Source organism: Nelumbo nucifera, chromosome 8 (assembly GCF_055504915.1).
Source record: "Nelumbo nucifera cultivar China Antique chromosome 8, China Antique-T2T, whole genome shotgun sequence".
NCBI classification, from domain to species: domain Eukaryota; kingdom Viridiplantae; phylum Streptophyta; class Magnoliopsida; order Proteales; family Nelumbonaceae; genus Nelumbo; species Nelumbo nucifera.
In genome coordinates, this window is record NC_142656.1 from 58,179,472 (window position 1) to 58,240,419 (window position 60,948).

General features: G+C 38.0%; 3 protein-coding genes across 3 annotated transcripts; 2 read left to right on the forward strand and 1 right to left on the reverse strand.

Moving 5' to 3' along the window:
- The first annotated feature begins 7,762 nt into the window (after positions 1-7,762).
- Positions 7,763-8,984, forward strand: LOC104612634 (uncharacterized). Its single transcript, XM_010280129.3, has 2 exons — positions 7,763-8,254; positions 8,367-8,984. Exons 1-2 carry the CDS (start codon positions 8,058-8,060, stop codon positions 8,818-8,820), a joined length of 651 nt encoding a protein of 216 aa, XP_010278431.1. The 5' UTR covers positions 7,763-8,057; the 3' UTR covers positions 8,821-8,984.
- A 1,204-nt stretch (positions 8,985-10,188) lies between these two features.
- LOC104612633 (Nucleic acid-binding, OB-fold-like protein) lies at positions 10,189-38,677 on the forward strand. Its single transcript, XM_010280128.3, has 3 exons — positions 10,189-11,467; positions 11,587-11,793; positions 37,948-38,677. The coding sequence occupies exons 1-3, from the start codon at positions 10,949-10,951 to the stop codon at positions 38,089-38,091; spliced, it is 870 nt and encodes a 289-aa protein (XP_010278430.1). The 5' UTR covers positions 10,189-10,948; the 3' UTR covers positions 38,092-38,677.
- Positions 38,678-39,302: 625 nt separating this feature from the next.
- LOC104612632 (jasmonate-induced oxygenase 2-like) lies at positions 39,303-44,444 on the reverse strand. The gene is made up of 3 exons (XM_010280127.3): positions 43,789-44,444; positions 43,331-43,661; positions 39,303-39,769 (listed from the first exon to the last, which is right to left on the reverse strand). The coding sequence occupies exons 1-3, from the start codon at positions 44,325-44,327 to the stop codon at positions 39,506-39,508; spliced, it is 1,134 nt and encodes a 377-aa protein (XP_010278429.1). The 5' UTR covers positions 44,328-44,444; the 3' UTR covers positions 39,303-39,505.
- Between the last annotated feature and the right edge of the window lie 16,504 nt (positions 44,445-60,948).

Sequence of the window (60,948 nt, forward strand, 5' to 3'; positions counted from 1 at the left end):
TTTAGTGCGATGTGCCGAAGTCAGAATAAATCTAGGATGGAATCATGAGAATGTTTTAATAAGACTGTAAGAGGAACATTGAGCTGGGTCTATAGAGAGAAAAGATTCTTCACAGGCCATGCTGCTCATTAGGGGTGTTCAAATTCGGTTGATAAACCGCAAACTGAACCGAACCAAACCGAATAAGTTAATTCGGTTTGGTTTGATTTTTATTTTATAAAAAAATTGGTTTTTGGTTCCGGTTCGGTTTGACTGAAATTTTCATCCGAAGCTAACTGAAAACCGAATTAATGCTGTTACTTAGTTAAATATATTAAACATTAATGTTTCATTTAATACTTTATGCTAATTAATTATTATATTTCCCAATGAACAATTTGTCAATTCCCCATTGGGCTTTAAGCCCATTCTAACTTTTAATTAATAATAGTTAATTAAAACCTAGACTCATTATTTATTGTTTACTAATTAATTGTTCATTAATCGTTAATTATTTTTGAAAATGGCTAATTGGCCAATTCCCAATTGGCAGGGCCTATTCTAGCTTTTAATTAATGAATAGCTAATTAATTAAAACATTGGGCTTTGAGGTCATTCTAACTTTTAATTAATATTAATAATAGTTAATTAATTAAAACCATTGGGTTTTGGGGCCATTTAACTTTTAATTAATAACACTTATTAAATGCTTATCATTTGTATGGAACCAGGGGCCAACTGAATCGAAAACTGAACCAACCCGAATCAAATTCGGTTAGGGTCCGTTTGGTTCTAAAATATAATTCAGTTCGGTTAGAGGAAATGATAAAACTGAATAATCGGTTAGGTTCTCGATTTGAAACGAACCGACCGATTGTACACCCCTACTGCTCATTAGTAGATATTAATTGACAATTGATTCATTTAAATTAAAAGAGAATTAGTTTACTTTTATTTATTAATTTTATATGTTATTATTATTTAAGATATTTCAAGTTGGGCTGCTTTTCTAGTCTAGGCTATGGACCATTTGATAACAACTGAAATGGCTGAACTGAATAACTTATTACTTGGTCCTTCAGCGAATAAGTTATTAAGTTGATAGGTTGTAAGCTTCTTGATGACTTGAATGGCATGTTGCATTTTATAAATCATCGTCGTTGTCATCATCATCATCATTATCATCATCATTATTCTATAGTGAGTGGCAATCCATCATAGATGTCCAAAAATAATCCGTACACAATTCTTGCTTTGGGCCTCATTCTTTTTAGAATGAGAACTTGAGTAAAACAATTAGGCAAATCCATGGCTCAAAAAATAACCATGCCTCAAGCAAAATTTTAAGTCTTATTCTTTTATGGCATTTTCTATTGTAATTCACAACAACGCCTTTTCTCTTAAAAATAAACAACCGTCTTCTCTCTTCATTGGTATTCAAGCCTTGCCACTACCAATAACCAATGTTACCTGCAGCAAAGATCTGTGTGTGTGTGTGTGTGTGTGTCATAAAGTTGATGATCTGTTTGTGTAAATGCCAAGGAACTCTGAAGAAGGTTGCCTTTACATTGTTTCTTTCTGAAACCATTAGAGGTCTCTTCAAAACCTTACTGTCTTTTCTGTGACTCTATCTACTCAGTTCTCATTTATCATTTTATTTAATTTGAATGTTTAGAAAAGTCTCAAATGTTGCTTGTTGAAGTTCTGAACTAATAGAAAATTTTGAGTTGCAGGCAGAACAAAGAAAAAAAAAAGAGGTTTGAACAGGTATGGATTATGTATTTTTCTTTTTCATGTTTGATTATTTTTACTGTGAACTTTTAATCAATAGTCTTTCTTTCTCTAAGAAAAAGAAGAAAAAAATATTTGGAATCTTAAAACCATTTGGTTATCCATGATCAACTTGTAGTTTTATAGATGAGAATTGTTAAATCTATCAATCTGATGCAAACCATATCTTGTTCTTCCATTTTTGAATTTTGTGGAAATCCTTATACAGTGAAAGTTTTTTTTCCCTCTGAAATTGAATTTTGGGATTATTTAGCATGTAGAAATTTCTAGAATGCAGCTATAGTAGTATTGAGTTACCTACTATCTACTATTTACATACATACATACATACTATTTACATATGTGCTGAAAATTTCTTCAATATTTTTGGGAACTCTAGGATTTGGCAGGAATTGCTGTCACTAATTGTCAATAGGGGCTCATATAGTGCCATTACTCAATATTAGTCCCAACTATCGCCAGTCTTGGAGAGGTTGATTGGATATGGACATCACCTTTGGCATTTTTTATATGAAGTGGCTGCTCTCATACTCGAACTCAACTTGTCACACTTGTCAGCCCAGGATTTTACACTATATCATGTATTTCCTGATGATATTTGATACAACTTGAAAAGGTTGCTGTAGTAGTCTTAGGTTTAGTACGAAACCTGTTCAGAAAAAACAGAAAAGAAGTCCAATAAAAAAAAAAAATGAAAAGAAAAGAGAAGAACAGAGGAAGAGGAGGAGAAGAGAAGGAAAAATTGAAGAAAGAGAGAGCAGAATGAATAGATTCTGCCGCCCCACTCATTGCCTTCTATATATGATTCCATTTCAGTTTTGACTCCTATTTACAAGACAAAATACATTTACCATTTCGGTTTTTGATGATCTGAATGTCCAATCCTTGCTATCAATTGTTTCATCTGTACTCCAGTTTCCTCCTCTTTTTGTCCAGGTTGATCGGTGGTTTAGATATGCTTTATGCAAACTAAAGAGCAGCAAGTAAATCTGACTGATCAAAAAATGACTTGTGGCTTTGCCTGAGTTAAACAACAACTTAAAAGAGTGGCAATTACCACTTGATTATGAGCTTTGACCATTCTACATCATTACATGCAAGAGAGATGTTTAAAACTTAGGTTATGAATTCTTGCCAGACTGCTGGTTATGTTTTGTCTTTATATTTTTTCCCATTAATTTATGGTGATCTGTGTAAGTGTGTAACCGTTTATATATGTTGGAACTGCTTTTTCTTTTTAATGGCAATGAACGCAAGATGTCTAATGAACCATATATACAACCAACCAAAACAGGACATGGGACTGCTTTTTATTAACTTTGGTTTGAAGCTAGGCTTGCCTATTGCTTCTGAGTTCTGATGTGTATTTCAGCACAAGTCATTTGTTCCTTGTTATGAATTTTTAATCAAGGCTGAGCTTCTCCAGTTTTCTTTGAAAAATTCCATGATAAATGATATCCTAACAAAATTGATACTACAAAGAAGCAATCACCTTTCTTGCTACTCTTTAATGCTTTGTTACATAAATCTGAGAAAATTGAGAAGAGAAAGAATGCAAGTCCTGGATATTGTTTTGTCCTGAAAAGATCAAAACCTTTTTCTTTAATTGAATTCCTGCTCATTGATCAGCATTGTATATAAGATGCCTCTTATGCAACATAAGTGGCCATGTTTGGTAGCATATGGTTCTCAATTCAACTAAATTGAAATTCACTCTTTGTCCATGTTTACTTGGGAAAAGTTGGTTCCTTTTCTGTCTGTTATTGTAATTTTTAATCTGTCTGGACAGATAATCTTTTGGTACAGCTCACTAGATTACTCCTGTTCTCTTTTAGAAAAGAAACATACTGACATAAGATGGTAGAAACTGTTAAAAGTAATGTAGAATCTCGAAGCTATCAATCAGTATGCTTGGTGCCAAATTGTAGGACTAGTTCAGAATGCTAGTAATATAAATGAGGTTCTGGAATTTGGGCATTGCTACATTAAAGGGCATGCTGTCAGTTTTGTGCTTCAAATTTGGGAGAATGAAATCTTTCCTATCTGCCTCTGGTGATTCCAGTCGTGACTAAAAAAAATTTCGACTGTTTCAAGTATGAATATGGGGTACATGTCATGTTTGTGATGTTTTGGCTTGTCTGGCAAATTGGATCTGCTTTCTCAAATGGTGAAACTTTACTCTAAAGAACCATTCTAGTAGCTTGGACTTTGGAGATAATCCTTTAATGGATGCCACTTTTCCTTTGTTGGTAAAGTTGTAGATGGTACATGAGTACGTCTCTGGAGGTTTGTCTTGAGGGGAAAATGAGTCCGTGTGGTGGTTATTTGAGCCATCGACATTGCCCTTACAAGGATTTTTCCTAGTTGGTTGAAAAGCAATTCATTATGAGTTAAAATTTCAGAGGCAGATGCTGGCTTCATTTTCATCTATTTATTTATGCATTTATGTGGTTCTGCCCCAGGCTTCTCAGGGATTTTCCTTGTTACTTGTTAGTAGTAAAGGAGTCTCGTAATGGTTTCTGTTGGCTTGCAGAGGTATCATCTTAATGAATCTTGTCCTTGTTCCATCATTCCATGGTTTTTTGTTGACTGTAGGTAAGGTGACTGATTGTGGCAGTGAGAAAAATATCAGACGGCTGTTGTCTCAAGAGTCTATGATGCAACGGTGGCGTCAAGAAGACCAGAAAGTATCAGTGGGCCGGGGTGGTTTTTAAAATATTGATATTTGGTAGTTATCATTTTTATGTTTGGTTCTATTGAGAAATTTTATTTTATATACGAAAACTGGATCTCATATGGGATTTATAATAGAAATTTACATGTGAAGCCTGTTGCAGCGCAAAAGATATATTACTTTGGTTGATCAAAAGAAAGGAATTCGAGAATGACAATTGTGAACTAACCAAACCAAATGTCAAATGTGGCCTTCATTTTTTTTTTGTTCGGAGGAATTCACATCTTCGCCCCTACAGCATATTCCGTCGTTGATCGTTGATCCCCCACCGGTTGGAGACCAAAAAGTTGGTCGCTTTTGATCTTGAGAGAATGATGATACAGCCCTTGGGTCAGAATTTTTAGGCCCAAATTACTAAGCACCCCACAAGATTGTCTCTCACAACGTCCCACAGCCAAGGTTCAAAGTATCAAACTATCGATATGTACCGGCTTGTATCAGTTGATATGTATTGTTCTGGACTTCTCTAATATGTTCTTATAGTGGGTGTATCGGGGGTTTGACCGATTCAGGGGGTGGAGGAGCTTTAAACTGGTCTCCTTGAACCGGTTTTAAAAAAATAAAAAAAAAAGGGTATCGATTCGTCTGAAACGCTCCTATTAGTATATCGGGTATATTGATATTTTGAACCTTACCCACAGCATATCTCCATTGTGTATGGGTGTATCGATAGTTTGAATCTTGTCCACAACACATCCCCATTGTGTATTGAGAACATTTTCCAATGATGATATCATCAATTTTAGTATTATCATCGGAAGATATTTTTAATATGTGGCAGGGATGTACTGTGTGACATTACGGAGGACAATCTTGTAGGGGGCTGATTTGATCTCCCAAAGTATAGTTAGGGTGGGTGTCAGTTTAGAACATGGGCGGACATTGATGTATAGAATGGAGTTTTTGACATTTTAAACATTTATAATTTTGAAAATCATAAATTTTGCATTAAACATGTCGGTACTGCTTCCTTTGATTCTTTACCTTTTTTTGTTTTTTTCATACTAAAGAAAAAAGAAAGACAACCGGATTGAATTGATTATCGAATGGGTCAATAAATTGAAAATCACGTGGCTGTTGACTTTGACTGTCTTTGATCAAATGGCCCCACCACGAGTCAAAACTCATCAGAACGGCTGAATTCAATCTACGGTACGACTCGTACTATCAAATTTTCAGATATTTCAAATTTTCAACAATAAAGGGTTGATAGTCATTAGAAAGTAGGTAAAAAGGAAAGAGGGAGATTGCCTTTGAGGGGCAAGAGAGAGATGAAATAATGGATCTACCATACACAGTACATAAACCTGCACATCATGATTCATGCATGCTTCATCTCGTCTTTTTTTTTTCTAACATAATAATAAACAATTAACAAGAAAAAAAATGCTCACTCAAACATTTCATCCAGGGCTGTCAATTGTACTGGATTTGATTTGGTCTAATTCAATCTTTGGACTGTTCAATATCTCTAAATTAATTTTAATATAGACCGGTTCTAATCTAAACTTTGGTCTATTGGCACTTAGATTTATCTTCTATTAATAGGAAAATCTATGATGCAAGAAAGATATAATATAGAAAGAGTTTTGATCAATTAAAATCCATTCATGAATTTTGATAAATAACACCTTATTTGCTATTTAGTTTATGATTTCAATTTACTAGTCCGTTATTTTTTAGATATCATATCTTTTCCATATCATAGTCGAAATTGATTCAATCTGACCCAACCCAATATAATCCATTATGGATGGGTCAGGTGGATATCATGGTGTCTGGACTCGTCTAATTCAATGTCTTGTTGGCCAGTCTAAATTGATTTTTACTTGTATCATCTAACCCAAAACTGGTTAATTGACACCCCTAATTCAATGACCCTCCCTAGACCTCTTCATGGGCTGGGTGCCCTGATGGGCCAGCCTGGCCCGGCCCGGCCCCCGGATGGGCTTGAACATGTTTATAGGCCCGTGGGCTTAAACTTGGACCAAAAAGCCCGGCCCGCAATAAATTCGAGCCAGGCTCGGGTTTTATCAAAATAGCCCGGCCCGACCTAAAATTAGATTTAAAATGGGTTATGTGATTATGTCCATTTGAATAAATTTTTTGATTTAAGAATGTAAAACTGTGTTTTAAAACGTAAAAAAAAAGGGAAAAAAACCATCTTGTAGGCCCATTGTTTATTTAAATAGGAAAAAAAAAACCATCTGAATTTTTAATTCTAATTTGAATAGGGAAAATTGTAATTTTTTTTATTAGGTCGGGCCGGGCTCGGGCTCGGGCCTAGCGTATTTCCATTAATGATGAATAAAAGCCCGACCCGGCCCATGAAGAGGCCTAACCCTCCCTAATATCGTATCTCTATGTGCACTTGTCAGGTTAGGTGAAGTAAAATTGAAAGCAAAGCTAACTAGAATTTACACTCTTTTCATATTGCAATGCAAATTCTTCTACCTTGGCTTGTTGATCTGGAGGACGAGAGAGGGAAGAGATTAGAGAATGGGATTGGGGGAGAGGAGATATTTTCCCTTGTTTCTTCACTGGTTTCACGTGAATGCGACAGCGCCCCAACTTCTTGTCTTAATCCAATACAGAACAACTAACCAAACTTTCTCTCTCTCTCTCTCTGAGATCCATAATTGATCAATGGTCATTCTGTTACCTCTCCCTCTTCCAACCGAGTTCAAATCTGCGCCCCACAAGGGGCAGCCCATAACGTCTCACAGTACATCCCCGCCCTGTATTGTGAATATCTCCAGATGATATCATCATTGAAAGATGTTTCCAATACACGGCGGGGATGTATTGTGGGAGACGTTATGGGTGTGAACTTCCACAATTGTTCATCAGAATTTCCAAAACTTCTTGTACTCGTTGTAATTGTTATTCCATTTCTGGGCTTGGCCAAGTGCATACATCATTTGTAGCTCCATTACATTATGGGCTTCTTTTAGTACTTTTATGGGCTTTTCAACTTTTTTTACGACCCAGGTACAGGTAGAGAGCGAGATATTTGCGTGGTGCTTTTGAGCTTTTCCCAATTACTGCTTGAGGAAGTGACAAGTTGCTTGTTTAAGAATACGCCACGTCGGGGAACCCATTGACGCGAAACTCACCAATAGAGGTGAAGACTGAAGACTAAAGACCGGCAACAACCAGTAAACGGCTCCCGAACCCCATTGAATTGAACCGGCTTTTTGCTTTGTTCGCCACTCTGCTCCGCTCCGGCTTCCGATTTCTGACTCCTGGTCATGGCACTTCCAAGTCGGGGAATCGGGTGAGGAGCAAAGCAAATCCCATTTCGTGAGGGACCCACATCTGACGAGTAGAATTTTGATTTTTCTATTCGAATCCAATGGAGAGAGAGAGAACCTCGTCTCCTCTTTTGGGAACCGTACTCTCTTTCTTCTTTTTCTTTAATTTATTAGTTTTAAAGTTTACACAAAGAGAGAGAGAGAGACCTCACAACTCAAAAGCAAGCAAAATCTAAGAAAATCGGGGCCTTGTTGGCTTGTCTTTGCTTTTGTTCTCTTTGTCTTCCTTCTTCTTCTTCATGTTTAACATGATTGGAGAAAGAGAAAGAAAGGCAGAAGATCGAGAGCTTGCAAATGGAGGAGCGGCAGCAGCAGCAGTAGCAGAGGCAGAAGCAGAAGCAGAAGCAATCGAGGATATATGCAGCTTATGTGGGGATGTTGGCTTTAGAGACGCCTTGGTCCTTTGCAGGAAATGCGGGTTTCGCCTTCAGCACACGTAAACACCTTACTCCTCTCTCTTTTTCCCTATCTCTCCCTCTGAAAAATCTTTCCATCTAACTGTTTGTTGACGGCTTTCTCGTTTTGTGGGGAACGCAAACAAACCCCAGGTACTGTAGCAGGTTGTATCCGGAGATTGACACCGAAAAGTGGAGTTGCGAGTGGTGCCTCCACGAAGAGGAGAAGAGGAAAGAGAGTAAACGGAGGAGGAGCAAGGTGTTCGAGTTCCTGCTCGAGATCGCTCAATCTCTTCCCGAAAGAGACAACAACCCTTCACCAACATCTCCTTCCCGCAACGACGACAAGCGGATTTGCCGGCAAGACGACCGATTCGCGGCTTCCGGTGAGAAGCGTTTTCACGTGGCGTCGACGGAGACCACCAGAGAGAAAGAGAAAGACAAGGAAAGGGAGGAGAAGGAGAAACCCTCGTCTCTGAAGAAGAATAGTACTGTCGCTGCCGCTCGGTGCTCGGAGAAGAACAAGGCCTTGGATCGCTGGAGGAATCTGGCCAAAACCAAACTGGGTTGCCGCCGTTACAAACTTCTCGCCGACGTGCATTGCTGAAATTAAGAAAATAGATATGTAATTTTATGTTATTATTATATGAATTATGAAGTGAAATCGGTCGGGAATCTGACATGGAGTCGCCGTGAAGGCGAAAGTAAAGACACGAACTTGTTTATTTAGCTCTGAGGTATCTTGTATATGAAAATGGTCGCTTTGTTCTCTCTCTCTCTCTCATTGTCCTTGTCGTCGTCGTCCTGTTGTAGACCTGTACAACTCTTTTTTCTTTATTTTTCATCAAAAAGGAAAAAAAAAAACCGAAGAAAAAAAGGGAGGGGAAAGACAATTTCGTTTCTAATTAAATTATAAAATCTGTCACCGTTGACTTCACTTCGGTGTGCAGTTCTGAGTTCTGATTCGATTCTCCGGTACACGCTCAGACGCTCGGTTCAAAATTTTCTTTTTCTTTTTAATCTCCGTCTGGTTGGTTGCTCGTAAAATGAAGATGAATGAAAACAAATGATTTCCTGCTGGAACTTATACATTCCTTCTAAATTCTAATTTCCCTTTTGAGTCATTTTTGAGCATAGGTTGATTGTTCTCTACATCCGTCTCATGCAACAACATCATAATTTTTTAATTTTCTCAACTGTGAAGGCTTGTTTCCATGAAAATTAGGAATGCAATTCATATATTTTTCAGGGAAATCACTAATTGTTTTCCTTCATATTAAGTTCATTGACATTGATAGCAAATATGACTCGACATTGGGCTACATGATTCAGGTACAGAGATTGTATCTGGGTATTGAAACTGGAAACTTGAGCAATAAATTATCATCATCAGAAAACGCGTTAAACGCCCTTCCTTTACTGTAGTTCATTTGGGCTCTTTCATGGAAGGAGAAGAAGGGAAGGACCCATTAGTTAGTGGACGACACCACAGTGAGCACACAAACCCTGTTACCCACCTTTTGCCAGGAGTGAAATTTTTTGCTTTGCAAGTACAGAACTGTAGACATTTCAAACTCACCGACCGTTGCCAGCAACAGTAGTAGTCTGAGAGGTAAAAGAATTTGGACCCAACCATAATTAGGTCCATGATGAGAGTGTATGAAAGAAATGGCATCTGGACCCAAATATTAATAAAATTTTGGGATCATCAATTTCCACACGCCCCAATTAATTAGTTGTTACTTGTTAGTTATGATCATTTGGTGGGTTGGGGGTCCATACTCCATTACTCCATACCAAGAATGGAACTTTGACAAGACAACAACCAGAGCTGAGCATGTAACGGAATTTCCTTTTAAGACTTGACACTCAGCAGTTATCCACTTAGCTTGGTCTTCGTCCAGGCTTTGGGCCCAGACGGCCAAACTCCTGTTTTACATTACTTCTCACCATCTGCATTTAAGCTCTTTGGAAATGGAAATCCCGAGAAATCCACACCATTTGTCTCCTCCACATCAAAATTAGCTTATTTGAAAGCATTGCTGTCTGCTGATGCTGTTAAGAGACATCACCATGTTTACTGTTTATTCCGCACCGATATTTAAGAATCTGATGAGTTGGAAACCGCCATGGAAATGAAGTTTACGAGTTCGTGTTCTATTCGATCTTCCATGTGAAGCTGTAGTGGCTGGGATGAGGAGCATTCAGAAGATCAGGATCGGCAACTCATATACGCAGCTCTACTGTTGCTGCGTCATTGCTTGCTTCTGTTCTGTGAATGAATGACATCAGTTTCAAAAATTTGTCGATCGAGTCATAGCCCCCAGAGAGAGTAGACAGAGAATTTTGTTTTGGGGATATTTGGTCTATTCTTAAAAAAGGGTTTGGTGTAATTCGCAGCCAATAGAGTCTAGTCAATTCTGCTCCATTGAGGCATTGAGGACTTCTCTAGCAGAGGGAGCTCATGTTTCATGTAGCTGATGATTCCAATAGTTTTTGTTCGTCTCCAGAAGTCCAGATTGGGACAATATCCGGTTCAACCTTAATTAAGCCGGAGTATTCCAATAATTTTTGTTCGGCTCCGGTTCAGCATTACCCTATGTCCTATCCTGCTATCCATCCATGATCCATCTGACCATTTCTCCTCGGTCTGCGTTTCTCTGACGCCTCACGTCTCACCTCTCGGCGGTGGTGGTGGGGAGTGAAGTGAATACTGAATAGGAAGTAGGAAGGTGATGGCTGCAGCAGCAGTTTTGAAAGGCGGTGCTCTCCTGCTTTCGTGTAAAACCTGGTGCTTCCGTTCTACACGCACCAGCTTGTCATCTTCGCACGGAAATGGTAATGGGGCAGTGGTTGGATCCTTGCTTCTCAAAAGAACCATAAGGGCGTCCTTTTCTCCTTCGCCTTCTCAGTTCTTTCGTCGGGCATCGGTTAAAGCCACTACCGCTGCGTACACCAGCTCGGCCTCGGACGCTCCCCTTGCCTCCTCTGTCCCATCTGCGGACTCTGCCTTGGACGCCCCGCAGCCGCAAGGCGATTCTGGTGCGGAACGTCCGGCACCCTCAGCCGCACCGTCACCGGATCAACTAAAGGATGCGGTGGATGCTTTGGACTTCAGGGTGGGCCGCATCCTTAGAGCCTGGAGACATCCCGAGGCGGATTCTCTCTATGTTGAAGAGGTCGACCTCGGTGAGCCCGAACCCAGGACGATATGCAGCGGCCTTGTCAAGTACATCCCTCTCGACGACCTTCAGGTTCTCCCCTCTCTCTCTCTCTCTCTCTCTCTCTCTCTGAGTAGAGTGTCGATGACATTAAGTTAGGTTCAGCCTTCATGCTTCACTTGATTATGTACACAAACGTATCATTCGTGTAGGGCAGACAAGTGGTTGTCCTTGCTAATCTGAAGCCTAGAAATATGCGTGGGGTTAAATCGAGTGGAATGCTTTTGGCTGCTTCTGATGCATCGCATGAGAATGTTGAACTTCTTTTACCTCCTGAAGCTTCAGTTCCTGGTGAAAGAATATGGTTTGGCTCTGAAGAGAATAAGGAAACCCAACTTGCTCCTGTGACACCTAACCAGGCAAGATACTTTATTTATTTTTAAAGTCAATTCATTAGGGGGCATATGAATACGGTTGCGTTGCTTTCTCTCAATATGATTATATAAGGAAGTGACAATTTGCAGGTAATAGTTTTCTTAAAGTAAGAATTTTCTCTTAAATCAATTAAGCCTTGTCTCCACCATATGGGTTCGACTTCCTAAATCCTGCACTACCATTCGGCTCTGTTTTCAATTGTTAAGCGATGGCCCCTCAAATCATTTCTCACTACCTTAATCCTAAGTTTTCTCTTGTTATTGATAAAACAAGCTTACCTGCCCAAGAAGAATGTAAGTATTATAATCTGAAAAACTTACAATAACTCAGAGCGTGGTGCACAATCACTGCAGTAATGACAAGATACCACGGGCTGCCATGCCAGAAGAATGAAACTTCTATAGCATAGTACAAGTGCTGCAATAATGTGGAGCATTGGGGGGGGGGGGAGAGAAATGCAGAGGTGTTTGAAATTAAGGAACAAGTGGAAATTCTTATTGATTTGATCAAGATAAGAATTGCACAAGGGGTACTGGTATGTGAGGGGTTTCAGGATGTGAAGATGGATGATATGTTAAGGAGATGGAACATTATTGCTAGTGTGCCACTTAGAAAACCACAGAGGAAGATCAATTAGTACCCCCCTAAGGCTGGCAGACCAAAATTTAAGTTTGATGGGTGCTGTTTAGGTAAACCCTGGAAGTGGAAGGTCAGGTGTGGGAGAGGTGACAAGGGAGGAAGGAGGCAGCATTGTCATGAGCTTTCAAGGGGCTGTAGGCTTTGGCAACTATTTGTTGTCTTTGTTGGCTTTAATCCAAGGTCTCAATCTGATGACACAATAAACTGGAGAAATGTGCCACTAGAAGGAGACTGCCAAGTTGTTATCTCCTGGCTTATTTCAGAGGAGGAATCACCCTTGAGGTTTAGAGCTTTGGTTTGCAAAGCCAAATCCATTGGAAGCAGCTTGAACTGCTAGCTCAAGTGGATCACTAGATTGGTTAACACCCTAGCTAACAGCTTTGCCAGAGCAGAATATCTATCTGTACAAGGGGGTAAATGAGGGATGCCAGGGCATGGGGTCCATTTGTATATGGTCAGCTTTATACTGTTTGTGTGTATGGCACCTGCTCTCTAGCCTGGACATGCAAGGGAGTTTCCTCTAAGGCTTTTAATAAAATTTTACTTGTTAATTATTGATCAAAAAAATTTTACTGTTAATTATTGATCAAAATATTACTGTTAATTATAAAAAAAAAGAGAGGTTTTCTAAAATGTTGGCTGCATGAAAAAAAAATCTCAAAAGGGGGGAAAATTAGTCATGTCAAATCTACCCTATCCAATCTTCCAATTTAGGGCTCATTTGTTTGCATTGAATGGACATACTTTTCAGATGTCCTAGGTTGTTTTGTGCAACCTCTGAGTCTAGTCTTTTAATTTAAAAGATTCCTTTTAGTGGCTTAGTGGCCCATCTACCTCTTAGCCCACTAAGAGGTGTTTTATAAATTTTTATTCCAAAAGTGACTTCACTCTGTTACAAAAAAGCCCATGTCTTTATTCTTACCTAAAACCCCATCTCTCTTTCCCTCTCTCTCACACACACCACAATCTCTCTTTTGCTTCTCTTTTGTTTGGTGGAGCTAGTGTTACTAGCAAGCCGTATTTTTCCTAGTTTTCATTTGTTTCTTTTTCATCTACCAAAAAAGAACTCATCAATTTATAGGGATAAATATGTAAAACAATCTCTTTTCAGATATTTAAATAATTCAATTACATTTGGAGGATAGAAAAGCAATAAATAAATAAATCAAACTCTATCTATTCAGAGTCTAGAGCAGTATTAGATCTTTTTTGCTTTCTCAGAGATTAGAGTTGAGTTTTATTAAACATAACTTTACTTTTAGTGTTTAGAGTTCCTCTGAAGGTGGTGAAAAGGATAGAAAAAGTTAGGAGGAGTTTTTTTGGGACCTGGGTCATGACAAAAAATAGATCATCTCACTAGTTGGAGTAAGGAACAAGGAGGTTTAGGAATTGAGCAAATAAAGGACAAAAATATAGTATTGGTAGGGAAGTGGTTGTAGAGGTCTCCAAAAGAGAGGGCCATTGCAACATTTGGTTATTAAAAGCATTTATTGGCTGGACTCAAATGGGTGGGGTTGTGGTTCTGCTAGAAACACCACCCTTGAAAAGAGTTTTGGAAAAGATAGTTGGTCTCTACTCGCTATCTTTTCACAACACATCTGGTACGGTACTATTTCTAGTACTTAGGTGAAATTTTAGGATGATCTATGGTGGAGGGACCTTTGTCAGTCATTTCCTAGATTTTTTTGGAAGAGATTACAAGAAAGGTGACAAGAAGTCACTTGAGACTTGAGAGTAGGGGTGGACACAAGTTGAGCTTTTCACGAGTTATTCGAGCTCAGCTCGTGAAAAGCTTGATTCAACTTAGTCTAAACCGAGCTTTGAGCTGAGCTCAAGCCTAATGAAGTTCAGCTTGTGAGGCTCACAAGCATAGTCGAGCTTGTATTACATATATAATATTTTTATTTTTTATATGTATACAAGTAAATAATTTTTATAATTCTTAGTTTTATATGTAAAATGAGAAGTCATTTTTATATGTAGAATTTTATTTTTATATGTATAATTTTTTATTTTTTTTTATAGGAAGCTTGGCTCACAGTCGAGCTCAAGCCAAGCTGAACTCCAACATATGAGCTTTTGAGTCGAGTCAAATTCAAGCTCAAGTCTCTAGCTCACTGTCGAGCTGAGCTCAAATGGCCAATTATTTGGCTTGGCTCAGCTAAAACCCATCCCTACTTGAGAGAGGAAAAGAGACCATCCTGCACCCAACCAATACCCAACTCCACACTTCACCAACACAACCCAAACAATCACTCCAAAAACAAACTCACCAAACCAAAAGAAAGTTTGACAACAATTCCCTAAAACTGGACACTTGATCAAACAATCAATGCAAAGTCAAAATTCAACCTACAACTCTAACCAAATGCCTCCTACCTAAGCCAACAACAAAAAATACCAAACTCACAACAATTGACAAGTCAACAAACTGAAAACAAAAGAATACCAAACTTCAAATCAACACTGCATCAAGACTTTGCTCAATTACTCGCCTTCTCTAATGGCTTGAACAGAAATTTCTTTGCTTCTCTTGGAAACTTCCTTTGTTTTCTTCACTTTTCTTTCGTTAAGCCTCCAAACAAACCTTCTTTCAATTTGGCAAACACTTCTGAGAGTTGAATCATTCTATGATTTTTTTTGCCTTCTGAAATGTCAAAATGCATTAGGAATCTTTTCAAGACCCTTCGAGTCCAAAGAGCTATCATTAATCCTCTCTACTCTAGTTCAAGACCATATTCTTCTTAGAGGTCTGAGTTGCAACCAAAGGTCTAGTGGATAGAAGGCTTGTCTAGATAAGGAAAATTTGCTTGGAGGGTCCTTGTTGTGGTCTTTTGGTGCTTATGGCAGGAGAGAAACACAATGATTTTTTTTTGGAAAAAGTAACTTTCATTTGAAAAAGGAAGGATGTACATGGATTGATGTACAAACATGGCTTCCAAACAGAAAACATAAAGTCCACTCAAGAAATTGGAAAAACATTTGCACCATACATCATTTTCCTTCCCACCCCACTTTTAGCTAAAGCATCAATCAAACAATTCAGTTGTAAGGCGAGCTATGTTGTATGGAGCAGAGTGTTGGGTGGTTAAGAAACATATCCAGAAAGGTGAATGTGGCAAAATTGTGAATACTAAGATGAATGAGTGGAAAAACTGAGTTTGGCTTCAGTCAGGGCAAAGCCCATTCGAGGAACCTTTACTGCCTTGTATAGAGAATATCTCCGTACTTGTGTGCTTTATTTCATGGAGAGATATTCCTAATGCAAGGTTGCAAAAGGCTGTTAGAATGGTGTGGGCACAAATTTGCCTTGATAGAAGCCGATCTCGGAAAAAATTGAAAGGATAGGATTAGGAATGAAATTATCCCTAGGAACCTAGGAGTAGCTCCAATAAGTCATAAAATGAAAGAGAGTAGATTAAAATGGTTTGGGCACGTGCATAGAAGATCACCAACTGTTCCAGTTTGTTACACATTGAAGGGGCTAGAAGAGCTCAGGGTAGACAAAAAGGGGCATGGGTAGAAGTAGTAAGAAATGATTTAAACACTAATAATTTGACAGTGGATATGGCTTTAAATAGAACAGATTTGCAAAACAGGATTCATGTAGCCGGCCCCATATGGTTGGGATAAGGCACGGATGATGATGATCAACCAAACAATTAAAGCTCCTAGGCATCCATTTGAAACTGCATTGAGTGGAACCCAAGTATGTCAAAAAATTTCTTGCAAGAAATGGACAGACCTTCAAGGGCCTGCATTTCTCTTTTTAGCCCATCCTGTTGTGATTCTACAGTCTCCCTCAACAACAAGAGAATCAACATGTAGATCTTTGGCTGACTGAAGACCCAACAAAAGAGCTTGTACCTTGCCTCTGAAGCTTTTTTAGCCGAAATAGGGCCACCAAAAACCCAAGAGATGTTCCCTTCTGAGTTGTAAATAACTCCCCCTAGTCTAGCCACCAAAAGACAGGAGATCTTCTTAAGCTCCCATCAAACCTCAAAGTAAAAGCACTCTCAGGCCTTGGGGAAATGAAGGCTGAGAACCAATTGGAGAAGACTGGAGAATCTCTAGCAGGTTCCTATTTAAGTCCTCAAAGCTATACCTTATGAAAGTGTTGGTAGTCTTCATGCAAGAAATTGAGTCAGAATTCTATTCTTTAAAGAAACTTCTGAGGAAGCTTTGTTTTCAAAAAATTATTTTTTTCCTCTTCCCAAAGGCACCACATTGTAGCATAGACTGCTGCTTTCTAGAAAATCATGCCTCTTTTGCCCAAATTTCTACCTTTCCATTGTGAAATAATCTGGCAAGCCAAATTAGGGGGACCCAATAATAACTACTTTCATGGATCAGATCTAGCAGAAATCGCCATGAGCTACAGGCTATCTTGCAGTTTATCAAGAGATGACCAATGGATTCCCCGTTCTTGAAGCACATAATGCAAACATGAGGGGAGATGCTTCTTTATCTCCTTCAACTGGTGTTAGTCAGCCACAAGCTGTCTCTATAGGGAAAACGAAATTCTATAGAAATTGTGGAAAGCCATAACCTTCTAGTTGGGAAAGGGGAAGGAAGAGACCCAAATACCAAGCCAAGGAAGAAGGATTTGGTGGAGAAGGAAACAATAGGGGTGATAGACCAAATTAACTTGTCAAGGTAAGAAGAGGAGAGATAATCATTAGATGGAAACAAGAGGAGAGAGGATAACTCAACCATCTCATGATCATTTAGACCTCTTTGGAAATTAAAGTTAAAAGAGAGACTCTGCGAGTTCTGTTGATACTATTTTTCAAAAGGCTTTGGGAATGATGTTTTTGTGGCTAGCTAGCTATACACAAGTTGTTTAAAAGCATAAATCATGATTCCTTTTTGTACATGAAAACTTTTTTTGTAAAGCAGGGGTTGGGCATAAGGGCAGCTTTTGCATGGCCCTGGGTACAACAACTTGTTGTACATGAGGTTTTTTACTTCTCTTAATGTAATACTATACTTTACCGTCTTTCAAAAAATCTCTTTGCCCTCTTTGTCAACTACCCCAATTGTTGCAAGTCTTTTTGTAACAAATCATGCTACAAAGTTTAACGGGTTGGGTTAAACAGTAAACTTGTATTGATCTGACCCTAATGGATCATGTTTGGGGTAGGCCTACTTGGGTGTAGGGTTGGGTTAGGGTCTTGACACTGTAACCCTTGTCAGGTTCGGGCCAGTGTCGAGTTTAATACTTTGACTGATAGGGCCATGATACCCCCTACATATGGAAGTATTCTTGTAGTTATATCATAGTTACTAACCCCGTAACTTCAAGTTAAGGGTTTTCCCTTTTTCCCTTTTATTTTTTAAAGAGAAGACCATTGGCGAAGAAAGAATGGATGAGCAAACACTAACAGCCAAGGTTTCCTTTTGGAATCTTGGATCTGGTAAATTTTAGGATTTCAGATTCTTTAAGAAATGAATGTCAAATCTGTGTTTTTGCAATCATAAGAAACAAGAAGATCATGAAAAGCTTCTGTTACTAAGGGTTAAAATGATATGAATGATCTACTATTATTGGGTTCTTGCTTTTCTTTTTTTGTATTCTTCTTAATTCTTTAAATATCCCCTCATCTTTACTTGGATGATTCTCCTTTACCGTGTGCACCCAATAGGTTGTTCTTTTCTTTCTATTTTTCTTATATTTTAAGATTAAAACCTTGACCACAATTTCCATCACATACTATTTTCTATTAATGGGAATTACTGTTCCTCATATACTGAACAAACCTACTCCCTTCCCTTTTAACCTCTGTGCCCCCACTCTCTTAACCTACACAGCTTTCCTCCCTCAAGCCTAAAATATTGTCTATTTGCAATTACTCTTGTTGTGCTGTTGTTAAAACGTTGAAATTTTCTTGCACTTACTTTTTCTTACAGTTGCTTTTATTTGAGAAGTGTTAAAGTGAGCCGAATAGGGGTAGTTTAGTCATCTTATGTGTGTTAAGTAGTTTGCTTATGTGGTAGTTTTATTAGAGTACTCTGCCCCACACTTAAGTATGGGCAATTTAGTCTTTGTAAAAGATTATTAGACTCTAATAAAGATTAAGGGGGTCGACTGGATGGGTAGTCCATCAGATTTCGACAGACCCTTATTTCCTTCTTCTTCCTCTTCTTCTTCCTTCACTTCCTGGTTCGGGTTACTGTAGCAGCATTCGAAAATAATGTATAGGGCCATGGCTCACACTACCTGTGAATTAGTGTGGTTGAGGAATCTCCTAAAAGAAATTGGGTTTCACATGGATAAACTTATGAGATTGTATTGTGACAATCAAGTTGCACTCCATATCTCATCCAACCCTGTCTTTCATGAGAGAACAAAGCACATAGAGGTTGATTGCACTTTGTGAGGGAGAAGGTTCTTGCTGGAGAGGTAAATACAGAACATGTAGGCTCGAATGATCAGTGGGCAGATTTGTTTACAAAAGCTCTAAGCTCAGGGAAAGTGAACTACCTATGTAACAAGCTGGGATTATATGACATATATTCTCCAGCTTGAGGGGGAGTGTTAAAGTGAGCCGAATAGGGGTAGTTTAGTCATCTTATGTGTGTTAAGTAGTTTGCTTATGTGGCAGTTTTATTAGAGTACTCTGCCCCACACTTAAGTATGGGCAATTTAGTCTTTGTAAAAGATTATTAGACTCTAATAAAGATTAAGGGGGTCGACTGGATGGGTAGTCCATCAGATTTCGATAGACCCTTATTTCCTTCTTCTTCCTCTTCTTCTTCCTTCACTTCCTGGTTCGGGTTACTGTAGCAGCATTCGAAACAAGAAGTAATGAACCCTAGGTTAGGGCAGGATGGTATTGGGTTCACCCCTATAGGGTTAGAGCGGATTCGGAAATTGTGTCTTATTATGTCAGGGTGGGGCGGGGCGGGTTCAGGTGAGGACATTGGAGAGTTGGGTTAGGGTGGAGGCAAACTCATGCCAAACTCGACCCATTGACATCCCTATGTGTCTGTTAGAAGTTTCATCATATTTAGAAAGACACAAGTATTGAAAAAAGATCAATGATATAAATAAATGATGTCAATTATCAAAAAAAAAAAGATCAATGATATAGATAGAGACTAGTACCCTGATATGGGAAATGGATATTTGACTATGTTTCTTGAAATCTAGGATACAAATACAGGCATCCCATTTAATTTTTCAAGGCTTGTATCTTGTCAAATTTAATAGAACTCTATCTACAATGTTTCATATTAAGATTTTATTAAATATATCATTTACACATTTTTAAAGATGTTCCTATTATATACTGTGGAAGTGTCCATGCTATATTTAGCATTTGTATCAGGTATGCATTTTGTTACACACAAGGATGTGAAGTGTGTATCAACTAAATTCAACTCAGCCTAATTCCAGTCATCTGGATTGGCCACATAAATCATGTCATGCCATTGTAGTCTACCCCGAGACATGTTTCCTGTCAAATTTTAAGTCCTTAGACCATTTCCATCAAATATTAAGATTTTTGATGCTGGGCCCTTTCAAAATTTTAACAATTGATAAACTTGGGCCTGCCCTAGTTGCACCCACTAAGTTCCATTAGAGGCTTTTGGTTGTTTATGGTGGTGTTTTCTGGGTGGTGGGCAGTTCTCAATTCTATTTTGAATGGGCTATAATGTATTTATTGTTCTATGGTAAATAAGTTTCTACTACTTGAAGTGGGAATTAACAATTTCCAGGCTTGCCTGTCAGCCACTTCTTATTAAGGAGTTTCCAATCTTTCAATTTTCATTTAGCTTTTTATACTTTCATCCTTACAATATTAGAACGCCTGTGGGAGAGATAAAAATCTATAGTTACAACGGGTCTTCACTAAGGCTTGGTACCTACTCTTTATTTATTTGCATTTTTGCACTAGTATCTAGTCTTTTTTTTGTGATGAATAATAGTAAATTTTATTAGTTCAAAAGCTGATTTATAGATGTGAATTCATAGAACATCCCAGGGAGAGGCGCGAGCTGCAGCCCCTCCTTGAATCTTACAAGTAAACTAGGAAAGAAATACAGTAATCACAGCTGAGTCCAAAACAATTCTTCCCAATTTACCCCTTGCTTAGCTAACACATAGGACAAAGTATTTGCTGATCTCCCCACCCACTGTAAAGAGACCAACATATTCCTTGCCAACCAATTGAATTTCTTCATTTCATTCTTGTAGCGCCATATAGCATCTTTAGGATTTTTCAACCAGCCCACCACCACTTTGGAATCTCCTTCAATTACTAGATGTTGTACCCCCAGCTGGTTTGCAAATTGCACCCCTTGTACAGCAGCTAATAGCTCTGATCTGATACCCCAACTCCTAAAGGACCCGAGTAGAGCAACATAATCTCTCCCTTCTCGTTTCTCAAGACACCCTCCATTCTTGATAATCCTGGGTTTCCCATGCTACTTCCATCAAAGTTCAGCTTTAGTGAGCCTTTAGATGGAAGAGATCAGCTTGTAATTGACTTATCCTTTAAGGGTGAACACCTAGCTACAGCTGACCAATTTCTCCAAAGGTCATTAAAGGAGAATTGATGAAAGATTTCCAAGGTCTTCAGCCAAAGTATTGCCCTATGCAACACAGTATTTCAATTCCTGATTGCTTTTGTCCTTTCCTTGAAAGATTCTAGCATTCCTTTCTTCCCAAAGAGTCCAAATCAGGGCAGCGCGAGCACATCTCCACATAATTCTCCCTCTTTTTGTAGGTCAAGAGAAAGTAGAATGGTTAAAGATCATGTGAACTTCTGCTGGCATACTTCAACTACTCCCAAACAACGAAAATAGCCAAGCCCAAAGATTTGCAGAAAAAGGACAAGATATTAGTAGATGGTAACAATCCTCCCCGTGAGCTCTACAGAGGATACACCAATTGGGAGAAATACAGAGGAAGGGTCTTCTCTTTTGTAGGTTATCTAGAGTGTTTACTTTCCCATAGAATACTTTCCAACAGAACGCCATAATCTTTCGGGGAACGGGCCTACACCAAATTTCCTTTAACGGAAAAGGATGTTGAGCAGAATGCTAAGAGTTCACACCCTTTTATCGGGCTTGGAGAGATCCAAACAAACCTGATTAAGGCAATATAGCAAGTCAGAGAGAGATTCAATTTCATCATCCCTTGGTCCCCTACGAAACCCAAAATCTCAATTAGGAGCCAAGGGTGTTCCCAATGATGAGACAAATTTTGAGACCACCTCTTTTTTATACAAGGAAACAGAAAATAGCAAAGGGAAAAGGTCCTTTAGGGGGGTATCTCCTAACCAGATATCCTCCCAAAAGCCGACAACGTTGCCAAAACAAACTTCATACCTGATAAAACAGAGAAATTGAGGAAGGGTGTTGTGAATGGCCTTCCAAGGTGCTGCCAAGTTAGCCTGCCTTGATACACCAACATCCCATTCATTCTCTGATTTCCCATGAATGCTTCCCACCACCTCATGCCACAACCTCTCACTTTCCAATGGCCATCGCCACAACCGTTTCCCTAATAGAGCTTGATTTTTTTCAATCAACCTCCTAAGTCCCAAACCCTCTCTTATTTACTTCTGCAAACAATTTCCCAACTAGCCAAATGGTCATTTTTTTCTTGTCCCGGCTCCCACAAGAAGTCTTTCATCAATTTCTCCACGAGTTTCTTATTAAAGTAATTCTCCCTCCCAAAGAGATAATTCTTCTTCCACGTGGCTAGACTCTTCTCAAACTTTTCTAGCACTAGGGTCCGAAATCTGCTCTCCCTAGGGTTTACCTCTAATGGAAGTCCTAAGTATGACATAGGCCAGGCAGAGATGGAACACTCAAGACATTCCGCAATTACCTCGATCTCCCCATCCTCCAAGTTTATACCCGCTATGCAACTCTTTTCCAGATTTATTTTTAGATTAGAAATCCTTTCAAATCCTTTGATCAGCTCCTTTAGGTTTGCTACCTTCTCGCTAAAGCCTCCTTCACAAAAGATCATTAGGTCATCTGCAAACTGAAGGGTGACTGGGATTTGGTGTTTCCCTATTCTCCAACCCCTAATGGCATCTTCACTATCAACCTTAGTAATGATCCTACTAATCACATCGGCTACTAATGTAAAAAGGAAGGGTGCCTGACACCCCTGCAAGTTGGAAAAAAGTCCCTCACCACACCTTTTACCAGAATGGAGTAGTGACAGGTATTGATACACCCAGATATCCAACTACACCACTTGTCCCCAAATCCACAATTTCTCATCACGTCTAGTAAAAACTCCCAGTCTACCAAGTCATAGGCCTTTTCAAGATCCGATTTACAAATAAAACCTCTTTGCTTAAGCCTTTTCATTTCCTCCACACACTCATTCGCAATTAGGATCTGATCTGTTATTTGTCGCCCTTGAATGAAGGCCCTATGAGTTTCACTAATGATCGAAGGGAGAACTGTTTTGATCCTCAAAGAAAGCACTTTAGCCAGAATTTTATAGATGCTTGTCACCAGACTAATAGACCTATGATCTTTTGGGTGGTTGGCGTCAATTTTCTTAGGAATCAAGGCCAATAAAGTGGCATTGATTCCAGGGCTTATTACATGATTATTTACAAATTCCTTAAACACTTCAACTAAATCCTCTTTCAGCACCTCCCAACAATCTTATCTTGATAAAAGCCCATTGTAAAGCCATCTGGGCCTGGAGCCTTGGAACTATTCATTAAAAAGCCCATTGTCGCTCATTCACAAGCTTCTTCTCTTCTCTCCTCTTCTCTTCTTCTTCTTCTTCTACTGCTGTACTTCAGCAAACAAGAAGATCTAAATCCTGTTTATCTAGACTAACTGGCAACCTGTGTCTCTGAATGTGTATGGTTGTTCAAGCTTTTCTACCATCAGAATATCAGAGTTTCCTAAATGTTTTGGCTGGGTTTGTTAATACCTTTACCCTATTTAGTATATGATGAAAATATTGTCTGCACAAAATGGTCTTAACTTGAAGAGATGGAAGTGGAAAGGGTTTCAGAGTGGTTGGAAGATGGCGTTCTGAGGTGAAGATGGAAGCTAAGTCGTTCAAGTTGGAAGAGGAATGGACCAAAGGTAGTTGTGCTCTGAAAATCAGAGAGAACAATAAGGCGAAAATACTGGTATCGGAGGAGGTTGATGTTTGGGTGAAAGGATTCGTGGATGGAGCTCTCAATTCGTTCAAGGAGGAAGGATGAAAAAATACTATGGTAGTTCCAGGAAAAACCTTTGTAATCGAAGTGAGGAGAAATACTAAGGGGTGGTTCATTACTGTGACTGAGCTATTTGGCAAAAGGGGAAAAACCTGGTGTGGCGGTTGCCTGCTCCTCTGTACATCAGAGAATTTTGGTGGGTGATGGCATAGATATTTGGTGGAAACAGATGGTGCTAGTGGTTGAACGGAATGTGATGGATTGGCAGAAGGTTCTGGCTACTGTAGCTAAGGAGATAGATTTGGGAAACGAAGCCAGCTTATTTCCTTTTGCAGAGATGAAGGCGATTCTTGATGTTGGCGACCAGGGGTATGCTTCAACACGGTGGTTGTGGATGGCAGCCTCTTTCAGCTTCAGAAATGGAGCCCATCTTGTAACGAAGTGGAGGTGAAAGATGGTTGTATACGGATGAAGCTGTTAGGTCTTCCCTTCAATCTTTGGAGGGACTCTGTTCTTGAACAGATTGCTCGAAGCTTGGGTGGGGTGCTGATGGGAACCAACAAAAGTTGTTTGGTAGTAGTTAAGATTCAAGTTGCCGGAATCAAGCATGAAAACGTTCCAAGATTCTTCGATATTTGCTTAGATGGAGCTTGGTTTAAGGTGTGGGTGGCGTCTGAATTCGAACATGGGGAAGATGTCTAAAGGTTGAAGATGAAGTTGTGCTGGCAGGGTGGAGGACACGTGGAGTAAGGAGAGTGGGTAAGGAGGAAAACTTGTGTGGGAAAGCCAAATTAGCAAGTTATCAGTCGGTGGGGGTAGAGCATGCGAAAAGTCCGCCATTAAAAAAAATTAATTCTTTTTTTTTGAAAAAAGCAAAAGTGGGGTGGGTAATTTAACCTTTGCCGATGTGGCAAAGATGTTAAGTCAACCAATTATGTTATTTCAAAGGGCCTGGTCTGAGCCGGGGGGGGGGTTAGTTGGGCCGTTTACTAAACCGGACTCCAACTAAAGTGGCCCACGTGACCACTTAAAATGTCACGTGGGTCAGGGTAAGAGGGTGGTAGATGGGCTGACTATAGACCGTCCCTTCGGTCTATCTTTGTCTACAGTGGGGAGATGGTGGGAACGAAATGCAGTTAGGGCTGTTCATAAGAAGACCCAACCCGACCAACCCGGACCGACCCAAACCGACTTAGTAGTTAGTAGTTACAACCTACTTAGTTCCTACTTAACTAAGTTGTCTCTATCCTAGTTACAACCTAACTTAATTTCTAGTCTTCTAGTTAGGAATGACATTAATGGCAAGTATTGTAAGACAACTAGACAAGGAATTTTTTTGGAAAAGTTTAAAGAAAAGAATCAAAGGATCCTAGTTTTTATGGTCTTTTACACCAAATAGGCAACCAATTTAAATTAGAATTAGGTGTCCTTTTTTACTTAGATTAGAAGGTTTCTTGAAATATACAAATTTCAGTCTTCTTTCTCTAATACAGTTTGACTTTCTATTTTCTTGATAACTTCTATTCTAACTTGGCCCGCCCCCTTACCAATTTCAGTCTTCTTTCTCTAATAGAATTAGGTGTCCTTTTTTACATCAAATTTCAGTCTTCTTTCTCCAATCTACCAATTTATTACCATGGTTGAACTTAGAGCCGAAACCGACCGAAACCGACCCAACCCGACTCAAACCGACCAGGTCGGTTTTACTTAACACAGGGTCGGTTTCGATTTCAATTTCAGGTAACCCGACCAGGTTGGGTCGGTTGGAAAAATCTCAGTAAACCGACCCAACCCGACCTGTGAACAACCTTAAATGCAGCGGCGGAACAAGGGTGTTCAGGGTGAGTTGCAGTGGATGCGTCGACGAAATCGAGAAGGCCAAGCTCTCTGAGATGTTCCAAAAAGAGACCAAACCCCAGATTTGAAAGAGAAAGGTGCGAAGAAGACCTTAGGGTGGACGAAGGATGGGTTCGATGCAGGGAGAACAATGAGGACTCGGACGATAGCTCAGTCAGTGGTACTTGAATTGGTAGTGTGAAGGACGGTGGAGATGATGAAGGTGTTTTGGGCCTGAACATTGCGGAATTATTTTAGAGGGACATGGAAGAGATGAGGAGTTGCAGTCCAGGTGGCCAGAAGGGCTCGTTTGGTGCAGGGATGGGTCCTGGAACAACAGAGGCAGGTGGGGCTGCGGAACCTTATGGGATTAACCCATCTTCAAGGCACCAGATTGTGCAAGGCGCAAATAGTGTTGCAAATCAGGAGAACCTGAGGCAGTGCATGAATACATCACCAAGGGGTAAACAATGGGAAGAGAGGACAGGTTGCCAGTCTAGCCAAAGGACAGATTGGATTCCCAACCAACTTTGGGGGACAGATAATTACCAACTCTCTGAACCAGTTTGGGAGGTCGAGAAGTTTTGCTCAGAGGCAACTCCACCCCTCCAGTTAATCCTAGGTAATTGAGTTAATTCAGTTTTTGTTACTGATGAGTCTTCTATGTCCTTTGTACCAGATTCCGATCCCATTCCAAGCGCTGCAGCCCTTGTATGTGAAACCAGTTTTGGAGGTGGGTGCCTTAATTTTGTGGAGAGGCTGATGAAGGATCAGGAGGGGGAGCTGATAGGAAGATACAGAAATGAGGAGGTGTGAGAAATTATTGAAGGGGTATTTAACGAGTTGGAACAAAGTGTCTTGAGGAGAGAGGGTATGACTGAGATCAGAGGGGAGGGTCCAAGAGGGAGTAGACTAGGTAAGGAAAGGAGAAATGAAAGGGAAATGGCAGGGGGAGTATTGGTGGAAGGAAACAGGAGAGAGGATTCAATAGCAGGCTTTGTGGGGAAACTGGGATGTAGAATGGAGAACTTGAACGTTCTGAAAGGCAGTCTACAAAAGAGAAAGGAGAAGATCAAAGTGAAGAAAAGGAAACTGAGTGAAGTTGAGAGGTTCAAAAGGGATGTGGAAGGTGATAAAAAGTTTGGGGTGAAAGGAGAGAAGAAAAGGAGGTAAGTAGTGGGTAGGTGAAGAAGGGATTTAAGAGAGAATTGTTAATGAAGATTCTTAGCTGGAATGTGAGGGGTATAAGAAGTTCGAGGAAAAGAGCAACGATTAAAGAGGTGTTAAAGCGGTTTGATCCTGACATTGTATTAATATAGGAGTTTAAAAGAGTGGATTTTGATGGTAGATGGGCAAAGAGTATTTGGAAAGCTAAGGGGATCAATTTGGTGGCTGCCCCATCATGGGGAGCCTTAGGGGGGATTGCTACATTGTGGAAGAAGGATGTGGTTGAAGGTGTGGAGGAGCTAATTGGGAAATATTTAGTTTTGCTGAAGTTTAAGCAGCAAGCAAATGGTTATGAGTGGGTATTAACAAATGTTTATGGACCAAATGATTACAGAGAGAGGAAGGACTTGTAGGAGGAACTAGCTGATGTCAGAGGACTATGGGATGGGTCTTGGTGTGTGGGTGGGGATTTCAATGTGATTAGATTCACGAAGGAAACCAATATCAACAATTAGAGGGTGACTACTAGTATGAGGAAGTTTAATCGATTTGTGGATGCTTTTGAATTCAAAGAGATACCTTTAGCCCAAAAGTCATTCACTTGGTCCAATCTCCAATCAAGTCCTATCTGCTCTAAGTTGGATAGGTTTCTTTTTTCATTGGATTGGGAAGACCATTGGGGCGACCTTGCCTCTAGGGCTCTTTCTAGACTGTCCTCAGATGATTGGCCAATTGTGATTTGCAAAGAGGAGAGGAGAGGAGGGCCTGCCTCTTTTAGGTTTGAGAATATGTGGTTGCTCCATCCTAGTTTTACTTTGAGAGTTACGGAATGGTGGAGTGAGTGTAACCCAGTTGTGGATTGGGAAGGCATGAGATTTCATAAGAAGTTCCAATATCTGAAAGCCAAGCTCAAGGAGTGGAATAAGTTGGAATTCGGGAGATTAGAAGAAAGGAAGAGTACATTGATGGATCAAATTGAGTTCCTTGATTCGAAAGAAGAAAGGGGAGAATTTGGAGAAGTAGATAAGGAACAAAGAAGGGACTTGAGAAGGCAGTTAGAGGATTGTCTACATAAAGAGGAAATAAATTGGAGGCAAAAATCTCGATGCAAATGGATGTAAGAGGGAGATAGAAATATCAGATTTTTTCATTCTGTGGCAAATGGAAGGGGAAGGAAAAGCATGATCTCAAGATTGGAAGTGGATGGCGGTGTTCTAACACAATAGGATGAAATAGCAAGGGCATTTGTTGAACACTTCGAGTCCATAATAAGAAGGCCACTCAGGAGGGAGAAGGCAGTTAGAGGATTGTCTACATAAAGAGGAAATAAATTGGAGGCAAAAATCTTGATGCAAATGGATGTAAGAGGGAGATAGAAATACTAGATTTTTTCATTCTGTGGCAAATGGAAGGGGAAGGAAAAGCATGATCTCAAGACTGGAAGTGAATGGCGGTGTTCTAACACAATAGGATGAAATAGCAGGGGCATTTGTTGAACACTTCGAGTCCATATTAAGAAGGCCACTCAGGAGGGAGAAGTGGCTAGAAGGTTTGGATTAGCCAAATGTAGGGGAGAATAATAGGCAGAAGTTGGAAAGAAGGTTTGAGATGGATGAGATTTAGGAGGTGGTGTTTTCTATGGACAAAACAAAAGCTCCAGGCCTAGATGGTTTTACAATGGCCTTCTATCAAGATTATTGGTATATCGTGAAAGGTGACCTTTTGCTAGTGTTTGAGGAATTTTATAAAAGAGGGGTGATCAACCTGGGTCTGAATTCCACTTTCCTAGCATTGGTCCCAAAGAAGAAAGATGCTTCCCACCCCAAGGACTTCAGGCCAATTAGTCTGATAAACAGCTTGTATAAGATCATTGCAAAGGTTTTGTCTCTGCGGTTGAAGGAAGTATTGCCAACAATAATCTCTCCAAATCAAGGAGCTTTTGTGAGTGGGAGACAGATTACTGATAAAATCTTGATTGCCAATGAGAGCGTGGAGAACTTTAGGAAAAATAGGAAGAAGAGAGTGGTATGTAAGCTGGATTTGGAAAAGGCTTATGATCTGGTGGAGTGGTCTTTCTTAATGAAAGTTATGTCCAATTTTGGGTTCGGGACCAGATGGTGTAAATGGATCTTGGGGTGTGTTCGGAATTGTCATTATTCTATGCTAGTGAATGGGACAGTGGTGGGTTTTTTCCTAGCTGTTTGGGGAATAAGACAAGGTGACTCCCTTTCTCCTTTCTTGTTCACTATGGTTGTTGATGTTCTGGGGAGGTTGATTCATGGAGCAGATTCTAGGGGACTTGTTAGAGGATGGAGACTAGGGAGGGAGGATATTCCCCTTACCCACTTACAGTTTGCAGATGATACAATTTTATTTTGTGAAGGTGGGAACTTGAATTATATCAGGAATTTGAAGTTGGCAATACAACTTTTTGAACAAATGTCCAACCTAAAGGTGAATTTTGAGAAAAGTTGTGTTGTGGGTGTGAATTTGGAGGGTGAGATCAGGGAAAGTGCTGAAATTTTGGGTTGTGAAGTCTCAGGTTGGCCATTGAATTACCTGGGGATGCCTTTGGGTGATAACCCAAAAAAGGAGAGTTTTTGGAATCCGGTGGTGGAAAGATTCGAAAAGAGACTTGCCTCTTCGAAGAAGAATTATCTTTCCCTTGGTGGGAGGATTACACTGATTAAGGCTACTCTAGCTAATTTGCCCATTTACTTCCTCTCAGTGTTCAAAATTCCTACAAAGGTTTCTAATAGATTGGAGAAGATGATGAGAGATTTCCTATGGGAGTCGGGAGAGGATAAAAGGGACCATAGGGTGAGTTGGGAGGTGGTGACCAGAAGTAAAAACCTTGGTGGATTGGGGCTTGGGAACATTAGGAAAAGGAATACGGCCCTCTTGGGGAAATGGTTATGGAGACTCCCAATAGAAAAGTAGAGACTATGGGCTAGAATAGTGGTAAGCATACATGGGATGGAGCACAATGGATGGGATGTTGGGATCCGAGCTGGGACCACAAGTACATCACCTTTGAAAGTCATTCACAATTTGCTTCCTTTTTTCACCCCTCTCATCAGGTATGATTTGAACTTAGGTAATTCCATAAAATTCTGGGAACAAACTTGGGTGGGGAATGCCCCTCTTAAGGATTTATTTCCTTCTGTGTATGCCCTCTCTGTACTAAAAAATCAACCAATTTCTTCCTTTATTACCCCTTCACCTTCCTCTTCTGGGGTTGGTTGGAATCTGGGTTTGAGAAGGGCTGTGAGAGATACAAATTTGGACTATATCTCGAGCCTCCTAGGTATTCTTGATAATGTTTTCCTGGACCCTACTAAGTTGGATTCTAGAATTTGGACCCCCACCCCCACTGGCTCCTTTTTTTATGCCTCTTTTTTCAAAGCCTTAAGTCAGACCCCTAGCCCTGTTGGCCCTCCTTTCCCGGTTAAGGAGGTTTGGTGCAGACCAATTCCTCCCAGAGTTGGTAGATTTTGTTGGGAAGCTTTTCTGGAAAGAATCAACACTAGTGATATGCTCCAAAAGAAAAGACCTTAGACATGTTTATCCCCTTATTGGTGTGTTCCTTGTAAAGCGGAGGGGGAGACTGGTTTCCACCTATTGGTGACTTGCCAGTTTGCTAAGTCTGTTTGGGGGTGGGCACTATCCCTTTTCGGGTATAGTTGGAATCCTCCATCAAATTTGCAAAGCCTTTTTTCCCCTTCTTTCTTCAGGTGCCAAAGGAAAAGGGGAAGGACTATGTGGAGATGTTTGAGGGCTGTAGTTTGTTGGGCTCTTTGGGAGGAAAGGAATTCTAGAATCTTTTCTGAAGTAGAAAAAAGCAATGAAGATTGAGAGAATTGATCCATATAAGGGTAGTACAGTAGCTGAAATCATCAGAGTTGTTTACAGACTTCACAATAGATGATTTGTCGAGGAAGTGGGGTGAGATTGCTAACTGCACCCAGACCACAGCAATCTTAGGTGTGTCTTAGACTCCCCCACCGGCTGGGTTCTTAAAACTAAACTTTGACGGGAGTAGTCGGGGGAATCCTGGACAATCGGGGATTGGAGGTGTGTTTAGGGATGAGAATGGGCTTGTCTCTGCCATGTTCTCCGGCCCAATTGGAGTGGGTGACTCTCTTAGGGCTGAAATCTTTGCAGTTATGGAAGGAGTTCAAAGAGCCAAGGAACTGAATATAAGAAAACTCATCATTGAAGGGGATTTAGAGGTGGTGGTAGGGTGGTTAATAAAGAAAACAACAGATTATGGATGTATAGTAACGAGAGGAGGAAGTTTAGGTGGCTGGTTGAAGAAATGGAAGTTAAGATTAGCTGGGTGAAAAGATCAACTAACTCTTTTGTGGATGGGTTAGCTAAGCAAGGAGTCGAGAGGGAGTCATTGTTTTGGGCACAAGTGTTACTTTTTTCCTTTTTGTTCTTGGGAGTGTTTAACTCCATTTGGAAGATAAGAAAGTTTATCTTCCTCTCTGTAATTACTTTTGTGATTAAGTAATGAAATGTTGTTATTGATAAAAAAAAGACAGCTTTCTTAATCTCTTCTTCCTCGAAATTCCTTTCCAACCACCTTGCCATTCCGTCCTAAATTCTTGGCCATTCCATCCCTCCCACGACTGCTCTCTCACTCAAAGGTCTTCTATAGATCGATTTGAAGTGGTCCACAAATTTTCTGGCTATATCATCTTGTCTGGTATCACCTCCTCTCCTATCTCTAGCTTGGTCACAAAATTCTTTCTTCGTCTCCCATTGGCCTAGTCATGGAAAAATCTAGTGTTCCCATCGCCTTCCTTAATCCACTTGTGTCTAGCTTTTTGTCTCCAGCTAATTTCTTCCCTTAATAACACCTCTTCCAAATCCTTTTTCAGTTGTCTCCTTAACACTCTATCATCCTCAGTCAAACCAATTTGGGATTCCTTTACATCCAAGTTTTCTATTCGAAAGATTAGGCTCATTTTTTGCTCCTCAATTCTGCCAAAATGTTCTCTATTCCATTCTTTTATTTTGGCTCTCAACCTCTTTAACTTGTTATGAAACTTGACCCCCTTCCATCTTACCCCCCTACCTCCTCACCCCACCATTTCTTCACTTTTTTCACAAAATATGGATGGGTAAGCTACATGTTTTCAAATCTAAAAGGTTTGGTCCAATAGGAAAAGTCTCAGTGCTTATCTGGATAGGACAGTGATCAGAGGTGACCCTAGGTAATGCTCTAGCAACAAAGTTTTCTAAACTATTCTCCCAGGCTAGGTTAAATAAAAATCTGTCCAACTTTGAACACAAAGGGGTTTCCTAAAGGTTGGACCAAGTAAAACTGGTTTGTAGTAGAGGTATTTCCTTCAACTCACAATCTTCAATGAAACCATTAAATTTCCTCATACTTGTTGTGATTACTTGTTGGAGATTACTTGTATCTTCAAAGAATCTAATGACATTAAAATCCCTGCCCAGGCACCAAGGGCCATCCCATAACCCCTTGATTGCATATAATTCCTCCCACATCTCATTTCTCTCTCTATAGGAGTTAGGGCCATAAACGTTGGTTAGAACCCATACACACCCATCCTCTACATTCTTAAACTTAATGGAAACGGGGAATCTACCTATCAATTCTTCCACCACAGTTTTACGATCCCCCCGAGGCACCCTAGGAAGGAGACGAAGTCCAACCTACACCTCTAGACCTCTAGAAACTCCTAACCCATCTCCCGTCTAATTCCATCAGTTTGGATTCTTGTAACAGCACAATGTTGGGTTTTTCCCTTCGAAGTAGATCTTTCATCACCCTTCTCTTTCTTGCACTCCCTAGGTCTCTTACATTCCAGCTGATAATTTTCATTGAGACAAAAATAACAAAACATCCATGAAGAAGCCTTAGTCTCCTTATTTTAGACCCTTCCTCCTCTTCCCTCTGCCACTAAATTCTAAATCTCCCTCAATGTCTGAGATTAGCCTTTCCACTTCAGATTTTTTTTGTTCTTTATTCCTCCCCCCCCCCTCGTTCCTAATACAATAAGCATCCTCTTCCTTCTCTCCATCCTTTCCAGCCACTGTCTGAAGTAGAATTTTACCATGCTCACACTCATTTTGGCTACAACAACTCTCTATTACTCCTTCCTTCTTTTTTAGTTCCTCCAGCACTGTACAAATCAAATTTCAGATTCTATCTACGTCCCCCTTACTACTTCCTTCCACCATCCTCTCTCCTCCTTCCACTATCACCTTCTCTCTTACAACAACACCTCCTGGATGGGAAATTGGAATATCTGTTACAGGCATAGCACACAAGTCAGTACCCAAAAAAGAAATGACACCCATACCTGGTAGGACGAGGGTAGGATTAGGATCACTGGATTTGAGTTGCTGACAATCTTCATTTGGTTTAAAGGCCTTTCCCCTTTCTAGATAATGTTGTGAAGTAGACACTGTGAAAGTATCACTTCCTGACAACCTACCCACTTGGAATTCCTTTCTCTGTGTTTCTGACACTGGATTACTCACATCCACCCTCACGGCAGATTTTTGTCCCTCTCCACCAACATCCTGCATTTCATTAGACTTAGGGTCAGCTCCCTCGACGGGGGGAGCTTGCGCAGCTTTAGGATCAATGTCTTCACCATTTCTAGTCTTCCTACGACCTACAACTTCGATCTCTTCCTCTATAAATAGTAACTCTGTACTAGTATCTAGTCATGGATGAATTGACTAAACATATTCAAGAGGTCCTGTGGTGCTTGTTGTTTGCTGATGACAGTATTACTTGATGAAATTAAAAAAGGATTAATGGCAAAATCACGAGCGGTGTTCTGGTTGATATGGCAGGAAAGAAACTCAAGACCCTCAAATTAGATTAAGAAATGTAGCATTGTTAGGAAATGGTTGTGGAGATTTCCCCTAGAGCAGGACAGTTTGTGGCACTTGGTGGTATAAAGTATTCACGAGATGGCAGCTAATGGATGGGATGATCGTGTCGGCCCTAGGGCTTCTCATTTCTCCCCTTGGAAAGCCATTGCTGGAGTCTTGCCCCTTTCAGCCTTTCATCAGATTTGATCTGTGCTAAGGTAACAAAATTCTGTTTTGGGAGGATCGTTGGGTTGGGAACACCCCCCCCCCCTTAAGGATAGGTTCTTGGTAATGTATTCTCTTTCCCTAAATAAATTCAAAGACATTTCGTCACTCCGTGTGTCTGAGGGGACATGGGACTTGGGTTTGAGAAGAGGGTTAATGGATTCAGAATTGGCTTGCATAGATGAATTGTTCACTTCGTCGAGTTCAGTTTTCCTAGATTCTTCTTGCTTAGACAGCAGAATCTGGATAGAATTTTCCTCAGGGTTATTCTCTTGATCCTCTTTTTTCATTGGCCTAATTCAGGATCCTGTTGTGCCTTATTCTTTTCCTACTAAAGAAGTGTGGTGTACTCTTGTTCTACCGAAGGTTAGGGCTTTTTGTTGGGAAGTGGCTTTCCAAAAGATCAACACTATGGATGTACTTCAAAGAAAAAGGCCAGATGGGTGAGCAGAATGCTGAGAGATGGACTTGAAGACCCTTCCTCCAAAGATTATGGCATTTAGTTGGGAAGTATTCTATGGGAAAGTAAACACTCTAGATAACCTACAAAAGAGAAGACCCTTCCTCTGTATTTCTCCCAATTGGTGTATCCTTTGTAGAGCTCACGGGGAGGATTGTTACCATATACTAATATCTTGTCATTTTTCTGCAGACCTTTGGGCTTGGCTACTTTCGTTGTTTGGGAGTAGTTGGAGTATGCCAGCAGAAGTTCACATGATCTTTAACCATTCTACTTTCTCTTGGCCTACAAAAAGAGGGAGAATTATGTGGAGATGTGCTCACGCTGCCTTGATTTGGACTCTTTGGGAAGAAAGGAATGCTAGAATCTTTCAAGAAATGGAAAGGAACAGTCAGGAATTGAAAGACTATGTGCTGCATAGGGCAATACTTTGGTTGAAAACTTTGGAAATCTTTCATCAATTCTCCTTTAATGACCATTGGAGAAACTGGTCAGCAGTAGCAAGGTGTTCACCCTTAAAGGATAAGTCAATTACAAGCTGGTCTCCTCCATCTGAAGGCTCACTAAAGCTGAACTTTGATGGAAGTAGCATTGGTAATCCAGGCTTATCCGGAATGGGGGTGTTTTGAGAAATGAGAAGGAAGAGATTTTGTTGCTCTACTCGGGTCCCCTAGGAGTTGGGGACTCCATCTAGGTAGAGCTATTAGCTGCTATACAAGGGATGCAACTTGCAAACCAGCTGGGGGTACAACATCTAGTAATTGAAGGAGATACCAAAGTGGTGGTGGGCTGGTGGAAAAATCCTGAAGATGCTATATGGCACTACAAGAATGAAATGAAGAAATTCAGTTGGTTGACAAGGAATATGATGGTCTCTTTATAGTGGGTGGGGAGATCAACAAATATTTTGTCCGATGTTTTAGATAAGCAAGGGGTAAATTGGGAAGAATTGTTTTGGACTCGGCTGTGATTCCTATTTTTCTTTCCTAGTTTTACTTATAAGATTCAAGGAGGGGCTGCAGCTCGCGCCTCTCCTTGGGATGTTGTATGAATTCACAACTCTAAATCAGTTTTTGAACTAATAAAATTTACTATTATTCATAAAAGAAAAGAAAAAGGCCAGATTGATGCCTTTCCCCACAAGTCTATTGCTTTTGCTTAAGAAATGGTGAGACGACGGCTCATCTTTTGATTTCTTGTCCTTTTGCTTCTTACTTGTGGGAGTGGTCCTCTTTTTGGGTGCAGGTGGAATCATCATTCTCTAGCTTCTTCCAACAACCAAAGAAAAGGGGCAGGGTAATGTGAAGAATACCAAAAGCAGCCGTCCTTTGGTCAATTTGGGAAGAGAGAAACAATAGGATTTTCCAAGGGCAAGAAAAATCCAAGGAAACACTTGTTGAGGGTATTACCATCAAGATTATACATTGGTTGAAAGCGCAACAACTTTGATGGAAGCACCTTAGGTAATCTAAGCCCATCAGGAGTTGGGGGTGTTATCAGAAATGAGAAAGGAAGAGATCTGGCCCTTTACTCAGGCCTGATTGGGGTGGGAGACTCCTTAAGGGCAGAAGTCTTGGCTTTACTCCAAGGCCTGAGATTGGTGAAACAATGGGGAATAAAACACTTAGAAGTGGGAGGAGACTCCAAGCTGGTAATAGGGTGGATGCAATCTAGAAACCTGGGAGTGTGGCATCTTAGACAGCCTCTAAGAGAGATTATAAACTTAGAAAGGGAGCTTGGGGTGCAATTTAAGTGGGTAAGAAGGTCAGCAAATGGAATGGCTGATGCTTTAGCTAAGCAAGGAGTAAATAGGGAGGCTTTGTTTTGGGTTTGTTTGTAAGGATTTTATTTTGGGTTTCTCCACCCATCTTATGGGTGGTGTTGTTTGTAATCTTTATTTAAATTCATCAATGAAAGTTACCCTTTCCTATCAAAAAAAAAAAAACTCAAGGCTATTCCAAAGCAAGGGTTGTCAAGTGGAGGAGGTGTCGCAGAAAATAGTGGGGAAGCTGTTACCCTGGTCATCAGCCCAGCTCTCTGTAGATAGATCAAACCTTAGTTCTCTTTTTGAGGCTAAAACCTTTTTGTAAACTCAAATTGGATAGTGGTTCAATTCTGTTTGTACTCCCTGGATGTACAGCTTCTGGTTGTACAAAGGTTTTTATTATTTTGAATTAATGAAATGATAGAAAGAGAAAAAAGAAAAAAACTGGCTTATGGTCAAATACCTTGGAAAAAGAGATTTTAAAATGAGGACTAAAACAAAAATATATGCAATCCAAATTTAATAATAATGGGAGTGCAAATCAGGTTACACTTAGAAGTTAGGATTGGAGACCGGGAGACAATTAAATGTAACCTCCTCTGTAACCTTGGTTTAGTAATCCATAACAAGGGAGAGGTTGAGATGTCATGCATATAATCAGAATAAGATGTGCAAAATGGAGGTGTGCATCTGGAGTCTTATCTGATAGGCAAATACCACTTAGGCTAAAAAAAAAATTCTATGCAAACAGTTGTACAGCTAGCAATATTGCATGGAACAAAGTATTGGATAGTTGGTAAACATGTTCAAAATCTGTGTGGAAAAAATGTCAATGTTGAGATGGATGAGTGGAAAAACTAGAAAGGACAAGTCAGAAATGAAATCACTAGAAAGAACCTAAGACTAGCTCCAACAAAATGTGAGAGTATACTAAAGTGCAGTGAGACCATCTACAGCACCTGTAAGAAGAATGATCTGTTACAAGTTGAAGGAGCTAAAGTGTGGGAGCAGAGTGATCTGCTTCCAACGAACATGTTTCCAACTTGGTCTATGGCCACACATCTCAAACGGGATTTCCATCTCAGAAGTATGATCCCATTGATGTGTACAAAACATGTTTGAGATGTGTGGATATAGGTCAAGTTTGAAGTGTATTGGAAGCATGTTTGTTGGTAGCAGATCCAGACTCAAAGGACATGCCTTGAAGTAGTAAGAAATGATTTTTAAGTGCTCATAATTTGACAATTGATATGGCACCAAACAGAATGGAATGACAAGACAGTATTCATGTAGCCAACTCAATATAGTTGGCACAATGCTTAGAAGATGATGATACTCCAATGCTTATTTTGTGCTCTGATCAAATATTTTTATTCATTGAAGCCCGTGGCCAGAAGAACAGAAAATAAGGTACCTCGGATGTACAAGCCCTTAGACAGGTGCCATGAACTAGGATGCAACCTGAATTTCTCATTCAGGAGGGATTCCTAGGACTCGATGTCTTGGCTGATGCAGGCAAGGGTAACAAGGGAAAGGTCGGAGTAGGAATAGCTAGGCTAGGGTTGAATCTCTAAAGTTCTTTCTACCGTTGTTTGATTTTGTCAAGGATAGACTTGTATTAGACAGTACTTAATCTAGTGATTTTTAAATTGATACAATCGTTTCTGTTATCTGTAGGAAGAAAAAAACAAAACAAACTTACTTGAGTATATTTTAATATTTCATTATAGGGGTCATACATAGATCTCAGTGATATTAGAGAGTGACCACTCGTGAGTTTATTTTTACTTTTGAATCAAGGACGCAAGTGTCATTCCAAGAATTCCACTGACAGCGTGTTTTGGTTGAACATCAGCATGGGAAAAATTTTCGGGGCTTGATACAAGGGTAGTTAAGTCATACATGTCCATCAGTGGGGTGATCTGAAGGATGCTTGTGTCCATAATCCAAGGAGTGAAAATTTCATAGTTGGTGGTAATGGTGGTAGCGAGTAGCAACTAACCAGTCCATGTTTCTCATTTTTTCTCTGTAGATTCAAAAGAAAAAGATATGGGAATTGGTGCAACCTCATCTCAAGACTGATGATTCTTGTGTAGCTGCCATTGGGATACATCCCATGCGGACGTCTGCAGGTATGGTGGTGAGCAGATCTCTGAAAAATGCCAATATTAGCTGATTAAGCCGGGCATGTCTTGGTACTTTGAATGCAATGGAGTGGTCTTACTTGCTCATGAGATTGATGCAAAGACCATCCACTTGGGATGCCAGATGGTTATTTTCTGCACTACTTTGTTTAAGAGAAAAAAAAGAAAATGAGTAATCCATTACAGTTTTTACGAGATTGGAGAGGTGAGGTTCCGTCTATGTTAATTATCTTTATTCATTGACATTCTCTATGCACTCTTACGTTTGATCTGCTGCTGCCCAGAAATCATTCAAACAGCCATGCAGCTTGGCAATCTAAGATCTCCCTTTCGTTATTTTTGGGTTCTTTTTGTAATCTAGTATCAACGTCATTTGTTATACTAAAACCCATATGGGCTCAAGTACCAGGATGTGTTTGCCTGGACCTCCCAAAAGTCCAAGACCATGACAGAATTACAAGGTTGATCCATGTACCAATTCTGATGACTATGAATTCTGCGATGTGAACCCTGTAAACTATAGTTGCATGCATGGACTGTCGGATTGCAAATTTGCAACATACTGTAGACGTGACACAGTGGACTATGGCAAGAATGGTTCATTCAACTTGTTGAACTTGAAGTTATGAAATTTGTGGAATTTAGTTATTTGACCATGACCATAGAGAAAGAGAGAGAGAGAGATCCACAAGACTACATCTAAAAAAAAGAAACACAAGTGCTAGTCATGTGATGGGCTTTCTTTTGCACTTCTTTTCACTAGAATTGGCCTATTTATCTTCTCTTTTATTATGTTTGGATTTGGATGTACATTCAGGGTTGGTCTACTTGGATTTGCAGTTGTTTTTGTATAATATGTTCTACGCCAATCCCTAGCGGCAAGGTTCAAAAATTCGTTATGTATCGGGGGTCTACTTGGTTTTGACTGGTTCAGGGGGTGGAACCTTAAACACCCCCCCCCCCCCCACCCCGAACTGGATTTGAAAAAAAAAAAGTTCAAAAAAAATAAAAAAACAATACCAATACTGCCCGATACGCCCCTACCGGTCTATCGAGTGTATCGGTATTTAGAACTTTGGGTGTCAATGCCAGTTCCGGTTGCAAGGACTTGGGGACTTGGAGTGAAGTATTATTTTTTATGATATAACTTTGTTAAAGTTTTTTTCGGACTTTTAACTCTGCCTGAAACTTGAGAAAACAAAGATACTGAAAATTTGAAAATTTCTTTTTCATACAGAGAGAGAGAGAGAGAGTCCCAAACTTCATTTCATAGTCAACCAAGCTTTTTCTACAGACATTATTAGTGTGCTGCCAAGACTAGAAAACAAAGGCTATATTAATCATACTGCCACAAGCCCACAGGCCCCACACAATAGAATTTCTTCTTCATTTTGATAGACAGAATAAGTAATGGTGTAGGAGCAATTTAACCCTTTAAAATACAACTTAAATGTTTTGAGGATTGGCGTTGGCTATGGAAGCCAGAATGGCCTTCCCTTGAATACCCAGGGTTCTGATGAACTTGCGATATTCGTTGAAGGACATTTCCTGGTACAAGGGAAAACCGGAGCTCCTTTTCACCAACGTTTCCAGGGGTCCGATCTTCTTGTCTGCCAACGGGTTAACGAACACAACCATTGACATCCTCTCCTTCTCTCTGTTCACTGTCGTCCGGTGATTTACACTGTTGTAGATCCCGTTCGAAACTATCTGCGCATGCAATAACAAATTTTAATTCACTTTTTCTAGGGAAATCTATGATGCCGAAAAGACATGATACCATAAGATATTTGACCAATCAAAACTATCCCATGCAATAACTCCTTTACAGAAAAGAACGACACTAGTAGGGTACTGAATTGCATGCTATATAGGACTCAACTTCTATCTACAGGGTCCCGCCCATCTTGTTTAGGGTTTTTTTGTTTAGCTGTTTGGTTGCATGAAATCTTATCCTGCTATTGTGCTCTTGTGCTCTGTCAAATCTTAATCCCTTATAGATGCTTTACTACACTGTTTCTAATCTTCCCTTTAATCACATGTTGCACCATTCTTATCAACTTTTCTACGTCAGCCCTATACCCCATATGTTATATTGGTGGGTTCCCAATTCTAACTAGTACTAATCATTCGCCCATTTGATCAGGTGGCCTGGTTATCTTGGCCTACAATTTGGTCCATTAACGCTATGTTTGGTTTGAAGGAAAGAGTAGGGAAAGGAAGGGAAATGCATGGAAACCTATACAAGATTTGTAAAGGTTGCCCTTCCTTTCCTTTCCTTTCCCTACGTTTTCCTTCAAACCAAACATAACCTAAAGGTTTGAGAAGAAAAACATACATGGATAATGCTTTTCCATTCATCTGCCACGTGAAATATTCTTACATTGTCTAAGGAACTCCTAAAAGCCACTGCCCTTTCTAGCAAATGCAAGAAATTGCTAGAAAACTTTAGTGTCAACTGTCAACAGTGTCTCTCTCTCCACGGTCCACATGGAATCAGGATTTGCTCCTCACAGAGCACACCTCACACCGACCTCACAGCATATCCCACCATGTATTAAAAACATCTTCCTATAAATAACAACACACAAGTTTGATAAATGTTCAGAATGTTTCAGCTGAAATGTGTTGTGAAGTTGGTGTGAGGTGCACTCTGTGAAGAGCAGATCCTGACTCATTCACATGACATGTAAGTTCATACAACCATGCCTTTTAACGCAATTACTGTTGCATGGAATTCGTACGACTAATGTGTCACATAAAGAGAGACATGTAGACAGTATGGATTGCAAATAGTTGATATATATATACATACATACATACGTATGTATATATATATATATTACAAATGCAAATTTGTTGTAAATATAAGAAGGGAGGAATGAACTTATTGTTTTGGTGCAAATGAAACCAATATATGTTGTGACAAACCAAGTCTGATGCACAAAACCCTACAAAACTTGTTAATGATTGTATTGTAAAATAACAAGTTGAAGGTAGGAAATGGGTATTGAATTGTAAAATTGCAAGTTGAAGGTGATAAATGGGTTGAGCTGTGCCAGTTAGTCGTTCTCCTTAAAATTGCAAGTTGAAGGACTACAAAGTGCAAAACCTTATATTTTGTATGTATTTGTACTGTACATATTTGTATTTGTACTCCTTCCAAACTGAGCCTATAATGCAAAAGCGAACTTGTGAATTGGTTTCTAAGATAAAACAAGCCACAGGCTTCTAGTAGACATGTATTCCCTTGTCATTCTTTGAATCACTTTGAAATATGCTCAGATTGGATTGGCATATTTGGAGCAAAACTAATAAAAACAGTATGGATAGTGTATCACCCAATTGTCTAACTCTCTATAAATAAATATAGAGTTTACAAACACTTGAATGGGCACAAAACAATCCAATCTGTCTCTCTTGAATAGTTGAATAGTGATAAACATGTATATGAAAAAACATGAGGAAGATACAGCCATTAAAATACAAAGACCGTTTATAAAGACTTAGGGCCTGTTTGGCGCATCTTATCGCACGGTCTTTCGGCTGTTTATAAGACGGGCAGACCGATTTTTGGTCTATTTCTGTTTGGCTCATGGAAGATCTAGCCGTCAAAAGCTAGAACGCCGAAAAGATGCGAAAAGCTCATTTTGGGCTGTTTTCAGAAAGCTTTTTTGCGTCTTTTGCATTTTATTATTGTGCGAAAAGACACGGAAAGACGTGCATCTGCCAAACTAGCTTTGGACTGCTTAGATATTCATGCAAAAGTTCAATGCGTCTTTTGACTGTTAGAGCTACTAGAAGATCTTCCCAAAAAGACACGTCAAATGGGCCCTAAATAACTTAAACAAAAAAAAAACATTTAAAATAAGTTTAAAAAGGATATGATGTGACACATCCCAACCCAACTCAACTCAATGTATACACCCACACCCAACTTATTGGCATGTGCAAACCCATGACCCATGTATAAAAAATACCCCCAACCTGAAGAATGTATAATATATCCTCTTCCAATGATCACCACCCAAAGGGATGTCAAGTTAACTTATAATGTAAATCAAACACCACTTATTTCATGAAATAAGGTTTTTCATGTATAAAACATCAGAACAAGAGATAAAAAAGTAAATTACATAAAAAACAATTTCTTTTCCAAAAAAGAGATGGAATGAAAGATTCCATGTTAAACTAACAAATACAACAAAACTTGTTCGATTAATGATTAAGGGTCCTATATCAATTATCAACCTCTTGACCGAACTTAACCTAAATGAATTTAAATTAGCTACTTTGTTAGGGGCTGTTTAACCAATATAAACGCCCGTCAGCAGAATGGAATAGGGATATAGATTAGAGTGGGGCGTTATTATTGGTCAAACAGCCCCAAAACACAGCCATCAAGTGAACCTAATCCGGAGTCAACCCTGACGGTCTTAGGTGCTGTCTTTGTGCTCCACTTCCAAAAACCGGAAGTGGATTCTGAACTGAACTGATGGACTACTTCAGTTAGTACTTGTTTGTTGTTTATTGCCGGGTCTGTCAGCTGGTATCCAGGAATGGTACCCATCCCATTGGTCATTGACAGATCATGGCCGGTCATGGATGAAGGATATAAGAATTTCCCTAAGCGAAGCCCATACCTCAAATCTACTTGGTACACGTAGCATCCTACTTGTGTTCATGATCACATGTATCACAAATTTGTCAGTCAGATGAATATAGGGAAAATTTCAAATTAGTACCCGGTATGGGTTTAGTTGCAGTTTGGTCCCAAACTTTAAAATACTATAATTAATATTCGAATTTTCAATACCATTCTAGTGTTATCTAATTTTTTTTATCAACCATCCAAACATTAACAAAATATGAACAGTCCGAAATCCTTATTTCTTCAAAAGAATTGGGAACACCAAAATACCCATTGAAACATAACCCAAATTTCTTGAATAGAAAAAATAATGATTTAAGATGAATGGTTAATAAAAAAAATTAAATTCTATTAAAAGATCATTTATATCTTTTCAAATATCACTTAACAACTAATTAACGATAGTTACGGGATGCAATATTATCATTAATTAATTAACAATAGTCTCTCATTCAAGAATTCAAGAGCCATGCATGCAGAAGCAGTCTTGCTTTGGCGTTGCATGCAATATTATCATCAATTAATTAAAGGGTATAGGGGTAGTGGTGAAAGTTGAAATAATTAAAATAAAAGGGTATAGGAAATAAAACACAGTTTGTAATTTGGATAGTCGCGCTCACCTCGAGTTGATCGCCGAGAATGACCACCAACGCACCTTCAACGGGAGGAACCGAGAACCACAGCCCATCCCTTTGCACCTGCAACCCCGGCACATCCTGCAACAACACTGTCATGGCTCCGGGGTCGGTGTGGGGTGACAGACCCAGTGCCAATTCCGGTTGTGGGCACTTGGGATAGTAGTTCATTCGATACGACGCTTCCAACCCACTCTCTCCTCCCAGTCTCTCCAACAGACTCCCTTCCTCTTCCAGCTTCAGGTCGCGTGAGAATATCGACAACAACCTCTTGCACAACCCCATCACCATCTCCCCGTACTCACTGATCACCCTCCTGCAGCTCCATCATCCTCATGCCGAGGCCACATCAAAATGAGAGACCAAAATTACAACAGACAAACAAACATTATTAACTCTCTCTCTCTCTCTCTCTCCATCATCAGTATGCAGTACCTAATTACCTGTATTCAGTGGGCTGCCGAGGCCACTTCTGTTGGCCGTTGGTAGCGGAGATGGGGCGGAGGAGGTGGAAGTAGTAGTCGTTCCAATCCAAGGGGATGCCCTTCTGCACGCCCAGCCGGCTTCCATATCCTTCATAGGTCACAGGGTTGTTGGCGTACTTGAGCTTCTCCGCCATGGGCAGGTCGAAGAAGCCTCTTGAAACCCTCATCACCGATTTGAGTCGCTCGCTTGGGATGCCATGGTTCCCCACCTGGAACACGCCCCATTCTCTGCATGCACAAGACAACACAGACAACTGTTGCACGTCGCCTTCTTCTATGCCCGATAAGTCCACCACGGGGGGCAACTCAGCCTTGCTTACCGTTTCATACGTGGGTTTTCGTTCTTCTTCCGGTTTTATGTATCGGGGCGGCAACGATTTGATTCCACTCTCCGCCAGCTCTTGAACCCTCTGAACTGGTTCTGGCCACTCCAGCACTCTGGTTGTGGCTGGTGTGAAACCATTACTAGTGAGAGCAGGGACGGCAGAGGCAGCCATGAGGGATCGATCGATATATGCCTCGGAAGGTGTTACTGGATCGATTTCAGAGATGAGAGAAGGAGAAGGGAGATGATATATTAATTATATGGGAGTTCGTTCATCATCAGACTGTTCTGGCTCTAAACTTTATAGGCATGCAGCACTAACAGACGGGTCCGGATGTAACGGATAAAAAAGAGATGGAACACGTGATGAACATGCGAGAGGAGGGAGTCAGAATCCACTCAAGACTGAGGAGTGAGGACTCCAATATTTACAAAACAAAAGCCACGTGGTGATGCCTCCATCATCATCAGTCTTCACACTCCAGTCAACCACGATGTGCGATGTAGGTGAGCATCAAATAAAAGAAATGTAACGGCCGGATACGATGAGTCTGCCGTCCGTCTGATTCTGAGACATTTGGAACTGATTTGTTATTTTCTTGCCGGCCGATTGCCTGCTTTTTTTTTTCCCTTCTTTTCTGCTTTTCTTATTACTATTTTAGTTTGCAGATTTGAGGGCTCGGACGAGGTCCGATATAAGAGCTCAGACGACGTCACTCAAAAGCGAGGGAGCTAAAGAGCAGGATTGAGCATGGTTTATTGTTTCACTAAAAACTAAGTTTGCTGTTTGGATCAGAATGGTGTATTCAGACTTGCAGAGTATTTATAAGTTCTATCCAATTTAGATTTCCAATGACAATCAATAGAGAAAAAGGGAAAACGTGTGTGGGTAACTGAAAAGGAGGGTTCTATTTTCCAAAAAGATTAATTCATACAAAATAATTTAGTTAATCCAACGTGTTGGACATTTGTTGGGAAGTTGGACAGATAAAGACAGGTGGCCTGATTTGAGTGGGTTAATAGAGAGGAGAGGATGAAGATGTTATCAGGAAATCCAAATTACTCTTTTTTCTATACTCTAAAAGAATTGTCTCAGTTTCCAAATAAAACCTACCCCGGATTTGGAACAGATCTGTAACACTCACCAGTCCTCTGTCAAGTAATTAAGCTTCCATTAAGTATATCCATTCGATTTCTCAATCAAATGAACAACTTTGCAAATTTACAGAGAGCCTAGCTATAAAAACCTTAAATATAATAAACACTAAAGCCCAAGAGAAGATAGTCATTGCTTGTGTAGATACATCAACACAACTAAAAGAAAACGGAGCAGCAATACTGCAAGGTATTCCACATTCATTGTCTTGGATGAAAACCCAAAAAGAAAAAATATATATTTACCCAAAATTCATAACCCAAATTTTTTTTAAGAGTTAGGAGTTTTAAGCTAATATAATGAAGAGGGATGAGGGAAGGTTAGAGGAGAATCAGATTTGTAAAAACCAGAGAGTATATGGTCGAGGAGAGTTAATTGGGAAAAAGAAAGATTAGACCAATCACTAATATTCTTCAACAACAAATTGAAACAACAACCACTCATGTGTTAAATGAAAGTTGTAAACTGATCCAATCTATAAAGAAAATACGTAATTGAGGAATAATAGCCGTACTTCAAAAAAGAAAATGCTCTTGAGCTGGATACAAGATACAACGTAACATTTGGTCCACCTTTGTTCTCATCAGTACTACTTTGGCAACTTTATAGTCTAACTAGGAATAATAGCTGTACTTGTTAAAAAAAAGTATAAAGGAAAAAAAAAGAAAAAAAGCTCTTCAGCTGGATGCAAAACTTATCATGCATCCCGAACATTTGATAATTAATCTATTATTGCACATATCTGAATGCATCAAATCCCTCCTTAACGCACAGCTCATACGCAAATCTCAGCTGATTGTAAAAGGATTATTGTTTGTCTTTTATCTCACGTTGTTTCTAAATTAGCAAAGCAGACATCGTCTTCCATTCCTCTCCTCCATCTTGTCATTCAAAGTGAGATGCTTAATGAATGAATTCAAAAGGCAAGATATAGTATTCTAGATAGGGTGTTTATATTAAATGTTAAACCGATCAAACCGATTAAATCGGCCCCATTCAATCCGAGTTCATCAGTTTTTTAAAATCATCAGTCGGTTTTGGTTTGTATGAGAAAATAAACCAATAACTTGGTTTGATTTCGGTTTTCATACATCAAAATCAAAATTAAACCGAACCGAACCGATCCTATATGTTTAAGTAATTATTAATTAGTTCCTACCCTATATGTTAAATGTTGATATATTTTATTTGTGTTTTGTTTGAATTTTGAAAAGAATTGGTTATTTATGATAAAAACTAAAAATGTAAAACCAATACAAATATAATACAATAGTACAATATTTAATTCAGTTTTGTATAAATTTAAATATATTGACAAAAAATAAGTTTTGCATAAAAAACTAATTGGTTTAAATATATATATTTTGATTTTGCATAAAAACTAAAAATAAATAAACTTAAATATAAATAGATATTTTAGTTTAAAATATATATAAAAACCGACTAAACCGATAAACCGACCCAAACTGACTATTCATGTTTGGGTCGGTTTTGCTTCAAGGTTAATTGGTTTTGGTTTAGTCAATAAGTAAACCGACTAGGTCATGTCAATTGAAGAAAATGATTCAAACCGACCCCACCCGACCCATGAACACCCCTAATTGTAGATACTAAATTAAAAGAACTAGGACTTACATCTTGCACGATTTGGACTATGACATTTGCTTGATATCTTTATGTTTCACTTGGGGGGCATTCTTTTTCTATATTTTGAGAGGGGGGAAAGTTGGTCAATGGGATTTTGATTCACATTGACCAAGAATCCTATGTTCTTTTTTTCAGATTTATGTGGGGACCGGGGAAAGTTTATATTTTCCCGAGTACTCATCTCCTAGGTGGGTAAATAACTTTCCCACCTTGGGGGGGGGGGGAATTGTCAACACTTGAATGGGACAAAAATGCCCCTTTTAATAATGGATTTTTATGGCTAAATGTTCATTGCCTTATTTGCATGGGAAATAAAAGAACATGGGTAAATGCACTTACCCGGGTAAGTCTTTCCTAGGAAACACTTACCTAGGTAAGTACATTTACCTAGGTAAGTAACTTAGGCTGCGCTTGGAAACAATGCAAATATGTAGAGTGTAAAATGGTTCATATAAATTACAAAATTGGGTTAGTTTTGCACTAACAAATTTACCTTCTTACCAAACAGAATTTTAGTTGTAATGGATGCAAACATCAATTTCAATAAAGCATATGCTTTTTTTTATAAAAAGCCCACTTGAATGCAAATTTACCTCTTTTTTATTGGCATACTTTTACATCTTATTATCAATGTAAATATGCATTTGTCTGTCATTTGTCAATACATAAATGTAATGTTTCCAAACATAGGCAAAAATGAACTAGAGTGCAAATTTACCCTAAACCGAGATTTGCACTTCATTTGCATCATTTCCAAACGCAGCTTTACCAAAAAGCGAACGGGGCCTTGGTCTTTTTGTCCTGAGTTTTTATCTTTCCATGACTGACTTGTACTGAGTTGATATTGATGAATAAAAATTTTCTTATTGGCTCAGTTTGGAAAGAGTGCAGATACAAATTTGTAGAGTGCAAAATCTTATATTTTGTATTATTTTATATGTATTTGCACTGTAAATATATGTTTTTGTACTCCTTCCAAACTGAGCCTTTATTGGCTTAAAAAATGAAGGAATTGCAAAAAATGTTAATATCATATAGAATTTGTATTGAACTAATGAAATTAAACTGAAATACCCATCACTATCTAATGAAAGTTCTAAAGGTGCTAATTTCTTCTGGCATTTAATTCATGAGATGGGAAACAATGTTTATTCCATATAAAATTTGTGTTGAACTAATGAAACTAAGGCTATGTTTGGAAACGATGCAAATGGAGTGTAAATCCCGGTTGAGGGTAAATTTGTACTTTGTTTCACTGTTGCTTGTGTTTGGCAACATTACATTTATGCATTGACAAATGACAGGCCAATGCATATTTACATTGATAATAAGATGTAAAAGTATACAATAAAAAAAAGAAGTAAATTTGCATTCAAGTGGGCTTTTGATAAAAAAAAAGCATATGCTTTATTGGAGTTTGTGTTTGCATCCATTACAACTAAAAGCTTGTTTCGTAAGAAGGTAAATTTGTTAGTGCAAAACTAACCCAACTTACAATTTATATGAACCGTTTTACACTCTACAAATTTGCGTTCACACTTATTTGCATCATTTCCAAACGCAGCTTAAAGTAAAATACTTACCACTATCTAATGAAAATTCTAAAGGTGTAATTTCTTTTGGCATCTAATAATTCATGAGATGGAAAATTTTTGGCAATCATTTGGCACCAATAATCCAAAGGCTCATTTTTAAAGAGTACTAATACAAATATGTACAATACAAATACATATAAAATAATACAAAATATAAGGTTTTACACTACATATTTGCATCTATACCCCTTCCAAACTGAGCTTAATGTGAAAACAATATAATTAATTTTCTTGTTATTAAAAATGGCAATAAGGTGGGGTTATAATGAATTTACATAAAATAAATATATAATCAGGGTGGGGTGGGGCAGGGACTACACTCCTCATCACCAACCCCAGTCCCATTGAGGATCCCTATCAATTATGATCCCCGTCCTCGCCCCCGCCGAGGCAATCTCCATCCTGGGCAAAATTTCCATCCCAACTTCTTGCCTTTACCTTATGATTATGTTATATTAAATATCATGGCATTTGAATTTAAAGGTTTTAATTAATTTTTCAATGCTAAGAACATTGAATATATGTGTATAGTGAGGCCTAATTATGAGCACGAGACCACCTGCATCAAGGGATATTATGGGTCCTTATTGGCCATATGTCCAAAGTTATATTGGTAATTTTGCGACTAATATCAGTCATACGTACAAAGTTCTAATTTTGATATAAAACCAAACGATTAAAAAGGGCTTATCTTACATACATGGAAATTGGTAAATTGTCTTGGGTCATTTTTTTATAGGTAATAAATAAGATGTGTCCGGAGATAAATAGCAGATTGTTTCCTTTTGAGCTCCAAAATCCCTTTTATATGGACTAGTTTAGTGGTTCATGCAAATGGACATGCAAGAGAAGTGAGAGGAAGAGAGTTCCAAGAGAGGAAAATAAACAAATTTAATTTTTTCATGACAATGTGAAGCCAAGGCAAATATCTGCATTATATATGATAAAGATAAAGAGTAGGGAGAGGAATTAGGAGCCTCATTTTTTATGTCCAAACAAATTAGCAAGCTTAAGATTGCTTGATGGTCAAAAAATGGTCATTAGGCTACCCAAACAGCAAATCTGTTCCTTCAATTTGGAAACTTCCACAAATACATTAATAACACTAAAAATCTAAGGTTGAAATAACAAGAAATAAGGTATACATACATAAAAAAGTGCATATATACTTTAGCAATTTATATGAAAAATAAACTAATATCAATATAGTAGGACATGTAGATATCACATACTTTACTATAGTGCATCTATTAAGATTTTAAGACACATAACATATAACTTTTTACAAATTACTACACACATGAAACCATTAATGTGTTATTGTGAGATCTAAGAGGCTCATGGCCAACTCAAGACAAGGAGTTGCCACCCATTTTTAAAAGAAATGGGTGCCATTTCAATATTGAAAATTTGATTTTATTATAAATGTTGACTCTATTTATCCATAAAAATGCACTCAGTCAAGAGACCATGAGTTTCACTTAATTGGGAAAAGGATGGTGTTAGGCATTAAATTCCTCTCTCCAAACTATATTAGCCAAGCAATTTTGATATCAGTCAATGGTTAACTTAAAAAAACACTAAAAATTTGATAGAATTGTAAAGATTAGTGAGGAGTCACTTCTAGCCTCGTTTAATCTTAGTTTTGAGGAAATGTTATTATGAATTAGGTACTAAATTCCCTAAATCCCCTACCTCTCTCCCTCTAAAGCCAAGATTAGAAGAAATTTGAAGTGAAACCTCTCAAAATTTGGAACACTAATCAATTAGGTACAACATTAGGTTAAAAAATAGAAGAAATTAGCACTAAAAAGTCTAAAATTAATTAAAGTAACAAAATAAATTGATTAGGAAACTTACCCCTCATATTTGGCCTTGAAAATTGATTTCTAATATCTAAATCAAGCTGAAAATGGGTGAGATTGAGCTTTTGGAGTTGGATTCAAATCCTAACATAAAGGCCATATTAGGTAGTATTCTTCATGAACATGTTTGTTTAATGTGTTTTTTTACTTTTAAAAAACATAAGTAAAAGTGCAAAAAGAAAACACAAAAAGCACGGAACTAATTTTTTATATTTTATGATTTTTGGCCCTCTGACATATTTTATACTTTCTAAAATGTGTGTACCAACCACATCTATGATACTTATACACCTTGCCACATAATAGCATATACGAATGCCATGTGAAAGCATAGGCACATTAATGCATTCAATGACTTGTTTGTGTCACGTGGCATGCAATATCATTGATTTACCTTTAAATGCTATATGGCATCCTTATATGTTGTCATGTGGAATTCACGTGTAATTGATCCAATATTTAGATGCCATATGGCATCCATATATACTGCAATGTAGCATATATGGATTCCACATGGAAACCACATGCCATTAACCCCATATTATGATATGGCATTCATATGCTATTGACTTACATTCAAATGTCACGTGACATGCATACGTATAAAACATTTTGTTATATCCAAACGCCATCATTTACTTTTACTTTGAAAAATTTTCATCCAAACAATTTTTGGAGTAGAAGTATTAAAGTGAAAGCATTTTGTATGTTTTATACTTTAGTACTATTGAAAGAAAAAAGTACGAGGTGCCACCAAATAAGGCCAAATATTTTAGAAATTTCTTTTAGAAAATATATGTGAACTCTCTTGAGTGATTGGAAAGATTATTTTCCTTGTCATTTGGCTCAATTTGGTCTTTTTTTATAGAGAAAAATGGGGGAACAATGTATGAAACTTGTTTTATTCATGTCATACAATTTACATGCAAAAACCTAGGGATTCTCAAACTTTTAGTCATGTAATAGGTATAGATTAAAGGGACAATAATTTTACTCAATTTGTGTGTAATTATTTAGGGTCTCTTGTACCTAATGGAAGCTCTAAGCATTCTTGACAAGTCTAGTTCAACTTTATGGCTCCTAATGGAAAAAATGTAAATTTGACTTGGCCATAAAGGTTATTTTGTCATTTTAAGGGCTTAAGTGGGGATATCTTCGATTAAGGTTTTTAGTCTAATATGTGTAAACGTAATTTTATTAGTTCAAGTTGTTTGAAGGTCAAGGCAAAGGTTTGACACTATCCCAACCCTTTGGGGCATATTGAAGGGTTATTAAATCGATTGTAATAGAAATGAAATTATTTTGGTTCAATGGTTAAACAATGGAGTTTAGTCATAAAATTTGAAGTGGTGAGGCTTCTTGGGCTTCTGAACATGATGGTGTGGCTTGATTGATCAAACATGGTCTTTGTGATGGAGATTTATAACTATTAAGCAAGATTTTCTAAAAATGAAATTTCAATTTGATGGTGGGTCAAATGAGTCTTGGGATGAATTTTGGTGGTCAAGTATGTTTTAATGCCTATAATCTAATGAAATAAGGGATTTTTTTTTTATCAAAGGTGTGAATTGAGAGATTTAGTTCAAACTAGAGTTTTAGGTTACAACAACTTATCAATCAATAAGATGACTTGAAATGGAATCTTTCTCATTTTAGAGGAAAATAAAGGAATTTATGGCTAAGATCAAATAGGTGGGTGGTTTTAGGAGTTTTGCACTCAATTGTAAATGTTTGATATGTTTTTTCTTAGGTGACCTGCAAGTTTTGTTCCAATTCAATCATGAGTGCTGAATTGAAAATTTTTACAATTAGATGGTCAATGAAGAAGTTTTGAGATGAGATCTAGTGAATGATTATGGTTTAGTTTTCTTGAGGGGACAAATGTGCTTTATCTAATTTTAATATGGTTAAAGTTTGAGATTGCATCAATTGGAAACATTGGAAGAGGATAAGTATGATGCATGGTAGATTTATGAAGAGTGAAGGTAAATTTTGGCATCCTAGGTGTTTTGAGTTATTCAAAATGGTTTGATTGGATATTTAACATGCTAAAGATGTTAAAAATGAGGATTTTAGGGGGTTTGACATGTTTTGATGGTTGTATTTTCACATTTTGAGGTGGTATAAGGAAATAGAATGAAAGGATTAAGCAAAAATTAGGTATTAACAACTACTCTTCTTTGATGAAGTTAGCTAACTAGCTACCGAAAATAATGAAAAACAAACACACAAAGATTTTTGCAATAGACAAGAGGATGAAAGAGGAACATAGTTATTAGAATTTCAATCAAGTCTAAGATTGTTGTATGTAATGCCTTATCTTGGACAATATAATACAACCCCATGTCTTTAAAGGCAAATGCAATAGTCAAGCATTCATTCGAATAAAAACAAAGTGGTGCTATCCCATAAGGGGTCATAGTGGGAGTTTGTATTATTGATTAATTAAGGTTATGATGCTTGTAGTAATTAATAGAGTTAATAAAGCTTAGGAATTTGTTATTTAATGAACTTGTTAGATTCTAATTCTTTTAATGGATCTTGATGTTTGATAAAAGTTGATATTGAATTGGTTTGAATTATAATTAAAAATAAATGATTATTTTGAAAACTTGACAAAGATCCTGGTGTAGCTATCCTTTTGATAAGTAACAAGCATCATTTAGGTAATAGTAGTTTATGTGTTAAAACCTCAACAAAGCCATAGACAAATATATGTTATTGCAAAGTGTTGTGGTGTTAAAGTGATGTCATGCTAATTAGTAACTTGATGTTCCTTATTGGTTTTTAGAGCTCGTATACATGTCATTATTGCATTAAGAAGGGTAATGGATAAGGAAGGAGCTTATATAGATCCACTTTTTTATTTTTTTTCCTTCTCTCTTTTTTTTCTTTAGTTGAAGTGAAGAACTAGATAGAGGGAAAAATGAAGAACAAAAGTTAAATAGGTTGAAATGAAGTGCAAACATGCTTGGCAAGGTTGAGTGCACGAGGGGACTTTGACATAATGATATAAAACTTGTAATGATGTAAAGAATATGATAAAATTCCCAACAAGGTTAAGTGCCTAAGAGGACTCTAGAAATGAAATTAAAGTCATAGTGATGATAAAGTGCTCAATGGAATCAATACTTGAGGGGCCTTACTTGTGATGGAAACCAATCAATGGTGTAATGATGTCTAATGAAGAAGTACTTGACATGGTCAAGTGCCTACAAGTACCTCTGTAATGAAAATGATATGAAAACTATAATGATGTAAAGGAAATGATGAAGTGATTGATGGGGTCAAGTGCCTAGGGGAACTTTGGTATAGTAAAGATGATATAAAAACTTATAGTGGTGTAAATAGGAGTGTTCATGGTCCAAATCGATGCGGTTGGAGAAGATCTTAGACCAAACTAGTAAATTATAGTTTGAGAAATTCCCAAAGAAAATCAAACCATTTTGGCATGGAAACCGAACTAGACCAAACCATTTTGTTTTGGTTTGTAAAATCTAATAAACCAAACCAAAACTATAGACCACATATTCAAATTAAAAATGTCAAATCGAACCAAATTGCAAATTCGGTTTGGTTTTGCAATTTGAACCGTACAATGAACACCCCTAGGTGTAAAGATTATGAAAATGTTGCTTCAAATGATGAAGTACTTAATAGGGTTAAGTGTCCTAGAGGACTCTTGTGTGATGCAAATAATATAAAAACTATAATGATGTAAAGAAATTAATAAAGTGCTGAACATGGTCGAATGTCCAAGGGGACTTCAATGTGATGAAAATGATATGAAGACTATGATGTTGTAGAGGAATTGATGAAGTGTTCAATAGGGTAGAGTGCCCAAGGGAATTTTGATGTGATGAAAATGATATGAAAACTAATTAACTAAGAAGATGCTAAAATGGTAGTGTATTAAGTGGATTTTAATTATAATTTTTAAGTTTGAATTGGAAGTTAAAAGGGTTATGATTATTTGAATAATTAAAGGTGATTTTATATTTAAAATATTAATAATTTTATTGTTGAATGAAGTAAATAGTATTTATTTTGAAATGTAATTTATTTGATTAATTATCTTCAAAATTATTTATTTTTTAAATGGAAGTAGATAATTTTCCCAATAATCTTACCATTTAATATTTAATGTGTTATAAATTATAACTAAATGGAATTTAAGTTTTATTATGAAGTAAATAATAATTATTATAACTTGTAATTGGATACAACTTTTTTATCAATAATTATAATTGTGTAGGAATATTTAATAGATAAATAATTATAAATTAATTGAAATTAATTTAGATATAGATAAAGCTAATGGCATGATAAACAAGGAGAGACAATTGAACAAATTAATGAGAAAGAGGAGAGGAATGATGATTTAATAAAGAGAGATAACGGAAAGTCTTAAAGGCAATTGTCTACTTGAGTTATTTTGTTCAATTTCAAAGGAAATGAAAAATAAGAAACAACACATACAATATCCTTATTTTAGTGTGTATAATTAATGGTGTTGAAAATCTACAATCAATGGCATTAATAGTAGTAATTAGTGGACTTAATTTGATTGAAATATATGACCTTAAGTAGCATAATTAATGGTGTAACTAATGAATATTTAAATCCAAGGGTGAAGCTGGGCTCAGGCCTAGACCATAAGTAGTCTGAGCTCAACCCAAATATATACATGCATACATACATGTAGATATATATTTGCAAACATGTTTACATACATAAATATTTGTGTGCATGCATACATACATACATGCATGTCCAATTTCATTTTAAACTGATTTATCAACCTGAACCTGACTTATGCCTGAACTGAACTTAAGTGCATCAAATTTTAATATGGGTTGAGCTTGGATTGACCTTAGACCTGGCCCAGTTTGCCCAGCCCACCCGATTTGCCCCTATTTAAATTTGAATTAAAAAAATTGACATGTATCAATTGCTATGAACCATTACATACCTATGTATCAATTGATACCAGCTAATATGAACTGACGCAAATTATTACAAAAGGAATAATGCAATATCAAACCATTCACCTCCCCACTTATTTATCATATCAGTTCGTGTGGGTGTATCAATAAAATATGCCTGTATCATATCAATATTTTAAATATTGTGTATATTAGCTACCTATTCAATTCTCCAATTAGTCCGGATCTTTATTTATAAAAAAATAGTAAATCTTTAAATGCTCATTATTTTAATATTAAATTTGTCCGGTTTATTCATTTGATCATACGACACAGATTCTTGGACTCAAATAAGCCCCCATAAAGCTAAAGCTATGTCCAAATGCATTTACCACATGTAGGATTACTGTTTATTGGTGGATAAACGATCTTTGATTTTTTATCTAATCCCTACAAAGAAAAAGAGATTTTTTTTTTTTGCTGTAGTCTTTTGTCTTTTCGCCATTCTTAAGTGACATCCTTCAAACCTTTTTCTGACCATAAATTATCTTCTTAAAAAGGTTTATGCTTTATTTTGGTGTTGTAAAGTTGAGTATAGTTTTTCTCTTTTATCGTTAAAATTATGGTTTTCAAAATTGGATCAGACCGGATGGTTGGATTGGAAAAACTGAGAATCAGTCAGGCTATTTTATTTTGCCAAAAACTGTTGATTTGATCAGTAAATCGCTAATCCAAATGGTCAAACCATCTAAACTATTCAAACTGTCCAATGGTTTTGACCATTTTTTTTAATTTTTTAATTTTTTATCAGAATGATCAGACCGTCCGACCCGAAAACTAAACCCCTGACCGGTATTCAAACAGTTTTAAAAACCTTGCTTAGAACATATCTATCTGTAAAAAAAATAATAAATAAATTGACATTTATACAGTTATACCCTACAAATGACAAACAAACTTTTGCAATTGACAGTGTTTATAGACAAAGTGCGCATATGACTTAGAGATCTTTCTTTCAAAGATGGGTCCAAAAGCTGCTAAATCCCTTTCCTATCGTACATTCCTCCACAACCCGTCAACCACAAACCATTATATTTTCTTTCTTTCATCCTTTACCCCCTGCGCACTCAATTCATAGAACTCGTGGACGTTCCAATCAGCATCAAATCAAGAGACGTGTAATTGGATTAAGAATTTAAGGTGAGTGCATTTCGGACCCAGAAAAAAAAAATGGCCGACCTAATGGTTCACTTTCACCTGATCAGACAGAACCCACTAGACATGGGCCATGTCTGCTCCATTCTCTCAATGCTTATTAGCTTCAAATGTACTCTCATGGTCTGAACTTTTCCAAAATGTTACCGTAGTACACCCAGACAAAGGCTATGTTCTGTCACATGTCACATGAGAAGTGGACTAATGGATGCTGTTGCTTTGACTGTTTCTTTACATTAGTTTAAATGGGGAAACTTGTATTTTTTATTCTGTATATCGTTCTTATGTCTATTTACAAGACAGAAACTCAGAAAGTTGGGTGTCGGTGGGTTGGGTACTTGGGTTTGGGTCAGTATATATATATATATCATTAGGGACATTGGGGCTCCATAATGATCCAAGCTTTTGTTTTACTCAATTTTACTTTTGATATATTTGATGTGGCTTTGGTTGTTTGGCCCTTATATAGCTTAGTTGGTAAGGTTTATGGTTGGTTGTAGGGAGTTTTGAAATGGAATTCCTCCTTTCTCTAGGGTTGGGGGCTTATGGGTTTGGGGATGGAGTACCCCCACTATATGGCCCAATGAACCGAAAAAATAAATAAGAGTAAAAAGACTTATATCTCCCTTAGGGCTGGAGGCTTATGGGTTTGAGGATGGAGTATCCCCATTGTATAATTCCATGAACTAAAAAAAGTAAGGGGCATTTTTTTTTTAGGATTTTGAGAAGGAAAAAATTGGTTAATGGGATTTTGGTCACTATTGACCAAGAATGCCATATTCATTTTTCAGATTAATGTGGGGACCAGTGAAAGTTTATTTTCCTAGGTATCACTTATCCATTGTAAATAACTTTTCCATCTAAGAGAAAAGTTGCTAACACTTGAATAGGATAAAAATGCTCCTTTTAATAATGTATTTTTATGATTAAAATAATCATTATCTTATTTCCCTGAGAAATAAAAGAACATGGATAAATGCACTTATCTGGGTAAGTGTTTCCCAGGAAAAACTTACCTAGGTAATTGCATTTACCCAGGTAAATGACTTACTGAAAAACGAACAGGGCCTCAGTGTAAAAGACTTACATATCCCTTGATATTTTCTTAAATACTAAAAGTCTGAAACCTCTCCTCTTTTCAAAATGGATTAATACTGCATTTGGCATTCCTTATTTTAAGGACTTGTTTTCTTTTTGCAGTTAAAATGTCTCTGTGAACATTGAATTTTTAACAACAAAAAGGAGATAAGTCCTTAAAATAAGGAATGTCAAATGCAACCTAAGACATCCCCTCTCCAAGTCTTCAACTCCTCCTTTTTAATAGTGGAGTTAAAAAGATAATTTTATCCTTAACAATTTTGCAAATTTTCAGAATGAAGAAAGGTATAAATAAATAATCAAAAAATAAAGATTTACAACAGTTTTTTTTTTTTTTGAACTTAACAATGAAATATCTGCTTATGATTCTTTGTCTTCTGCAAGGTGATTTTGTCTCTCAGGGGTTAACCAATTCAACAGCATTGTTATGCACGCATTCTACCCAGAGAACCAAATTTGAGCATTTACATTTTAGTGTAAGGCAAACCAGTTGAACTCTGAATCTGTTGTGGATTTTGATCCACTCAGCTTTGGAACAACAATCTCTTGCATTGTTGTCTCTAGGTTTTGATGAATTTATTTAGGCAAAACTCTTGGTACATCCATTGCAGCAAAAGAGGTGACTGGTTGAATGTGATAGAAAATCTACATGCATGTTAAACACGTAAAAGTTACATTTTATAAAAGATAAATCAATAAAAAGTAATCAAATTTTAATGTGATTGCTTGAGACCTGAATTTATGCTGCTGCCAATGTTAGTGAATGCACCATAATTGAACTCATTTATTCATTATGTTAATCAAATTTGAATGAATTTATTTATTTATTATCTTTGCACATAATTATTATTTTTATAGTTTACTTATATTAAAGGGTAATTTTTCTCTCTAAGGCTCCGTTCGTTTACAGGTAATATGCATGGGAAAGTTGGTCAATGGGTAACTTTTTTTCTTTGACCAACTTTCCTATATTCTTTTTGCATAATAGAATGGGTCCCATAATAAATTTATCCATACTTTCCTGGGTAAAATTTATCCATCTCCTAGTGGGTAAGTAACTTTTCCAGTGGGGAGAAATTTTTACAGAACATGATGAGACCATTTTACCCATTTTAATAGTTACTTTGTGTGAGTAGAAATGTCATTTTATTATTTACCTGAGAATCTTAAAAATTAAAAGAACATGGGTAAGTGCACTTATCCAATTAAGCTATACTGTTATAAACGAACAAGGCTTAAATAGCATAAACTATAGACAAAGGGAACATAAAGGGACAAAATCGGATTCTTCAAAACAAAAACAAAAACAAAATTTTTATCCAATAACATCACCCTACAGGGAGGTCTTGGTCCAAGGGGAGATTTCAGTAGTTACTGTTGTGTTTGATTTTGATGGAAAATTCATGGATACAAAATTTTAATGGACCATTGGAGGTTTTATTTGTGATAATACATATGGAAAAGTTAGTTGATTAGATGGTTTACATCAATTTATAACGTAAACTTTACATTGGAAATAAACGCATGAAAATATGGACTTGGTGTGGAGTTTTACACCAATTCATATTTACATTGAAAACAAACATGTATAAATGCAAACCAATGATAGAGTTTGAGGTCGATTCACGTTTACACTGAAATCAAACGCAACCTACAGGAGATTTTAATTATTTACCCAAAATATAAAGGTGTTAGATTAGAAATGCAACTTATGAAATTTTCATCAAAATTTGAATGAAAATGCTGACTCAGACCAAGCTGAAATGCACCCCAGTGTTAGTGGGTTGGTGATAGGACGTAGGAGGAAAGCAAGCGCTGGCCCAGTCCAGCATTCTGCAAAGATCGATTCTACCTTCTTGCAGTTTGACACGCATCCTCAAAGGAAGAAATGTCAGGTGACCATCTGAAATCTGAACTATTGGATCAAGCAAGGGCTGTATCGTTGGTGTGTTAGCTGGCGTTGTCGTGGAATCAAATCCTCGCAATCAGCACTTTGGAAAAAAAAGAATAGGGGGAATTGGGGAAGTTATGGTGCATGTCACCGAATACCAACTATTGGTGGGTCACAGGCTTAATGACCCAAATTAATATTCTTTGTTTTTACGAGTAATGATCCAAATAAATCAAGTACACAGAAATTGACAAGATTTTATTGAAAAACATATTGAATGTATTTAGTTTTCATGACTGGATGAAATAGAGATTAAATCATGCACATTGGACTCTTGTATTCACTCGTGAAAAGTAATCCAGCCAGCCAGGTGTGCATGACTTTGTCTCTAACCAATGTTTTCTCTCTTCTTGTATAAACACCAACCACATAAGATAAGATGGGCATAATTGGTTGGATTGGACATATATGTGTTTGATTACAGTGGATTATGTGCATGGGGTTCGGCCGGGGGAAATGTCAAATAGATATGTTTCAGGTATCTGAGGACGTTCAATTCCTACCTCAGTTGAAATGTTCTGACTTAAAAACAACATGGTTAATTGGTTATGGTAACAAAACATCATGATTATTTGAGCAATAAAAAGGTGGAGACGTGGCAGACTGGCGGTGAGGCTTTTGGAAAAGAGAAAAGGTGCCTACCAGTACAAAATTTGACATGAAAAAAGTACTTAGATTACCTCACGGAAAATTTGAAAAGAGAGGGCATTAATAGCCCAGTATTACCTTTAAAGACCACTTCCTCTCGTCCCGTTGGTCTCCTCTTTAAAATATCTAGATCTTTGAATAATGAGTCATGTGCTTGCCGTTTTGGACTAAAATATGTCCCTCGCCCATCGTGGAATTCGTGGAAGTGGGAATGTTTTTCAGTTCATCTTCGGAGCATGGAATTCGTGGGAGAAAGGGCCTTGTTTCCTTCAACTTTAACTTTATGCGAGAGAGACCCTTCGTTCTTCGACAAATTTGTGCAAATGGCAGAAGTGGATCCAAGTGGGAGTAAATTCAGATTTCTGAGAGATAACTGTTGTACTGAGTAGCGGGAGATGAATCCGATTTGTGAGAGAGAGGGCCTCATTTCTCTGTTATAAGATGTAATTGTTGGACCGAGAGAGAAACTATAAATGTGACAGTAGTAAAAGACAATAACACCCTCCGTATGCTTACTATCTAGTTAGACTAATAGGGTAGTAAAAGTCCAATGAAAGTTCCAGGAAAAATAGGTATTCACTCTTTTAATAATATATATATATATATATATATATATATATATAAGTATGAATACATGTGGTTGGATTATGGAATTTTCACTAGACTAAAATACCCCATCTCTAAGATTTGAAT

What these genes read in the sequence shown, in the direction of transcription:
- LOC104612632 (XM_010280127.3), bottom strand. Translation starts at nt 44,327, where the DNA reads ATGGCTGCCTCTGCCGTCCCTGCTCTCACTAGTAATGGTTTCACACCA. An exon ending in CGGCAGCCCACTGAATACAG is followed by an intron (nt 43,662 to 43,788) that starts GTAATTAGGTAC and finishes ATGGAGCTGCAG; the next exon opens with GAGGGTGATCAGTGAGTACG. An exon ending in TTCTCGGCGATCAACTCGAG is followed by an intron (nt 39,770 to 43,330) that starts GTGAGCGCGACT and finishes TTGCATGCGCAG; the next exon opens with ATAGTTTCGAACGGGATCTA.
- LOC104612633 (XM_010280128.3), top strand. Translation starts at nt 10,949, where the DNA reads ATGGCTGCAGCAGCAGTTTTGAAAGGCGGTGCTCTCCTGCTTTCGTGT. An exon ending in TCCCTCTCGACGACCTTCAG is followed by an intron (nt 11,468 to 11,586) that starts GTTCTCCCCTCT and finishes TCATTCGTGTAG; the next exon opens with GGCAGACAAGTGGTTGTCCT. An exon ending in CTCCTGTGACACCTAACCAG is followed by an intron (nt 11,794 to 37,947) that starts GCAAGATACTTT and finishes TTTTCTCTGTAG; the next exon opens with ATTCAAAAGAAAAAGATATG.
- LOC104612634 (XM_010280129.3), top strand. Translation starts at nt 8,058, where the DNA reads ATGTTTAACATGATTGGAGAAAGAGAAAGAAAGGCAGAAGATCGAGAG. An exon ending in GGGTTTCGCCTTCAGCACAC is followed by an intron (nt 8,255 to 8,366) that starts GTAAACACCTTA and finishes AACAAACCCCAG; the next exon opens with GTACTGTAGCAGGTTGTATC.